General features: G+C 52.7%; 3 protein-coding genes across 6 annotated transcripts; 2 read left to right on the top strand and 1 right to left on the bottom strand.

Annotated features, from left to right (window-relative positions):
* Positions 1-2,403: 2,403 nt before the first annotated feature.
* Positions 2,404-4,063, bottom strand: LOC131924587 (ER lumen protein-retaining receptor 1-like). The gene is made up of 3 exons (XM_059279905.1): positions 3,771-4,063; positions 3,022-3,122; positions 2,404-2,736 (listed from the first exon to the last, which is right to left on the bottom strand). Exons 1-3 carry the CDS (start codon positions 3,859-3,861, stop codon positions 2,404-2,406), a joined length of 525 nt encoding a protein of 174 aa, XP_059135888.1. The 5' UTR covers positions 3,862-4,063.
* A 10,058-nt stretch (positions 4,064-14,121) lies between these two features.
* On the top strand, positions 14,122-50,832 carry Grin2d (glutamate ionotropic receptor NMDA type subunit 2D). 3 transcript variants are annotated; one of them, XM_059277031.1, is made up of 11 exons: positions 14,122-14,897; positions 19,017-19,131; positions 19,373-19,584; positions 19,818-19,986; positions 20,543-20,696; positions 22,966-23,091; positions 23,231-23,460; positions 24,400-24,560; positions 48,714-48,901; positions 49,041-49,273; positions 49,417-50,832. In XM_059277031.1, the coding sequence occupies exons 1-11, from the start codon at positions 14,137-14,139 to the stop codon at positions 50,722-50,724; spliced, it is 3,657 nt and encodes a 1,218-aa protein (XP_059133014.1). In that variant the 5' UTR covers positions 14,122-14,136; the 3' UTR covers positions 50,725-50,832. The 3 variants fall into 3 exon arrangements, with proteins under 3 accessions (XP_059133014.1, XP_059133011.1, XP_059133019.1); XM_059277028.1 differs by having other exon boundaries at positions 19,800-19,986; XM_059277036.1 differs by lacking the exon at positions 14,122-14,897 and adding an exon at positions 17,821-17,938 and having other exon boundaries at positions 19,800-19,986.
* Positions 50,833-52,592: 1,760 nt separating this feature from the next.
* Positions 52,593-59,368, top strand: Grwd1 (glutamate rich WD repeat containing 1). Of its 2 annotated transcripts, XR_009382242.1 has the most exons (8): positions 52,593-52,891; positions 53,085-53,202; positions 53,527-53,686; positions 56,101-56,314; positions 56,419-56,561; positions 56,754-56,951; positions 58,326-58,498; positions 58,583-58,695. XR_009382242.1 is itself a non-coding variant. In XM_059277018.1 (7 exons), exons 1-7 carry the CDS (start codon positions 52,705-52,707, stop codon positions 58,898-58,900), a joined length of 1,338 nt encoding a protein of 445 aa, XP_059133001.1. In that variant the 5' UTR covers positions 52,593-52,704; the 3' UTR covers positions 58,901-59,368. The 2 variants fall into 2 exon arrangements, 1 of the variants encoding a protein (XP_059133001.1); XM_059277018.1 differs by lacking the exon at positions 58,326-58,498 and having other exon boundaries at positions 58,583-59,368.
* Positions 59,369-61,364: the final 1,996 nt, after the last annotated feature.

The raw sequence follows: 61,364 nt of genomic DNA, 5'->3' as shown, positions 1-61,364 counted from the left end.
TAGTTTTGTGCCTTTCTTGGAACTCACTTTGGAGACCAGGCTGGCCTCGAACTCACAGAGATCCGCCTGCCTCTGCCTCCCGAGTGCTGGGATTAAAGGCATGCGCCACCACTGCTCGGCCAAGAGCTGGAATTTTTTAAAGAGTATTTTCAGGCTAGGTGTGGTGATGCAGGCTTGTAATCCCAGCACTTGGGAGGCTGAGACAAGTGTATTATTTTAAACTTATGGGCCATTCTGGCCTACACAGCAAAACCTTGTCTCAAAAAGTTACTTTTCGCCGGGCGGTGGTGGCACACGCCTTTAGTCCCAGCACTTGGGAGGCAGAGGCAGGCGGATCTTTGTGAGTTCGAGGCCAGCCTGGTCTACAGAGCAAGATCCAGGAAAGGTTCAAAGCTAAACAGAGAAACCCTGTCTTGAAAAATTTTTTAAAAAAAAAAGTTACTTTTCAGCCAGGCAGTGGTGGCGCACACCTTTAATCCCACCACTCATGTGGATCTCTGTGAGTTTGAGGCCAGCCTGGTCTACAGAGTGAGTTCCATGATAGCCATGGCTACACAGGGAAACTCTGTCTCAAAAAACAAACAACAACAAAAACAAACAAACAAACAAAAAGTTACTTTTCCTTCTCTGGTTAAAAAATAACTTTCACAGTGTACTATTTACTAGCATAGATTCAGAAAACAGTCAGCCCTCTGTGCCTACCCCACCTCAGTTATTAGTCTCCCCACCTGCAGAGTGAGTCAGCCACGGTAGAGAATCAATCAACAGTTTGTGTCCAGAGCAACACAGTGGCAGTGGCACACTTACACGGAGTCTAGAGCCCAGTCCAGGGCTCCCATCACAACAGTCACCTCTCTGGTACTTCGGGGCCATGGGCCAATGTTGACTTTAGCCTGCACAGTGCTTTTAGAAAAACATCTTGGGCTTTGCAAAGTGCCAGTATCGTAGACAATGAGGTTTATCCAAGGTGCAAGTATTGCTAATTGAAACTTTGCCAACCGGATGAACGCCTTTAATCCCAGCACTTGAACTCCGGAGGCAGAGGCAGGTGGATCTCTGAGTTCGAGGCCAGCCTGGTCTACAGAGTGCATTCTAGGACAGCCAGGGCTACACAGAGAAACCCTGCCTCAAAAAACCAAAAAAGTTTAAAAAAAAAAAAAAAAAAGACTTTTCCCAATACTCTTCCATGACGGATTGAAATATAGCTGGCATTGGTAATTTTAAAAGGAAAAGAAGAAAAAAGAAATACATTTTGCATATGTTGCTAAAACTTTGAAGCTAGATCTTGTCTGAGGACTCCCAAATTACAGCTTCTGTTGAACACCTCAGCCTAACTGACCACCCAGGGCTGGCTCCCTGTAAGCCAGGAGCGGGCTGCAGAGGAAAAGAACCCCAGGTGACGGCTCCTCCGGCCCGTGAGGCAGGAGTTGGCAGACTTAGCACAGGCCTCCTACGATTCCTCCAAGGAGCACGTACAGACCCAACCGAAACACCAAAGAGTGAAAAATAAAGACAGCCAACACCTGGAGGTGGAAGTGTCACACATGGCACTAGCCAGTCCCTCAGCAATGCTGACTCAGTCCTTCCCACCTCATGCCAGACATCGATCTGTAAACATCAACCTCCCATATAGCTAAGAGGGCTGGAGCTCTGAATGCACAGGACTAGGCTCTATCCTGCACCACATAAAAGGATGTGAGAAGTAGGGACTGACTTCTTCATTTTGTCCTCTTGGCTGTGTGTCCTTTTAGTTGTTAGCTTTTAATGGCTGAGCCATCTCCAGCCCGATTTCCCATTTTACAAAAGACTCAGGCGTACACTTGCCCATGGTCCCACCACCGTCCAGTTGAAGAAGCAAGCTTCCAAGCCCTGTACCTCAACTCCAGAGCCTCTTCATATAACCAATAAGCAACCCTGAACTCAGTAACTCTCATATGACCCACTTCACAATGGGGAAACTGAGGCATAGAAGGACAAGTCACAGGCTGAATTCATTATAGTAGAAATAGGAGCTCCCAACCGGGAGATGTGACATACACCTATAATCCAGGCCCTGAAGCAAGAGAATTGGAAGCTCCAGGCCAACTTTTGAACCACAGTAAGCCCCTATCTCAAAAGACCAATGACTGACACTGTGGTCCAAGGGCAACACACTAGCCTAGCATGCACAAGGCCCCAGACTTTTTCTCCAATACTTCTTGGGGGGAAAACGACAAATAAGATGTAGATCTGGGGTTCAAATTCAAGTAGCTTCACTCTAGAGCCCTGCTCCCCATTCCTAACCCCTGGTCAGTCCACTACTTACCGGACTAGATACCCTTGGACATTCAGATGACTTAAGGATCATTTTCCTCATCTGAAAACGGGGTGCCACTCTATATGAACTTAGCCTGCCAGCATATGTTAACTGCACAGAGCAGCAGCACATGGTATGATCTGCCTCCATGGACCTAGGCTGAGCATGTCTGTAGCTCCTGCATGAGGAAGTCTCAGGAAACCCTGCCGAGGAAACACCTGAGAGGGTCTGCTGTCAGCTGCCCCTGCCACCCAACCCCTGCGGTCCCAGCAGAAGCCCACCTCCAGAGGGGTGAAGTCGTGGTTGACCAGGAATGCCAGAACAGCCGTGGGAACAACGAGGAACTCCACCCGGAAAGTGTCATGGTTTCCATCGTAAGTCGCTTTGAACTTGCTGTAGATCATCCACACCGTGGTAAAGGAACAAGCTATGTAGACCACCTGAGGGTGACAGGGCAGCTTACAGGTGGGGCCTCCACTCAGTAGGCTCAGACACTGGAAATCAAGTTCCCAGCCCACCTCCCTCAAACCAGATGTCCAGACCCCAGCTCTCTTCCTTCATGCCTAAATGCCTAGACATCAGTCTTCCATACTTGACCAAAGTCTAGATAATGAGTTCCTCCTCCCTCAGACCCAGATATCCAGACTCCAGCCCTCCTCCCTCAGACTAGACTCCTCTCTGACCCCTGGCCTGGAACCCTGCCACAGCTCTGACTGCAGCTCTACCTTCATGCAGGTGTTGTAGAGTGAAATGTAGTTGGTGAACAGGTCCAGATATCGGGCAGTAAACACCACAGCAAACAGGACCTGGCTCTTCCCTGAAATGCCTGGTTGAGACAGAGAACAAGGGGCAGGGTAGAGGGAGCTGCGGTGGGCTACTTGGGCAATACACTAAAGTGCAGTGCCTGAGCCAGCCGGCCGGAACTCTAGAACACAGCGGTCCCCAAAGGCCTTGACGCCTGAGCACGGCCCTTTTCCCACCATCCACAGCCAGGGGGCAGCCGGCCCCAATGATACTACAGACCGAGGCTCCGTCCCAGGCTAGGCCTCGCTGGTCCCCTTGTCTCCTTCAGGGTCCCCTGACAGTCTGGACCTACGTTGGGACCTAGGGAGAGCCCTGCCTGACTTCAGCCTCTCAGCCAGTCACCTTCCTCCCGTTCCCTTCCTGGCCTTTACAGTCCACGTCACCAACTCCCAGCCACCTCCCCGCCTGCCATGGCTCCTGGTTCCCAGCCCCGGAACACCCATAGCTGTCCCAAAGGTGCTGCAGAAGGTTGAACTGAGCGCCCGAAGGCACCCCCACCAAACTATGTGCACCCCTGAGTCTAGGGAAAGGAGCTGACCCCCTGGTAACCCTAGATCTAGAAGGATACCCAGCAGGCAGTCCGGGAGGACTCTGTCCGGCCGAGCTCTAGCCTTCCCGGTACCCCAGGGCGGCCCGCTCCCGCCCCCTCTCCGCGGGGTGGGGCGCTCACCCGCACACGATCGGGACTTCCAGATTTTGAGCAGTAACAAGATGATGGCTAGGAGATGGGAGAGGTCTCCCAGGAATCGGAAGAGGTTCATGACTGGGGAGCTCGGGCAGGACTGAGCTGGGGGAAGGCTGGCAGGCCCGGCTGCCCCGGAGCTGTGGTGCTGCTGGGCTGAGGGCGAGAGAGGAGCCCTTCGGTAGCTCAGCTCCGGGGAGGGGGCCCTGGGAGGTGAGCCGAGGCCGGAGCTGGTGGCAGAGCTGGCAGGGAGAAAAGGGAGGAGGGCCAAGGGTGGAAAGGGAGGAGTCTGGGCTGGAGCTCCACCCTGAGGGCGGGTTGGCTCTCTGGCGCCCCCTGTCGCCCGCCACCTGCCTTGCAGAGTCGTGCCGAATAAAGCTGTCCTTTTGCCTTCTACTAATCAGAAGGGTCTTTAGGATCCCACGCTCCCTACCCTTAGCAGGAATCCCAGAGCTTGAGTTCTGAACTCCAAAGATCCTGGAGCTGCCTAGGGAGATGGTGCAGTCTTAAATTTTAGCACTGGGAGGATGAAGCAGAGGGATCCCCAGTTCCAGGCTCAGGGCTCCATAATGACAATCTATTCCCCCACAAATTATTAATACTAATACTACTAATAGTAACAACAACAACAATAATCCTGGAGATTAAGAGGGTAGACTTCTGGCTTCCTCAGTGTTCTCTAGTCCCAATTCAGGGAGAAGGTCCAGGCCCGCCTGCCACATGTCCTGGGATCCAGACCCAGCCTACTGCCTCTACAATCCCTTTCTTGACAGTCTTTATCACTCAACATTCTAACCTACATCCACAATCCCTTTCTCTTCTAAGACCCAAAATTTCAGGTCCTGGCTCTTTCAAAAACAGCATCACTCATGTCCTCCCAGATCTTAGGACACAGGAAACAGGACTCCAACGTGAGCATAGGGGCAGGAGTCTAATAAGAATGCTGTAGGCCTAGGTCCCAGCCCCGGCTCCAGAACTCTCCCCCTCTACACATTCATATTCATTCTCTCTCTCTCTCTCTCTCTCTCTCTCTCTCTCTCTCTCCCCTCTCTCCTTTCCCCTCCCTCTCCCCTTTGATCTCCTCCCCCACACCCTCTCTCTCTCTTTACCCACCCCCAGCTTCCATCCTCAGGGGTCCAGGAGTCCTGAAACACACTCCTTCCACGTTATAGATGCTAAGGACTGCCCTACCAGAGGTAAGATGGGTAGGTGACTGACTTCCTGGAACCACAAAGGTAGGGTTATGGTGAGGACTGCTGTGTCTGTGACACAGTGGGCAGTTTTCCTCCAGGGGACTGAGCACTCATGACTATGAGAGACCAGTCCATCACTGATCAACTGGTCCCTCAGTGATGGACTTGCTCAGAATCTAGACCCCTAGCATGAGGAAGAAAGGCTAAGTCCTGGACCTATGGTCTGAGGAAGGAGGGTTGGTATCTAGAATCTTGGTTCTGAAAGAAAGGGGCTTGGAATCCTGGGAGGGTCTGGACCCCTGGGTCGGAGGGAGGATGGTTAGGATGTAAACCCCTGGGTCACAGGAAAGAGTGCCAGGGTCTGGACACATGGGTCTGAGAGAGAACTGGACATCTAGGTCTGAGGGAGGAGGGAATTGCGAGCCTAGCCCCATGGGTTTTCAGGGAAGAGGTCTGCAGCCTGAGGTGAGAGGACTGGGATCCCAACCATCAGTCTACCGGGGAAACTGGGGTCTAGTGTGCTGGGTCTAAGGGAGGTGGGCTAGCAACTGGACATCTGGTTCCAAGGGATAAGGAACTTGGGAGTCTAGACTGGATGTCTGCCCTACGGTAGACATCCAGCTTGCATTTTGCCTCTGGGGCCATAGTACTCACAGGATGAGTCTTAGCATGGCGGATGCTGACGTCCAGAAGAGGGAAGGGGCGATTTCAGTAACCCCCAACGCTCTGTCTAGGTCCCAAACTGTCTGTACCAGGCAATGCCCTTGTCCACCCACCTCTGCTTCCTCCCATTTCATCGCAGCCCCTCAGTCCCATGTCCCACGAGGAAAACAGAGGCTTCAAAATGGGGTAAGGAGTGGCCCCCTCCCTCAGCCCCAACAGGAGGAGGGGTCCCTAGGGAAGCCAAGAGGGGGGGCTGTGGGTCTCCTGGCAGGGAAGGACGGGGACTGAATGTTAATCGCATCTTGAGTGAGTGTGCGAGAACACAGCGAGTGTGTGAGTCCCTCACGCTCTGGCTCCTGCAAGCCGTGGCCGCTGCCGCTGCCGCTGCCTGCCGCTACCCGCCACCCTCCGCCCGCGCCCGCCCGCAGCCTCCTCGGCCACCAGCGCCCTGTTGAGGGGTATCAGCCTGGGTGGGTCCGCCCGGCCCCCAGGGGTCTCTCGTGCTACAGCCATCTGCTAGGTGAGGAAGTGTGTCTTGGTGTCAGGCTGGCTGGTGGGGGGGTGTGTCTGTAAGGGCTGCAGCGGCCGTAGCTGAGGGAGGAGGGGTCTGTCTGTCTGGACCGACCCTGAGCCTCCTGCCTGCACTTCACGGACCCTCAATCGGTTCCCTGAGCCCCCAAACCTGGATGGATGGTGTGCACCTGGGTTCTGTGCCTCCTGCCTGCATGCAGCCGAGTATCTGTGTGTCCCCGGATGCCTGTGTCCTCCTGTCTGTCTGTCCAAACAGCCGCTGAGAGCAGTGACAACGCGCCCCTGTTGGGGCCCTGCGCAAGCGTGTGTGTGTGTGTGTGTGTGTGTGTGTGTGTGTGTGTGTGTCTCCCTCATCAAGCTCCGGGGGTGTTGAGAGGGAATCCCAGGGAAGTGAGATTGTGTGTGTGAGCATGTGCATGTGTGTTTCTGCCTGTGCTTGAGAGTGGGGGCAACGGGGAGGGGGGGGGTCCAGAGATGGCCAAGCAAGGAAGGGGCCAGCAGTTCCTCCGATAGGCAGCCTCACGCTCCTTACACAAACATACACGAGCCACTGGCTTCAGAGGTGACCCAGACAGACAGACAGAGACAGGGAGGGCATGCCGAGAGCACAAAGGGGATGCCAATAAGCTAGGGAGAGGTGATGGGACATGCCAGCCAGGGGAGGAGCCCGGACTGAAGCCGGCAGAGGGGGGCACCCCAGGTGGGTGGAGGGGGATCCCCATGGGGTCAGGCCGCAAGAGGACACCCCAACAGCCTCCGCAATGTCCGGGGCCCAACTTCCAGCGCAACATGTGTAGCCTCATCCTTGCCTAGCCTGGTGGCCACAACCTTGGGGGACAGGGCAGGGCAGAATCCAGAAGAGGAGGGACGGAGCCGGGACAGGCAAAAGGTCCCCACGACTGCCGCCTGCGCTGCTGCTGCTGCCGCTGCTGCTGCTGCTCCTGCTGCTGCTGCTGCCTCGCTGCCGCCCTGGGCCTGGCCCCCAACCAGCTCCCCAACACTCCACGGAATCTCTGGGTCTCTGGACACTGGTTCCGGTCCTGGCCCCCCAGCAATCCCCCCGACAGAACAGGGTCATGAAAAGGTAAGGCTGGGGCAGGGGATGCAGGGGTGGGGGTGGGGATATGGCCCCTTCCAATCTAGGGCAGGGAAAGTTGGCCAGGGACCTCAAGGAGGGAAGGGGTTTGAACGTCTCTGCCCCCTTGTCCCTCAGGGACCGTCTTCCAGCCTTCCATCTGCTCGCGCGCTCACTCTCTGCCCCTTTCCTAGGTTTCTACACCTCAAAACCACCCCAGGCCTCTGTTCCCCTGACACTTTACCCTGTCCCCAGCTGCGCATAACTGAATCCCACCTCTGTCAATCTCTCCACCTCACCTTCTCTGCACCCGCTTCCTGCATCAGTCTCCCCATGGCTGGCTATCCCTCTCTCCTCTCCCTTTCCCCTCCCACCTCAGAGCTATGAGTCTGCTATTAATACCCCCCGCCAAGGACCTTGAGGGCGTCCAGTGACCGGCACCCAGCCCCAGGCAGCCACCCCTTCCTCAAGGTTCTGGAATGCCCTTCCAGGGTTGGGATGGGGAGACACTGGCTTGTGTGTGTGCAGTGGGGGACAGGAAGCTTTCTGCAGCACAAGGAAGGGGAGCTGCCGACCAAAGCCTCTCCCCATCCCCATAGTGGCTTAGGGGGGCAATGGAGACAGACATCCTCTTCCTCCTTATGCTCTGGACAAGACAGGAGAGGAGCACCTGGGAAGGCCAGAGCTAGTGGGCAGCAAGATGTTGGGACTGATGGGGTCTGAGGCAAAAAAGGGGGGTTCCTTAAAGGAGTACAAGACAGGAACCAAGATTCCCAGTTGGGGCAGGAAGCCAGGATCCCCGGGTCCTGAGAAAGAAAGGACTGCTCTTACATGCTGGGGGAGTGGGGTACCTGCCAGGCCAAGTCTTCAGTCGGGAATTTAGGGAGGGCACCTATGGGAGAAAGGAGGGCCAGGACTCTTGACAGGGCAGGCTGGGGGAGTCGCTTCTTAGGCCCCTGTGGGGATGGAAGTGCATGGCTAAACTCATGAGGCAGAGGTCGAAATGGACTTTGGCAACCCTGTTGTGAGCTCTGGGGACTTTGCCTTCAGGAAACTGATCCTGGGGTAAGAGGGCTGGGTAGAAAGGTTGCCCTCAGGAGTCCTTTATGGGAGAGCTCTGCCTCCCGGCAGGGGTGAGGCTGAGGCTGCCCTCCTAGGCCTCACAGTGACAAGGACCTTGGACCCCAAAAATGCAGAGGCCGGGGTCTGAGAAGCGAAGGAGGGGCTGATGGCTGAGCAGCCACCAGGAAGGGAGAGGAGAGCCAGTATTAACCCCGCAGGGGCCAGGCCACAGCTGTGCGTTATTTTGGGGAGGAGGGGGGGGGCTATTCTGAGCACGGACTGAGCCAGCTGCTTAGGGAAGGAGAGGCAATGGAGAGGAGGGACAGGAGGAGGCATGGCCTGCAGGAGGGGCACCCCCTTCCCGGAGGAGACAGGGGCTCAGGACCTCCAGAAAGGTGGGACGGCAGTTTGGAGAATGAGGTTTCCAGGCAGGGTAGGGGGGTGTGGGCCTCTGCCCCAACCCTTGCTGTCTAGAATGGACAAGCCTGTGCTACCATGGCAACCAGACAGGAGACTGACAGCCAAGAGAGAACCCTTCTGTATCTGGACCCTGACCCATTCAGGAAGCCCCCGGTGCAGGCCTCGGTGCTTTCTGGGAGCAGAGATCAGGCCCCCAGGGCCTCCTCCGCAGACCTAGTACCCAGGAGCCTGGGGTTTTAGCCACCCACCCCAAGGAACTAGTATTCAACAGGGGGCACCGGAGGCAACACTCTTCCTTTAATTTACTAAATTGCTCTGGGCTGGAAGCCAGGGACCCCCCCAACCAGTGCTCCACAGCTGTGCCCCCACCCCAAGACTGGCCTGTGACTCAGTTTCATCAAGAATGAAAGTGAGGGGGCAGGGACAGGAGGAGGGGCTAAGAATGGCTGGGGTGGTGGGTATTTTCTGTCCTTGTATACCCCACTAATTTCTCCCCTTTTTCTCCCCACGCCCTGACCCCTTTTCCTCTCTCATTCCCCCCTTACTTTCTTCCTTCTATTCCCATTCTCTCTGCCACCTGGCTCTGCCTTGCTTTCATGTCTGTGCTGGGCACCTCCCGGGTGGGGGTCTGGGTCTCTGCCTTGCCTCGCTATTTCTGTCTTCTCCGTATTTCATTTGCTCTGCCGGCTTTCCTCCATCTCCATTCCTTCTTCCTGAGGTTGGTTTGCCTGACTCTGGGTGGCTGTGGGTCCCTGCCTTCCAATTCCGGGCTTGCCTTCTATGCCCCCCAACTTTCTCATCTCTCCGCCTCCCTGCATTTATCTCTTCCTCTCTCCTTGCCTCACCACCATCCTCTCGCTTGGTCCTTCTCTTGGGTCTGTGTCCATCTGAGCCTCTCCTTCCATCTCTCCTTACTCCTTCCCTGACCATTTCTGACTGTCCCCCTCTCCTTTGGCCTCACTCTGGTCTGTTCCTGTTTTTGTCCCATCTCTGGGTCTCTTTCCCATCGGAATGACCACTGTCCACTCCATCCCTGTCTCCTTCCCTCCCTTCCCTCCGTATCTTCCCTGACCCCATTACTCACCCCCTCCCGCCTTTGTGTCTCCTGGTTCCCACATTCCATTCCTCCATCTCCCCCCCCCTCCCTCTATTTGGATTCCATCTTTCCCTTCCACTCCCTCCACTGCCTTTCCCGCTGTCTCTTCTTGTCTCTGGTCTGTGTCTCTCTCTCTGCTGCTGTCTCTCTGTCTCTCACCCAACTTTCCCCTCTCCTCCTGACTCTGCGTCTTCTCTCACTATCTGGATCCCTGTCTCTGTCACCTTCCCCATCTCCGTTTCTCGATCTCTGTCTCCTCCTTCTGTCTCCGTCTCCCTTTATCTCTGTCCCGCATCTCTCCGTGTTTCTCTCCGTGTCTGCCCCTCCCTCTTCTCCATCACCCAACCTTCCCCTCTCGTCCCGTCTCTCCCGTGCTTCCCCTCGGGCTCTGCCCTCGCCTCCCGTCCGCGCAGAGGCCGCCCGGCGGGGCCCGCAGGCGATGCGCGGCGCCGGTGGCCCCCACGGCCCTCGGGGCCCCGCTAAGATGTTGCTGCTGCTGGCACTGGCGTGCGCCAGCCCCTTCCCGGAGGAGGCGCCGGGGCCGGGCGCGGCCGGCGGGGGCACGGGCGGGGCGCGGCCGCTCAACGTGGCGCTGGTCTTCTCTGGCCCCGCATACGCGGCCGAGGCGGCGCGCCTGGGCCCGGCCGTGGCGGCGGCAGTTCGCAGCCCGGGCCTGGACGTGCGGCCAGTGGCGCTGGTGCTCAACGGCTCGGACCCTCGCAGCCTTGTGCTGCAGCTCTGCGACCTGCTGTCGGGGCTGCGCGTGCACGGCGTGGTGTTCGAGGACGACTCGCGCGCGCCCGCCGTCGCGCCCATTCTCGACTTCCTGTCGGCGCAGACCTCGCTGCCCATCGTGGCCGTGCACGGCGGCGCCGCGCTCGTGCTCACGCCCAAGGTGCGCGCGACCGCGGGGGGGCGGGCCGGCCGCGGGGCGGGGCCTTGCAGCTCGGGGGCGGGGCCTTGCGGCTCGGGGGCGGGGATGGGACATAGTCTAGATTGACTTGGGGCGGGGACGTTCGTCGAGTAGCAGTGCCTAGAGGAGGCTGAAGGGCAAGACTCTTGAGAGGCAGGCTTTGAGAGGCGAGACCTATGATAGCTTTGGAGCCAGTTTCATCGAGGTTTGGGGGGCTTATAAGGCCGGGGAGCGTCACTGGGGGCGGGGCTGTCTGTTGGTCAGTTTGCACGTTGGTGATAAGAGTCAAGTCTCGATAGGGAGGAATCTGAATTGGAGGGGTGTGCTCTAGAGGGTTCACAGCGCCTTCCGGTGATCAGCAAAGGTCAGATAACCAGGGAGGAAGTGAGTTCCAAGTGAGGACTGAGGAAGAACCAGTGGCAGAAGAGATAGATTTTAATGAGAGGCGACAGGGTCAGAAACTAGAGTTACGGGTCTTGGACCAATGAGGGAAAGAGTCAGTTGGAAAGGAATGAGGTTCAGAAAGAGACAGAGTCTAGTGAGGAAGTGGCGTCCTGGACAGCAGGTCAGGGGACCATGGGAGAAGAGGCATGGTGGATGGCTCAGCTGAAGGATGGCGCCTAGAGGTCTAGGAATGAGAGCAGAGCCATGCGTTCTGAGAGGTGGGCTGATGAATGGCAGACTAGGCCCAAGAACAGATCTAGTGCTCAAGGAAGGAGAGAGGGATCCAGCAGAGAGGGCTGAGGGTAGACTAGGTCCAAGCAATGTAATGGAAGGACTTTACCAAGAGAGGAAGTAGGCCCTTGGAGTGGGGTTTGAGAAGGAGCATGTGAAAGGATGGCATGAGGATCCTGAACTGGGTTCAAGAAGGAACAAGCCCAGCCTGGGAGACTAGTGCCAGTACTGGCCTGAAGACAGGCCTGCCTCCAGAGGTCTGGGACAGTGGGTTGTAGTGGACTTTTGGTGCCACAGAAGTTTGCAGACTAGAAAGATGAAGCCTAAGAAGGGACATATTGGAGGTGGAGCAAGTGAAACAGAGAAGTGGGATTGCTGGAGGATGGAGCCACCTGGGTGGATGGAACCTAAACCGGTCAGTTCCCAGCCAGGAAGACCTTTGGCATTATACCTGGATCACTATTGCATCCTAGGACTCTCGGGTCTGTCCAAAACATTGTGGGAAAGACCTCTGTCCAACATCCTTGTTCTTGGCTTGATTTGTAGGCCTGGCTGATGCCTCCATGGAACACTGACACACATGGTCCCTTGTGCCTCCATTGCTGCTGAGTGTGACCCACTGAACACCGTTGTCCACTCGTGTGCAGCCTATCACCTTCAGAGACACATGTAGTTCCCTCACTGTTCTTGGGTGAGAGACGGTGTGACCCTCACTACCCCAGCTATGCTACAATGAGTGCCAGGACCTAGTCCCTTTGTAGCCACACCCTGCTGGTGGATGAGGTCCTCTGTGAGTCTCCACTGCATGCTGGGAAGCCCCCTCTTCTCAGGACAGCTGTCTTCTACCCAGCATCAAACCACTGGCACATGCCAAAGGAGAAATCTGATGGCTGTTTACATGTAGTTGCAGGAAGGCTTGTGAGGCCTGGGGCTTGTTTAAGTTCAGGATTATAAAACTGAGTTGGGGGAGGCTGGGTCATATGGAACTTGCACTCAGGTAGTGAAATCTGCCCTAAGGGAAACCCGTAATAACTGAGGCTAAGGCTCCACTGGATGGTAATCAAGAGAGGCCTCCTGAGGAGGTGGTGTCTGTGCTGGCCCAGAAAGATGATGGGGGGTAGCTAGGCATGGAGGATCTGGGGAATGTGTCCCCAGGAGGTACAACTGCTAAGGGCAAAGCTTAGAAGAAGCATTCTGTGTGAGAGAAAGAACAAGGTAGAGGGGCTGTGGCCGATGCAGAGCTGGGAAGGCAGAAGATGAGCTCAGACGGGCACTGGGGGTTGCTCGTGTAGGGCTTTGTGCCTGGGCCACAGTGGGGACTTTCTTTAGCTTTGATCCTAGAGGAGAACCATTGGAAGCTTTTCAATTGAGAAGAGATGCGTTCCAATTAATATTCTGAAACGATCACTTTGGTTCTGTTCGGAGAACAAACAAAAGGCATGAGAATGGAAGCAGAAATGTGCCAGAGAGCTGCAGATGTCTAGGCGAGTGCAGTCACGATGGTGAGGAGATGGGGCTGGGGGTCATCACAAAGAAGATAGCTAGGATTAGTGAGAGCACGCAGCCAGGACGTCTTGGAAGTGGCCTGGAGGGAAGCATGAGGGGAACAAGGAGAGGATGGAGCTGGGGCCGTAGTTTAGCTGCTTTAGTGCTTGCCTGGCGTGAATGAGGTCCTGAGTTCCACCCCAGCACCATGTAAACCGGATGTAGTGGTGCATTCAGTAATCCCGCACTCAGGAGGGGACAGAGCAGCAGGAGTTCAGGTCACTTCTATTGTGGGGGGGAGGAGGGGGGGTTCTGGCTTGGGGGTGCAAAGAAGAGGAGGCTTGTGAAGAGTCAGGAAATCTGCTTTTGACATGCAAGTTCCTGAGATACTTGTGGAAATCCTGGTTTGCGGATGGTGACTAGCAAGTGGGATGGCTTTGTCTGGAGCTCACGGGAACAGTTGTAACCAAAGATAGAGCCTTGGGCACACTGCACAGAACTTCCTGCAGCGATGAAGATGGACTGTGTCTGCTCTATCCAGCAGGCAGCTGCAAAGCCACAGGTGGCTGCTGAGCACTTGCATGGTGCAGCTGAGGAACTCCATTTCTTTTTTCAGTTTAATTTTAATTTGAATAGCTACACATCGCTAGTGGCCACCATACTGGATAGTGCTAGAGACCATATTTAACCCCATGGTGCTCAATGACCTTTGCTAGGGAGTGTGGACAGAAAAGGCAAGAGAACACCATAAAGACCGCTTACATTTATGTAGGGTTCTGACTGAGGAACAGAGGCCAACAAAGGGAGACAGAAATGGGGGACATGGGAACAGGAGGGAAATTAAAGGGACAGTCTACTCCACTTGGGAGGAAGGGCACCCTTCAGCATCCTCACTGCATGCTGTCTTGTGGTCTTGCTCATTACAAATGGGGCTAGGGTGCCTCGGTGGACGCTGGGAAGATGTGGGGTGAATTCATGGTGGTGACATCACATGCTGCCATAGATAAACCCTCAACCCTCAGCAGCTCACCCCAGTAAGTTGTTTCTCATTCATACAAACTCCGAACGGGGCGTCCTCACTGGAGGTATTCCTCCATGTGCTGAGCGGCACAGGCTCCACCCCTCCTGTGACTGGGAGACCCTAGGCCTTCCGAGTTTTCTTCTGGGTCTCTACAGCTGCCCTCAGACATGAGAGTAAGGTTCAGGGTGAGTTTTTTAGGTGAGCCTGGAAGAACTCGGTTATGTGGTTAAACATAACCCAGACGAAGCCAGTGCTGCAGAAGGAGAAGCAGCCAGGCCTGGTGAGCAGCCGTAGTGGAAGCTGTGGTGCCACGGGGCTCAGGCCGCTGTGGTCTGCTCACTGGTCCTCCCTGTTCCCGCAGGAGAAGGGCTCCACCTTCCTGCAGCTCGGCTCCTCCACAGAGCAGCAGCTGCAGGTCATTTTTGAGGTGCTGGAGGAGTACGACTGGACATCCTTTGTGGCAGTGACCACGCGTGCCCCAGGCCATCGGGCCTTCTTGTCATACATCGAGGTGCTGACTGATGGCAGCCTGGTGGGCTGGGAGCATCGAGGAGCGTTGACACTGGACCCCGGGGCTGGTGAGGCCGTCCTGGGCGCACAGCTCCGGAGCGTCAGCGCGCAGATCCGCCTGCTCTTCTGCGCCCGCGAGGAAGCAGAGCCTGTTTTCCGGGCCGCAGAAGAGGCTGGCCTCACTGGGCCTGGCTACGTCTGGTTCATGGTGGGACCCCAGCTGGCTGGAGGCGGGGGCTCCGGGGTCCCTGGGGAGCCTCTTCTTCTGCCAGGAGGCGCCCCACTGCCTGCGGGGCTGTTCGCAGTGCGCTCTGCTGGCTGGCGTGACGACTTGGCACGTCGAGTGGCTGCTGGTGTGGCGGTGGTGGCCAAAGGCGCCCAAGCCCTGCTGCGAGACTATGGCTTCCTGCCTGAGCTGGGCCATGACTGCCGTGCCCAGAATCGCACCCACCGCGGGGAGAGTCTGCACAGGTGATTGGGGAATACTTGGAGTACTCAGTAGTGAGTGACCTGGGATGGAGCTCATCCTGGCTCATTTCCTTTTCTGTAAAACAGGCACAACCGAGTGGCCCTTCTGGGATTTCACCAGGTGATTTAGAAGGCACCTGGTGTACAAAGACTTCATTACCATTATTGCACGACTTTAAGGCTGGTGGGAGACTGCAATCTTAGGTACTTCAGGAGTAGAGGCAGGAGCTCAGGGTCATCCTTGTCTGCATATCCACTTGGAGGCCAGCCTGGGCTGTATGAGACCCTGTCTCAAAATCGAAATGTGAGGCAGAGCCAGGCAGATCTCTGTGAGTTCGAGGCCAGCCTGGTCTACAGAGTGAGCTCCAGGACAGGCACCAAAACTACAGAGAGAAACCCTGTCTCAGGGGAAAAAAAATAAAAATGGAAATGTGTAACTTTAGTTCAGTGTGGCAGTATAGACTTGTCATCCCAGCACTCTGAAGATGGGGGCAAGAAACAAGGCTAAAATATCTAAAACAGAAATACCCATTTTTTTTTTATATTTTAATGTCTTTGAAATCAAGATATGTCTTATGATCAACCAGTTATCATGTTCTAATTGGCAGCTTCTGGGTTTGTTTGCTTGTTTGTAAGTAAAAGCAGTGCAACCGATAGCAACTTACCCTGGACAAGAAAACCACCACGAGATGAGTCTCGGTGATAAAAAGACGCATTGATGGAGTGGCCCATGCGAGGCAGAAGAAGTTTTTCCTCTGTCATGTAACATCCCGGAGATGAGTGTCTGGCAGTCCTGGTTGTCAGGAGATGGGCTCCACGTGCTAATTCTGTTTTTCTACTCTTGGCACAGTAGAAGCTGGGTTGTAGGCATGGCAGATAAGTCTGGTCTAGAGAAGGGGGGACGACATAGCAAAGAAAAAGCAACGTCAAGTAATGTGGAGGGCACAGGTCCCACATCTTATTACTGGGAACATTGTCACATGGTCAGGACTGACATACTGCTTGTTCAAGGCACATCCATTCTGATTAGTTAAACATCTGTGCTGATTAGCTAGACTCCCATTCTGATTGGCTAGTGGCTGTGCTGTGCTGACTGTTAGATATTTTAATACCACCCCTGCATGTAGCCTGGATGGACTGCAGAGTGCTGGATGTGTCCACCCTTGTTGCGGCCATGGGTCCAGCTTACACACTGTGATGTTAGAAGAAAACTGGTGTGACAGCATCCCTTCCATGGGGAGCTTTGGGAGTGGGGAACACAGTCCGTGTGCTGACGGAGCAGCAGAAGGAAGGCCATGGACCCTGAGCCTGGTTGAGTCTGGGGGAACCTAAGGGAGGAGACTGGACAACTGACTTGGGAATCAGGACCCCAGAACAAGAGGGTGAGAGAAGCATCCTGTGTTCATAAATACTGAGCGCCTGCTAGGAACTAGAGCTCATGCTGGGCCCTGGGAACACAGGGATGAATAAGACCACAGACGTCTTCAAAGAATGCAAGGGCCTAAAGAGGTGACATACAGGGATGGGAATAATGGCCACACAGTGTGAGGCTTGCAGTAATGGAGATAACAGCAGCCTTAGGGAGCATGGGGGAGGAAACCTGCCCAACCAGGACATTTTTGGTTACAAAAAGCTGTCTCGTTTAAATTTCCCCAGGAGAAAGAGGGTTCATTGGAAAGATAAACATGCACAGAACAGACAGACTTCAGGAATTGAGGCCAAGTCCGGGCCAGCTAGTCTTTCATCTTCTGTTTTCGTCTTTCTGATTCTGCACACACACACACACACACACGCACACGCACACGCACACGCACACACACACACACACACACACACACACACACACACGGGCTTACCTTTCCCAGCCTCTGTTCAGCTCTTAATACATAATTTCTCCTTCATAATTTTAGAACCTACAGGTCTCACTGTAAAACAGCATCCCAAGAGGAAACTGGTTGGTGAGAATCAACCTCCCAATACAGGCTGCGTAACTGGGGGGTAAGATGTAGTGTCAGGGAGGTTTCCTGGAGGAAAGAATCCTGAACTGAGACCTAGGGATGAACTACTGGCCAAACTTCCATCCAGTGAAAAACCTTTTCCTGAGAATCTATGTGCCAAGCACTGCTTTGGCACAAAAGAATCAAATAAAGTTAGGTATGGTAGTATACTCCTTTAAACTCAGGCAGAGCTCTGAGTTCAAGACTAGTCTGGTCTAGATAGTGAGTTCCAGGCTAGCCAAAGATATATACATATACATACACACTTATCTATGTATGAGCAGCATATGTACCCATATATGAGAGGCAGATAGATAGATGATACATAGATAGATAGATAGATAGATAGATAGATAGATAGATGATAGATAGATAGATAGATAGATAGATAGATAGAGACCCTGACTCAAAAAACTGAAAAAAAAAAAGTCACAAAAACAACCCCCTGCTCTCACATAGCTAACAGTCTAATGAGGGAGAGTGGGGAAGAGGGGCATGCAGTGAATAGGCAAGGAAAGAAAGAACTGCCCACTGGTGGCAGCCTCTGAGAGGAAAATAAAATGGGGGTGTGTGAGACAAGAGGCTTAGGGGTTCGATCATTTCAGGCAGGTAAAACTTAGAGGTTAAAATGATATAGATGGGGGAAGAGCTGGAGACATGGCTCAGCGTTGAGAGCACTTTCTGCTCTTGCAGAGGCCCCGGGTTGGGTTCCCAACGCCCATATGCACTCATGCACGAGAGAGAGAGAGAGAGAGAGAGAGAGAGAGAGAGAGAGAGAGAGAGAGAGAGAGAGAAAGAGTGTGTGTGTGTGTGTTCTGGGGCTGCAATACTCTCTTCTGGGACCCTGGACACATGTGGAACACATAAATACACTCAGGCACACACACATACACGTACATTTCTTTAAAATCATTGTACGTAGATGGAGCTGAGCACTGGAAGAGCTGAGTAAATCGAGGGAAGAGCAAGGCCTGAAGCCCATCATTCTTCAGCCATCTGTGGGGATGGGATGGGATGGCCCAACGGAGACACAGGCAGGGCCTCCAGGTCAGCTTCAGTCTAAGGGTGCTCAGCACGTTCACCAGATATGGAGGACATTCATTCCAGGTTGATCAAAACACGTAGAAAGACCCAAGGGGGTTGGGGGACAGGCTTACACGGAGCCTTCGTAGCACAGAGTAGATAACAGGTAATGAGGTCAGGAAGGTGGGTGGGACCAAAGCTTTGCCTTGTGTGCACAGTTGTATGGCTTAAGACTCTATCCTGGGATTCTGGGAGCCAAAGGCAAGTCCTGAGGAGAGGAGGCTGGCCTAGAATCAGCTTTAGGTATAGAAAGACTTCTCTGGGGTGGGATATGGACTGGAAGGCCAGGCAGGAGGCCGGGGGAGGCTCCAGGACTCTCGGGGTGGAGGACAGGTGGGGAAGGAAGAACGGGACTTGGTAGCCTGGATGGAGGGACCAGGAACAGCCGACTAGAGAGATGGTGTGAGAGCATGCCGTACTCGGCACAGAGACGATGTTTAGGAGCCCGAGATGCCAGGAAGCTTCATCCCAGGAGAAGGGATATTTGAACTGAGTATTTACAACCTATCAGAGCTGGTCAAGATGAGAGAGGTTTTATAGGTACAGCACAGCCCTTGCAAAGGCCTGGAGGCGTGAACTTCCCCAGGTTCCAAGTGACACTGCATTTTTTTTTTAAATTACTTTTTTTTTTAAAGATTTATTTATTTATTATGTATACAGAAGAGGGCGCCAGATCTCATTACAGATGGTTGTGAGCCACCATGTGGTTGCTGGGAATTGAACTCAGGACCTCTGGAAGAGCAGTTGGTGCTCTTAACCTCTAAGCCATCTCTCCAGCCCGACACTGCATTTAGTGCCGCTAAGAGTTTTCAGGCGGGAAGGCACCGGATAGGGAGTTTCAGGGACGGGAGAAACCATGGCATGAAAGGACGTTAAGGTATCAGCACCAAGCTGAGAGTGTGGGACCTGGGCCTGGAGGTTCTGGCAACGAAGAGGGGACTCAAAGGTGAAGACTGTGGCTGGCGATAGAAGAGACTCAGCCCCCAGCAACCAAGGGACCCAGCCCAGGTCCTCATGGGGCCCATCCCTTTCTCCTGGGCAGGTACTTCATGAACATCACCTGGGATAACCGAGACTACTCCTTCAATGAAGATGGCTTTCTGGTGAACCCTTCACTGGTGGTCATCTCCCTCACCAGAGACAGGACATGGGAAGTGGTGAGTGGCCCAGACTCCAGGCATCTGTGGGAGAGCACCTGGACCCTGGATCTGAGGGAGGAGAAACAGTTCTAGACTCTGAGGTCCTATGGAAAGTCATAGTTGAAGGCCCAGGTTCTGGTCTGAAGAAGGAAGAAGCAAGCAATCTGGATTCTGGAAGTTGGGACCCACAGTCCCAGAAAGCCATGACACCCTGGAACGCCCCCAGGAAGCAAGACGTGTCTTTTTTTTTCCCCCCAAGGTGGGCAGCTGGGAACAGCAGACCCTCCGCCTCAAGTACCCGCTATGGTCCCGCTACGGCCGCTTCCTGCAGCCAGTGGATGACACACAGCACCTCACTGTGGCCACGTTGGAGGAGAGACCCTTTGTCATTGTGGAGCCAGCAGACCCCATCAGCGGTACTTGTATTAGAGACTCAGTCCCCTGCCGGAGCCAGCTCAACCGTACCCACAGGTGACAGCCCCGATCCAGATGTTTCAGCCTCAGAACCCTCCTCCCCCAAAGCACAGCAGGTCAGGCCCCAGCCCCTCAGCCCCCCAGCTGGGTGACCTAGGGGATGCCAAGGAATCTTTAAGCTTCAAGCTCCCAAGAAAGCACTAGCTGTAGTTTTAGCTGCTGCTTGTCCCACCTCGTGGGAGAGCCTAACAGTGGTCCCCAACCTCTCCAAGCCTGGTCGCTCCCCGCAGCCCTCCACCTGACGCCCCCCGCCCAGAGAAGAGGTGCTGCAAGGGTTTCTGCATCGACATTCTGAAGAGGCTGGCGCATACCATCGGCTTCAGCTATGACCTCTACCTGGTCACGAACGGCAAGCATGGCAAGAAGATCGATGGTGTCTGGAACGGCATGATTGGTGAGGTAAGAGGCGGGGACAGAACCTGCGGGAGAGGAATCTGAGGACCCTAGGGACAGGGGCCAAGAGGAGGGCGTCCTGGAGCAGGGGGCGTGGCCAAAGGAGCCGGCTGGGCTTGGTAAGGGCGCTGCCTGAAGGGGGGTCCCAGGCTGAGGGCGTCTTCAGGGGTGGGGCCAAGAGAACTGCAAGTTCTGAGGTGGTCAGAAGGGTCCTTGGAGAAGGGGCTAGGAGTGGAACTCCTGGGAGCTGGGTGTGGGGTGGTAGAATTCATGGGGAGGGCTTGTGAAGGGTGGAACTCCAAGAAGGGAGCGGGGTTTGGAGGCTGGATCCCTAGGCCTTAAGCAAGTGAAGTGGACAGTGGGTGGGGTAGAGGAGACCTGCTCCTGCTTCTGCTTTCTCTCCCTTACTTCCCCCGCCCCTCTGTTCCCTTCCTCACTCGTCAGCCAGACCTCCTAGCCTGTCTCCCACATCATCACTGTCTCCCAGGGTCAGGCTTTGCCCAGCGCTGGCCTCTGTCCCCTGAGCTGCTTCCCTTGCCAACTCCTCGATCCACCACCCCAGGTGTTCTATCAGCGTGCGGACATGGCCATCGGTTCTCTTACCATCAATGAGGAGCGGTCCGAGATCGTGGACTTCTCCGTCCCCTTTGTAGAGACGGGCATCAGCGTCATGGTGGCACGCAGCAATGGCACTGTATCCCCCTCTGCCTTCCTGGGTGAGCCAGCCAGGACAGGGATTCACACTTAGCCAAGGCTGGGACAACTGTCTCCAACAGCGTGGGCCCTGGGTCCCATCCCAGGGTTACCTGTACTGGTGTGTGACTCCCATGGAGTGACATCACTTCCAAGCTTCAGGTTCCTGATCTGTACGGTGGGAGGAATACTTTCCCTGGCAGGGATTTCCACAGGAAGCTTAGTAAGCATGAGCTCAGGAGCCTCCTTTGCAGTGCTTTCCACGGCTCTGATGCTGGGTTTGCACTCACGGTTGTTCCGGTTTGGTTTGGTTTGGTTTGGTTTTTTTCAGACAGGGTCTATGTAGTTCTGGCTGTCCTGGAACACAGAACTCAGAGAGACCCACGTGCCTCTGCCTCCTGAGTACTGGGATTAAAGGTGTGTACCACCACACCCGACCAGATTTTTTTGTTTTGTTTTGTTTTATTTAAAGGTTTATTTTTATTTTATGTGCATTGGTGTTTTTCCTGCATGTATGTCTGTGTGAGGGTGTCAACTCCCCCTGGAACTGGAGTCACAGACAGTTGTGAGCTGCCATGTGGGTGCTGGGAATTGAACCCGTTCCTCTGGAAAAACAGCCAGTGCTCTTAACCAATGAGCCATCTCTCCAGCCCAATAATAAATATATATGTGTGTGTGTGTATACATATATATATATATACACATATATATGTGTGTGTATACATATATATATATATATATATTTTTTTTTTTTTGAGACAGGGTTTCTCTGTGTAACTCTGACTGTCCTAGAACTCACTCTATAGATCAGGCTGGCCTTGAACTCACAGAGATCCACTCGTTTCTGCCTCCTAAGTGCTGGGACTAAAGATGTGCACCACTACCTCCCGGCTGATTTTTGTTTTTTAAGATATGGATGTACTGTGTAGCTTAGATTGTCCTTGAACATGCAACCACTCTTTATATCCATCTCTCTCTGTCTCCTGAATTTGAGGATTTATATTCTTTTTTTAAAGAGGGCCCACCAAGGTCACGTGTACCCAGGCTAAAAAATGTGTAGGGATTTTGTTTGTTTGTTTAGTTCTTTTTCCAGTGCTGGAGATTGAATCCGGGACCTGGAGGACTGTGGTGACTGAGACAGTCTTGTCTCCTAGGGGCTATCTGCTTCCTTGGGGGTTACAGACTAGATCATTTCCAATGGTGATAGATACCATGGGAAATTAGGCTGAGGTGAAGAGAGAGGCACAGGGAGGAGGTTGGTGTGGGTAGGAGAGGCCTTTTTGAGGAAAGGCTTTCACCTCTGTAAAGATCTGAAGGAAAGAACATTGGAGGCAGGCGGCAACCAGCATGGAGTGTGTGAAGACTGCCTGAGACATGTACGACTGGCCCGTGTAGCTGGTGAGGAGACGGGTAAAAAAAGGTGGCCGGAAGGCTGAGGGGCGTGACTGATGGGAAGTCTGGCCTTCACTCTGTCTGTGGTAGCAAGGGCTTACCTTGAGAAGGTAATGAGGAATGTGTGCTCAGATGGGAGTTGCCGATAGCTCTGTGGAAGCAGGAAGCTGGTAAGGGGGCTGCCGCAGTGGCCCGTGACACCAAGGATAGAGGTGTGCAGAGCATGGCAGCAAAGTCCAACGCGTGTGGAACTGGGGTGTGACCAGGAGGCCACACTGTGGTACATTGGGTGGATCTCTTGAGCTGGAGACAGTGGGCAGGAGGATAAGGGCAGCAGGTCACATCAGTTCCCCCTTTCCTCTGGGCAGTCTGAGCAAGGCTCCTCAGAGAGAGAGAGAAGACAGAAGGAGAAGGATCCCTTCCCCTGGGGCCCATGAGGCTGGGGAGATGGTCCCAGAGATTAGACCAGGCTTGCTCCTTGCTGGCCATAGGGGTGGAGAGGACAGGCCCAAGGAGTCTGAGGGACAAGAGCAAGGGGCAGAGCCAAGTTTGTCATCTGTGAACAGGAAGATGGACGGCAAGGAGTGTGGCCGGGGCTGGGTTGTCATGGATGACAAGATGCAGAGCCTGGGATGGGATGGATGGCCCCGAGGGAAGGCTGAAGAAGTGGAGACTTAGGTCCTGGGCTCAGTGAACATTTAGTAGACAGCTAAATTAGGGGATGAAAACCACAGAAATGGTCGCAGTAGTTCTCTTTGAGAAAGATTGCCACAAGGAGTCTATGTACTAATAGGCTGTCCCTGGAGTTGGGGCCAGAAAAGGGCAGAGAGCAGGATGGAGTCAGCTGGGCTCCCCTGGTCCCCCAAGCCCATGCTTGGCTGACGCCTCCCGTGTCCCCAGAGCCCTACAGCCCCGCTGTGTGGGTGATGATGTTCGTCATGTGCCTCACCGTGGTCGCCGTCACCGTTTTCATCTTTGAGTACCTCAGTCCTGTGGGCTATAACCGCAGCCTGGCCACAGGCAAACGTGAGTCCCCTCCTACCTGACCCTACCAGAACTCTGTTTCCCAGGAGCCCCTGGGATAGAGCTAGGAACGGCAGTCCTTTCTCCTCTCCTGCGGGGTGGAAGGCCTGTGAGGTCCATGTCCTGTCCTGGCCCCCCACAGGCCCTGGTGGCTCGACCTTCACCATTGGGAAATCCATCTGGCTGCTGTGGGCCCTGGTGTTCAACAACTCGGTGCCGGTGGAGAATCCTCGGGGCACCACCAGCAAGATCATGGTTCTGGTGTGGGCCTTCTTTGCCGTCATCTTTCTCGCCAGCTACACAGCCAACCTGGCCGCCTTCATGATCCAGGAGGAGTACGTGGACACCGTGTCTGGGCTCAGTGACCGAAAGGTGTGTACAGGGGGCAGGCTCAGCTGCCTTGTCACCTGTCCCAGAGCAGGGGGGTTCCTGAGAGACTGCCCAAGAGGGATCCTAGAGCAGTAGAGATGGAGGGTTTTGGAAGGAGATGAACGATTTACACCATCCCGGGGAAAGGGTGTCCCCCAACATCCCAGGAGCAATAATGCCAAATAGGATTTTCTAGACAAGTGCCTCCCTCACACGAATGAAGACTGAATGTGTGACCCAGCTAATCCCTTGGAGACTATGCTTGAGTGAAATGTATCGGCAATGAATTACTAGGAATGTGGGAATAACACTTAACACCAGGACACACAGGAGTCAATCGCAAGCTAATGATACCTGCCTACAACTGCAGCCCTCCAGAGGCAGAGGCAGGAGGATCATGAGTTCAAGGATAGGCTGGCTGCATAGTGAGTCCCTGCCTCAAATAAGAACAGCGATACAGTTAACTCCAAATTTTTACCGATTAGATTCAACATGCATAAGACCATTCCATGGAAACACTCCAAATGCCCACCCCTCGGTTTGCACTCTTGCCTTGCGGTGCCCATCCACGGCACATGGGGACGAGCAGCCATGAGGGACACTGTGAGATTACAGTGGCTGGCCCAGTGTCTCAGAGTCAGAGGGCTGTGGAATCAATGCAACAGGTTGCGTTAAGTGCGGTTTTCAGTGGAATGGAGGTAGAACAGCCGAAAAACAGACTATGTTGGTCGTGCCTTCTATGGTGAGGGCAGTGTGGTTCTGCCAACACTCCGAGCCAGCACAGCCCTGTGGCTACATCTGTGCTTGACACACAGAGCTATTTCTGAATAGACTGGTTAGCCCACTCCCGATCCAGCAAATTAAGGGCTGGCTCTCCAGAATGGGACATTTGATTTGGGGGTTTCCTGGAGGGCACCTTAACAATTCCCGCTTCTGTTCCAGTTCCAGCGGCCCCAGGAGCAATACCCACCCCTGAAGTTTGGGACGGTGCCCAACGGATCCACGGAGAAGAATATCCGCAGCAACTACCCTGATATGCACAGCTACATGGTGCGATACAACCAGCCGAGAGTGGAGGAGGCCCTCACACAGCTCAAGGCAGGGTCAGCGCAGACTCGGGCAGTGGGGCCCCTAGAGCATTTGGGGAGGGGTGGGGCTCGTGTCTGAGGTCAGCTTGCGGCAGTTCACTACCGGGGCTTGGAAGAGTCAGGGCTTCTGTGCTTCGTAACTTTAGACACTTGATTCAATGCTCTGAATGTATTTCTTGTGTGTACAGTGTTGATCACAAAGGCATCTCCTTGATATAAGAACAAAGTTTGTTCAGGAGTGGTGGTGCCTTCAATTCTACCCTTTGGAATTGAAGTGGGAGCAGCTCTTGGTGAGTTCCAGGCCAGCCAGGAAACAAACAAAGCCTGTCTCAAAACAAACAAAACAACATAGTTAATCCACACAGAACCGTGGCCAGAGCACGGGGGCTCTTTGAAGATAGAGTTTTCTTTGGGCCACCAGCTCACAAAAAATGACATGGAGACTTATCATTAATTATGAAAGCTCGGCCTATAGCTTAGGCTTGTCCCACCAGCTCTTATAACTTAAATTAGCCCATTTCTATTAATCTACGTTTTGTCTCATGGCTTTTTACCTCTCTTCCATCTTGCACCTGTTTCCTCTCCGTCTCTTCTGAAATTCTCTCATGCCTAGACTCATCTCCTTTTCTCTCTTCCCGGAAGTTCTGCCTAACCTCTTCCTGCCTAGCTAGGAGCCATTTAGCTCTTTATTAAACCAATCAGAAGGCGCCTTGGCAAAAACACATCTTCACGTGTACCAAAAGATTATTCCGCAACAGCTTTGTTGTAATTATTGTATCCTTATCATAAGTTCTGAATTCTGCAATGAATACTTGGATTATAGGGAAGGGATTGTATTTTTTTTTTATGTTAGCTCCCTAAATCATAGGGATAAAGTTAAATTCAGTCCCCAGAGTGCAGCCCCCTGGTATGGCAAACCTAGACAGGGCCTGGATTGCGGCTCAGCAGCAGAGAGCTGGCCTGGTGTGTCCTGAGGCCTGGGTTCGTTCCCCAGCATTGCAGTTTCCTCCACTGAGTGCCGTAGCTCTCCGCTCCTCATTTATTAGTCTTTCAGCATGCTTCTTCTCTGATCCCCTTTCTGTGCTGGACATTAGACAGACGTTTTCTGTTCTCAGTTACTCAGGGACTAGCGTGAAAAATGAGCGTCAGACACAAACTGACAGGGTCACGAGGCGTCAGAGTGGTCTTCTCGGCAGGGTCACGGTCACCAGGAGTCAGAGTGGCCTTCTCGGCAGGGTCATGGTCACCAGGAGTTAGAGTGGTCTTCTCGGCAGGGTCATGGTCACCAGGAGTCAGAGTGGCCTTCTCAACAAGGTCATGGTCACCAGGAGTCAGAGTGGCCTTCTTGGCAGGGTCACAGTCACCAGGAGTCAGAGTGGCCTTCTCAACAAGGTCATGGTCACCAAGAGTCAGAGTGGCCTTCTCAACAAGGTCATGGTCACCAGGAGTCAGAGTGGCCTTCTTGGCAGGGTCACGGTCACCAGAGCATCAGGTGGCCGTCTAGGACGAGGGAGCATGTGTATGCTCTCAGGGTAGACTCAGAGCCTTGCAGGCAAAGACGTGCAGAGGCCCTGAGGTAGGTGTGGAGGGACATCTGGAAGACCGGGTGGCTGAAGGGCAGGGACCTAGAGTGAGGGGGCAGAGGGGAGTAGGACTAATGGTGGCCCCTGAGAACATCAGAGTTGGCTTTTGTGCCAGAGTGGTAAGACACCTTTGTAGGAGACTAAGCAAAGAAGCCTCAGTTCTTGTCCCCAAGTGTCCTTCACTGCAGTGGAGAATGGTAGAGGCCGTAGGGGAGCAGGGCAGTGTGAGCCACTGTCATCCGGAACTCACCTCAGGCTCACCCTCAAGCAGCCGTCCTGCCGGACCTGTCACCCCTTTGTCTCAGTGGATGGTTGACTGCAAGGAAAGGAGCCCAGGCAGTCTGCGGGAGGCACAGTATAGGCTCAGCCCAAGGATATCTGGAGCCTCAGCAGCCGAAGTATTCACTCATGTACACTCCTAGAGCAGTTCTGGGGGAGCTGGGTGCCTGTACTTGGAAACCATGGTCATCAGAAAAGCAGATTCCCGGATTGGTAGGATGTTAAAACCGGTTTTAAGACACTGCATGTTCATGCGTGGCATCCCAGCACTTGGGAGGGTGAGGCGGGAGGACGGAGGGGTTAAGGCCATTCTGAACTATACAGTGAGGCCCTGTCTCAAAAAGGAAAACAAGACAGTGCTGGGCTAGCGGGACAGTTGGAAGACACTACTAAGGAGCAAAACTACATACTTCTGTTCTATCAAACGTGCAGTACAGAGCTTCATGCTCTTTTCGTTGCCTCATGGTCACAGGAAGGCTGTTGCTGCTCAGTGAAGCACATCCTAGTTCCAAGCATGGAGGAGGAAGTGTAAGAGTGCAGGGTTGCCAGGCGGTGGTGGTGCCACCTTTAATCCCAGCACTTGGGAGACAGAGCCAGGCAGATCTCTGTGAGTTCGAGGCCAGCCTGGTCTACAGAGCAAGTTCCAGGAAAGGTGCCAAAGCTACACAGAGAAACCCTGTCTCAAAAAACCAAAAACAGAGAGTGGAAGGTCTTCTTGGAAACCTTTGCCTTTTTATTGAATGCCTTTCTCAGGGACTTCTACGTATTTCTAAGAACCTATCAAGCAACCACACAAAGTTATCATCAGGGAAACAGGAAAGACGATTATGTGAGCCGAGAATGAGGCTGTGAACTGAGACGCAGTCTCAGCATCTTCCAGAGTCCTGCCCCATGTTTTAGGGTTTTGGTGTTTGTGGGCTTGTTTGTTTGTTTGTTTGTTTTTGCCTCGCCCAGCGAAGTTCTCTCCTGTAGCTCTCCCTCTCCGCCTCTTGATCCTCTTTCTGGTCACAAGGACTCTGTATCCGAACTCTCCATGAGCCAGTGAGCCTCCCCTGGGCCTGGGCTTCAGCACTCCTGCATCAGCCAGCTCGGCTTTGTCTCCTGCAGTACGTGCCCTGGCTGTCAACCCTTGGTGGGGTTCCTCCTTCTCCACCCTCTCCCTACACCCACTATCCATTCATATGGCAGGTGTTGCTGAGGCTCCAGGCAGGCACCCTGAAAACTCCCCAGGACTATGCCAAGGAAAACTGCATACTTTAAGCTAGGAAGTCAGCATGGTGGCCATCCTGCCTTGATAGATGGCTCTAAATAACCCAAAGGCAAAAAAAATTCAAGTGAGGACTGTGACTGGATGGCTCCTTCCATCTCCTGGGGCTACAAAGGCTGACTGGCCTGCCTTTCCCTAAAGCCAAATCCTTGCCTTGCCTTTCTTCGAGGATGCCCGCCTTCCTCGGCTCATGGCTCCCAGTTGCTCAGACCTCTCCTTGTGAACAAGGATTAGAGTGAGTTTAGAGATTTTCCAAATTACAAGGATTTCCAGAGCAGAACCTAAAAGGGAGTATTCCGGTGGGTATAACTCTTGGCCTTAGGGACTCTGGGCTCTGTGGGGGACACGGAAAAAGACGCCCTTTCCCCAAGGACTGGACCCAGCATGCACTCTTCAGTTCCTTGTTTGGTTGGGTCTTTTTGTTTTGTTTTGTTTTTTGAGACTGGTCTCAAAACTGTCCTGGAACTCACTATGTAAACCTGGCTGTCCTCAAACTCACAGAGGTCTGCTGCCTCAGCCTCTGGAGTGCTGAGACGAGAGGTGGGCAGGACTCTGGCCCACGCAGCGTTTTTTTTTGGCAAATGTTCATTGAGTACCTCTAATGTGTTAGTAGTTCCTCTGCCAGATGCCCAAGTCCCACTGGAGAAGGGGGGACAGGAGCCACGGACGGTCTTGAAAGATGCCCTTTGCAGAATGGGGTAGGGCTGCAGAGGTGGGTCACTAAGTGCTTTTTGTGCAGGCACGGGGACTTGGGTTCAAATCCCCACGACTCAAATGAGAGCTGGGAGTGGCAGCACGTGTCTGTAACCCCGGCACTGCCAAAGCAAAGCTCTCAGGGCTCACTAGCCACACTATCCGATGGAAGAGCTCCAGGGCCAGTGAGGACCTGTGATCACCAGCATCTGAACAGAAAGCTTGGTGTGCCTGTGCGCTCACCTGGAACCCAGCACTGCGGGACACAGAGACAGGAGGACACAGAGACAGGAGGACACAGAGACAGACAGGAGGACACAGAGACAGGAGGACACAGACGGATGGCTGGGGCTCGCTAGCTGCTAGCCTAGCTCCAAGTCAGTGAGAGACCCTGTCTCAGGGGAACAAGGTGGAGAGTGCTAGAGCACACCACACTCAGTGTCATCCCCTGGCCCCTGTGCACTTGCACAGCACACAAACATCATACACACCAGCACACACACATACACACACATAAAAGGTGGACAGTAATTGAAGACATCCCGTATTGACCTCTGGTTTCTACACATATGTGCACACACATCCGTATAAACATGTACATCACACACACACACACACACACACACACACACACACACACACGCACGGCGCGGGGGGGGGGGGGGGGAGGGGGGAGACAGAGGTTGGTCCTTTGAAGTCATTTCCGCTCCTGGAATCTGACCAGAGGTGCCTGGTCTTTTGAACTTGCCATTTGCCTGTGCTGAGACCCTGTGGTTCTGGCCCCCGGGGCCTGGCATTGTTAGTTTTCAGGAACTCCAGCAGCAATAGGTTCCACACCAGGTGACCTGGGTTTGAGTGTAGCCGTGGACCCGATGCACCTCAGCTGAGCTAGTATGCTTTAGCTTTCGCCGCCGTAACTCGAGGTCCGCAATGCCCAGAGTCGGGCAAGTGGCGGGGGAAACAGGTTCCGTCTCAGAACTCTTCTTCCTCTGCCTTCCGTTCCTTTCCACCTTGAAGTGGGCGGCCCAGCCCTGCCCCACCTTGAAGTGGGCGGCCCAGCCCTGCCCCACCTGAAGTGGGCGGCCCCCAGCCCTGCCCCACCTTGAAGTGGGCGGCCCCCAGCCCTGCCCCACCTTGAAGTGGGCGGCCCCCAGCCCGCCCCCTTTGTTCTCAGCGACCCCAGCCTTCACTGTGTCCTTTCTAAACAGCTCTTTCCTCTGCCATGAAATGGTCTGTTTGCTCAGCGCATCATAGTTGGGGCTGACGTGCAGCCCTCCTCCTCCTTAGGTCAGGGTTTGTGCTATCCCTCCATCCTTTCTTCTGGAGCAGAGCTGGGAGCTAAGCGTATAAGTCGGGGTGTTCTGGGAGCCACAGGAAAAGAGAGGTGAGCTCAGTCTCATGTTTGTTACTCCAACTCAAAAATGTCCTCTCTCTAACGTGTAATTAATTAATATAAACACTGACACAATACCCTACCTTTGGGGAGGTCCCAGGCATATTTTATGTTCCCATCGCACTTCCGTGTGGACTTGCCAACTTTTCTTTCTTCCTTTTTATTATTCCTGTGGCTTCTTTAGTGCACCACCACTTGGTGCCGGACTTGTCAGCTATCCAGTGCTTAACAGCCTCACCCGGCTAGTAGACTTCACAGTCAACTCCATCCATTCTGTCACTCTCCTCCTCATTTCTTTTCTTTACTTTCTTTTTTTTTTTTTACCATAATTAATATTTTATTTTATTTATTTATTTAAATTTATTTATTACGAATACAATGTTCTATCTGCATGTATGCCTGCACACTGGAAGAGGGCACCAGATCTCATTATAGATGGTTGTGAGCCACCATGTGGTTGCTGGGAATTGAACTCAGGACCTCTGGAAGAGCAGCCAGTGCTCTTAACCTCTGAGCCATCTCTCCAGCCCAACATTTTTATTTTTATTTTGCAGAAATTTCCTTTTTAATTCCAGTGAAGCCTCTCCTTGGGGCTGGGGGTGGGGCCCTGCGGTAGAGCGCTTGTCCTGCATGAGCTAGGTTCTGAGTTCAACTCCAGCACCATATAATAAATAAATAAATAAATAAATAAATAAATAAGCCACATAGGCTTCAAAACAAAACAAAACAAACAAACAAGAAACTCCAGGTGGTGATGGCACACACCTTCAATCCCAGCACTCAGGAGGCAGAGGCAGGTGGATCTCCGAGTTCATAGCCAGCCTGGGCTACAGAGCAGGTTTCACGACAGCCAGGCCTACACAGAGAAACACTGTTCAAAAATAAAAATAAAAAGAAGAAAGGAGGAAAAGAAACCTCCCCTCATTCTGTCTTGTCTCTCCCTCTTCATCTCTCCCTCCTCCCCGTCCCATTCTTCCCCTGCCCCTTCCCCCTTCTTCTCCTTCTCCACCCTTCCTCCATCCCCCTCCTCCGCCCTCTTCCTCCTTCTTCTCCTTCCCACTCTCCTGTCTTCCTCTTCATCACTCCCTCCTTTCCTGCCCTGGTTCCTGACACATAGCTGTCACCTAGAGTCCCCAGGCCCCACTGAGGTCATGGTTCTGATCCGCTTCCTCAGAACCCCATCAGAACCCAGGCTTCTCTGCCTACCCTGGGGACCTTTGTTGATTTAATTCACTGTCTGAACCATCTCATCAGCTGGAATGTGTCTCTCAGCTCAGAAGCCTAGGAACCCACGAAAGTATCCAGAGTGTAGGTGCTGGAGGACTGGACTCCATCAGGGCTGTCCAGCAGGAGGGCAGCCATACATACCCTACAGACCCCCTGGAGACGAAGCAAGGGAAGATGTTTTGTTTTCGAGTAGGTTCTACTGAACCCAGTAAGTCCAAAATGTTTGGACACATCAGTACAAACACGATTTGGTTTGTATAATACTATGTTTTTTGGACAGGGTCTCTCTGTGTATCCCAGGCTGGTCTTGAACTCCTATCCTTCTGCCCTGGCTTCCCACATACTGGGATAATAGGCCTTTAACACCAGACCAGGTAGTTGAGACCATCTGCCTACGTTTCTCCAACATTTGGTCTTTGAAATCCAAAGTGCTTTTCAGTTCACAGCGCATCTGAGCTCAGCGCTGTCCCATGCACGGTAGCAGGCAGGAGGCAGGACACCAGCACATCGCTAGCCGTGCGGCATTGCCGCACAGAAACCTGCCTAATGATCCTCTGAGCAGAACACATCAGGGGGCTTGGACGCCACACTCTGATTTTTCTTCCTAAGCCAACCTCCCAGACAGCAGATGCATCTTCCCAGCCCCTCCCTCTAGGGAGGCGCAGGGATTCCTGGGTCCCCCTGGACAGAGCAGCCCTGCTCTCCACCACCACCTCCCTGGTGCCAACTGCCATCTGCAGGTGAGGTGGCACAGACAAAACAGCATTCTCTTGGCCTGGCTCAGTGCTCAGGGGTCAAAGAGGGAACACTCATCCGGGCACAGTGTTACCAGCCCGTAACCCAGCACTCTGTAACCCAGCACTCTGTAACCCAGGTGCTGAGGAAGAGGAAAGAGGAGCAAAGGAGATTAAATGTCATGAGCAGAACTGGGTTACCCAGAAAAAACTAAATCCAAATTCTGCCTTCTCCCTGACTCAAGAACCAAGAACACCTGTATTTTTTTAACATGCAAAAATGTCAGCCACATTCATTCCTAGCCTTTATTGAGTAAAAAGCTTGAGTCCTTATCCCACGTCTTTATAGATTTTTAAAGCTGGGTTATGGCTGGGCATGGTGGTAACACCTTGAATCCCAGCACTCAGGAGGCAGAGACAGGTGAATCTCTCTGAGTTCCAGGCCAGCCTGGTCTACAAAGCAAGTTCCAGGACAGCTAGAGCTGCATAGTAAGACCCTGTCTCAATAAATAAATAAATAGGGTTGGAGAGATGGCTCAGAGGTTAAGAGCACTGGCTGCTCTTCCAGAGGTCCTGAGTTCAAGTCCCAGTAACCACATGGTGGCTCACAACCATCTATAATGAAATCTGGTGTCCTCTTCTCGTGTGCAGGCAGAACACTATACATAATAAATAAATCTTAAATAAATAAGAGTTGGGTTCTATGCTGGGTGCTGTGGTACTGAATTCAGGAAGCTAAGGCAGAAAGATTACAGCATATTCGAGGCCAACCTGGACTGCACAGTGAAACCCTGTCTCAAAAAACCAAAATGGTAAAAAATAAAATAGCATTGAGGTGTACATCTAGTGAGGGTGTACACTCAGATTGTGATATGGAGGACCTTGGGCTCCCCAGAAAGCTTCTCCTGCCCGTTTGGTCACCATGGAACATCACAGGGAAGCACTAGACACTGGTGGCAGTTCATTGGCTACTTGCTGGATATGCCCCAACCAGTGTCACAGGGCCATACCACAGTGCCAGGGTTGGTGACATTTGGCCGTTTCCAGCTTTGCCATCGTGTGTGTGTGTGTGTGTGTAGTCTCAGATCAAAGGGAGAAGCACACAGTACTGTCATGCTAATGGACACTCCCATCAGGGCAGGGCAGAAGTGTCCAAGTGTCCGTCCTGTCGTCGTCGTCGTCGTCCCGTCGTGTGTCGTCCCCCGTCCCCCCCCCCCGTCGTCCCCCCCCCCCCCCCCCCCCCCCGTCCCCGTTCCCTCCTTCCGCAGTGTGGCCTCTCCCCCTCTCCCTGTCCTCCAAGTTAGAGTGTTTGTTATGCATCGGGCTCTGTTGTTTCCAGACAAAGGCTGAGGTAGGCCATGCTGGCTTGGCGCTTGCTCCACGGCTGAGGCTAGCCTTCAACTGACCCTCCCTGTGGGTGGACGGCAGGTGTGCCACGAGGGCAGGTGTGCCACGGGGGCAGGTGTGCCACGGGGGCAGGTGTGCCACACCGCCACGTCCTCTGCTTTCCTTGTAGAGAGTGCGCAGGGCTGCAAGGGTCTGTGTTCCTCTGGAGCCTGGAAGGCCAAGCCTCTAAGTACCTCCCTCTTCCCCTGCACGTGCCTCTGAATTGTAAACTTCCCGGTGTTGTAAGCATGCCAGCCATGTTGGACTTGCCTACCCTGTGGCCCCACCTGGTGACCTTCGTCACCTCCATGAGGCCCTGTCTACAGATAGTCACATCCTTGGGCCCTAGAGGCTCAGACTCTGGAATATGAATTTTGGGAGGAGACTCATGACGTCCCATAACCATGTCAGGTGTCTGTGATTGGACTGGGAAGCACAATGAGGTTCCCAGTGCTGCCAGGGTGGGCCTGCGCCCCGAGGTCTGACTGGACGCAGGCTTCCCCACTGTACTGCTGCTCAGAATCACCTTCATCACCATCCTCACCCCTACAAGTGCCATGCACTCACCAAGGACATCTCCGTGTTTCTTACTGTTATCTCCTGCCTTTGCTAAAATGTTTTGTTCCAGGTATCTGTTTTTGTATTTTTTGAATTTTCAGTTCTATTTTTTTTTTTTTTAATGGCTGGAGAGACAGCCATGGGTGCTGGGAACCGAACTCTTTTATTTTTGGTTGTGAGCCTAGTCTTTAACGGCTGAGCCATCTCTCCAGCCCCAGTTCTATTTTTACTAAAGCTATCTATCCAGAGTTTGGAGGGTGAAATACAGGATTTTTTTTTTCATTTTTAGGTAGGGTCTCAGGTAGCCCTGGTTGTTCCCCGACTTAGCCGGTTGGCCTTGTAACTCTGCTGGTTTCTCCTCCATAGTGCTGGGATTACAGGCCTGCGTCACTAGGCCCAACCCAAGACTTTTATTTCCTAATGAAAAACATCTGCCTACCCTCCATGTCTCCCACCTGAAAAAAAGAAAAAGCTACGTTCATCTCTTTTGCTGTATCATTTTACTATTTATCTCCTTTATCTCTAAATACCATGTTTGTAAAGCTAACTCTTGATTTTTAATTTCCCCATTTTATATCCACTTCTCACAATGGAATATTCATTCTCATATTTAAATCAACCCAGCCTCTCACACTGTGATTCTAACTGAATTCTTGTTTCTGTCAGTTCTATGGAAATGCCCTCACAGCTGCTGCAGATGGTAAAGCATGATGACTTCCTCCCCGTGGCTCTTTGTTTTCCCTGGAGTTACTAATTGTCATTTTTTTCCCAGTTATTTAATGGCTGAGCATTCTCTGTGCTTAACCAATTCAAACTTCAATTCCTTGTTAACAATCTGAATGTTTTCTTAGAGCCAACAACCAAATGATTTCATCATGCAGAAGTTTGTCTTGGCCTCTGGCCTGCTCTTGTCTGGAACACAGCTCCCGTGCTGGGATCACTCTACCTAGCTGGATTGTTATTTCACAAATTCTTGGTATTGGGGGTTTGGTTCCTTGTTCCTTCTAAGCTTTCAGAGAAAGGGCATGAAGAGGTATGTTTTTGGTGACAGTGTGAATCCGAAAGTCTGTTTTCACATTGGTGGACAGTCTGGCTGGGTATAGAATTCCGAACAGCTGTTTCCCCTCAGATTTTGGTGGTAACTCTCCACTGTGTTCTTTTTGTCTCACCATCTTTATTATTTGTGTCACTGAGAAGAACCCACGATCATGCAGATTCCTAAACCTTTGTCTGTGCTCGCTCCTTTTCCTCGTCCTCAGCGCTCTGACATTTAGCAGCAACCTGTCTGGAACTATTTTCATCACTCAGTCATTCACTTGTCTTTATACTATTTGTTTCCAGAAACTTCTTAAATTTTCCTGAATTCTTTCCCTCCTTCATCCCTATATTTGTCCTCTGAAATTTATTTTTTTAATTGTATATTATTTGAGAGAGAGACTATCTAGAGGTTCAGGAATAGGTTTGTGTCTTCTGTCAATTAAAGAATTAAAAGGCAGGAAAGAAGTGTCAGTAGAAATCATGGAGAATCTCTGAGGAGCCAGCATATGACACCAGCTAAACTGGGGTCCCCTCGTTAACAAAATGACTAAGAACAGACTCAAACAGAAGCCCAGGGGCAATGTAATGGAGATTAAAAGAAAAACCCCAGCACAGGCAAGTTGCAAATCTCAAAACTGCCCCGGAGCAGGAGGAGAATACAGTGGGGGGTGGAGGAGAAAGAAAGCCACAGTTTGAAATCAGAATGCTTGGAGGTCAGTCACATGGCAGAAGCAGCGCTTTAGCAAAAGGGGGCAAGAAAGCCAAGGTAGCAGCACACACCTTTAATCCCAGCACTTGGGAGGCAGAGGCAGGAGGATCCCTGAGTTCGAGGCCAGCCTGGTCTACACAGTGAGTTCCAGGACAGCCAGGGCTACACAGAGAAACCCTGACTAGAAAAAACAAAAGGAGCCGGGTGTTGGTGGCGCACGCCTTTAATCCCAGCACTCGGGAGGCAGAGCCAGGCGGATCTCTGTGAGTTCGAGGCCAGGCTGGGCTACCAAGTAAGTTCCAGGAAAAGGTGCAAAGCTACACAGAGAAACCCTGTCTCGAAAAACAAAAACAAAACAAAAAAGAAAAGAAAAGAAAAAACAAAAGGAAGGAGAGAAAGAAAGGAAAAGGAGTGGGCATGGGTGGGGGGCGAGAAAAAGAGTAAGGAATGAAGCCCGAAGTACTAGGGAAAACATACTTGGGCTCTGGCTGGCATCTGAAAGAAAAAAGAAAAAAGAAAAAAAATGAAGAGAAGAAAAAGGAATAGTTATGTCCATCTCAGTCAGAAAGGGGGGCAGACTCAGCTCAACCTGATAGGCGATTCATAGGGACTGCACTAGCAGAGAATTCTGGAAAGGAACAGGACTACCTTGAGGTGAACCTACCTTTCTATGGGTGGTCCCTTTGGTCCTTGACCTGCTTAATTGAATTAACTCTTTTTTTGCTGTTGGGTTTCTTGTTTTGTTTTGTTTGGGGGTGGGTTGGTTTTTGTTTTTGTTTTTCTTTTTCGAGACAGGGTTTCTCTGTGTAGCCCAGGCTGTCCTAATCTCATTCTGTAGACCAGGCTGGCCCGGGACTTTCAGTGATCTTTCTGCCTAAGCCTTCCCAATGCTGGGATGGTAGACATGTTCTACCACACCTGGCACTTTCGGTCTCAGAATCTGCAGTGTTTTATACACTCTACAGTGTGGTCTTCTATAGAATCCTGCTCATGGTTAAGGTCTCAGTGTCTCCTCTTCCTCCTCTGACATTAGTAACATTTCATCGGTTCGCTTCCTTCTCCCCATCTGTTCTATTGTTTGTACTGATGTCAATATTGCTCACATTTGGGAATGGAGGTCTCACCCTGCAGAGAGTGGCCAGCCTATGATGCACGAGCAGGGCTGCTGACCAGGAGAGCCAGCCTGGGCTGATGGGGCCCTTCTTTGTCAGGGAATTCCCAATCTTTTCTTGGTGTAAGACAGACAGACAGACAGACAGACAGACAGACAGACAGACACACACACACACACACACACACACTTATTTAATAGAGAAAGGAACAAAGGAGGAAGTAATTGAGCAGGGCTGGTATAGGCCTGATGACCCTACTGATATGAAAGAGGAAAGGCATTATAATATAGTCGTCCCTCCCTCCCTCCCGCTCACCTCCATCAAGTATTTGTTGAGGTCTTTTTGCACTGGGCAGTGGCTGAGCCCTGCCTCAGCAGTGAGCATACATGTCTACGAAGGGTGGCAGAGCAGCACTCTGGAGCAGACAGCTCTATGTAGTAGAGGAGCACTCTGGAGCAGACAGCTCTATGTAGTAGAGGAGCACTCTGGAGCAGACAGCTCTATGTAGTAGAGGAGCACTCTGGAGCAGACAGCTCTATGTAGTAGAGCAGCACTCTGGAGCAGACAGCTCTATGTAGTAGAGGAGCACTCTGGAGCAGACAGCTCTATGTAGTAGAGGAGCACTCTGGAGCAGAATGCTCTATGTAGTAGAGGAGCACTCTGGAGCAGACAGCTCTATGTAGTAGAGGAGCACTCTGGAGCAGACAGCTCTATGTAGTAGAGGAGCACTCTGGAGCAGACAGCTCTATGTAGTAGAGGTGCACTCTGGTGCAGAATGCTCTATGTAATAAAGGAGCACTCTCCTGCAGTAGAAGGAAAGAAGCAGACTCCTGTAGTCCAGCAAGACAGATCCCTTGAAATGTGCTTGCTCTAACTTAAGGGACAGATTTTTAATTTTCAAGATGTAAGGATAAATAGCCACACATGGCTGTTAGTCACCACGGTGACCAAGAGAAGATGCTATCGTTTGTTTTTTGAGACAGGGCCTCACCCTGTATCCCTGGCAGCCCGGAACTCACAGAGATCAGCCATCCTCTACCTCCCAAGTGCCAGGATTGAAGGTGTGCACCACCAAACACCTGTTGGCTATAGGCCAATCCTATGGATGCATTTTCTCAATTGTGGTTCTCAGATATCTCTAGCTTGTGTCAAGTTAACAACAAAAAACCTGGAAAGTCCTTCATGAAACTTCAAATCCATTCAGGGAAACAGATTACAAGCTCAGTAACATTTTATGCTGTGCTGCAGGGACACGTACTTGCAAAATAAAAAGGTTGGGAGACCTATGGAGAGGCCTTCAGTGTTAAGTAAGGAGCTCCAGAAATTATCTTTTGAACAAACAGAGACAGAAGTGAGGGGATGAGTTGGGTTGCTGTCTGGGGAAAGTCTCCAGAGAGGACAGCCAGTACAGAGGTCCAGATGTGAGGGCCAGTGTGGCTGGAACAGAGTGCCAGGTGAGTGTGGGAGCCAAGGGTTCGAGGGTGTAGAGGTGTGCCATGGCACAGGACTGCTAAGCTACAGCCAACAGGGAACAGTAGGAACCAGGACAAGCACAAGCCGAGGAGACAGGTGCTGGCTAAAACATGGAGCTCCCATCCACAGGGTGGGATAAACACACAAGAGCAAGGTTGAAGGCAGAACTTTTGTTTTTCAGTATACAATCAAGCAAATGATCTAAGAAATGGGGGGGCGCTCTATGTGTTTATTCTGTTTTAGACAGGGTTGTTGTGTGACAGGATTTTTCCTGGGGAGACACAACATCTGTCTACTCAGCCCAGATAGGGAACCCATGATAGACCAAAGTACGGATATCACCAAAGTCCAACTTGGTGAACTAATGAGTTTTAGTGGGGCTACTTATAGGAATATGGGTGAGGGGTCACTTACAGGAATATGGGTGAGGGGTCACTTACAGGAGTGTGGGTGAGGGGTCACTTACAGGAGCAGAAATGACTCACAGACAGCTGCATCACCAAGGCCCACTGCAGCATGGGTGACAATGGGAACCTGGAGCCCAGCGCACAGCCTGCAGCTTGGAGAGTGTCCTCTCCAGGTGTCTCAGTTGGCCTAATCCTCTTCAGGCAGCTCGGCTGGTCTCTGCTTCTTTCAGGTCTGGCCTCACAGTCCTCTTTGCAGCTTTTCTCCTGAGTCTTCCTTACAGCTCAGCTTCCAACTTGAGAAGGACTCTCAGCTTTCATTGTTAACTCTGGCAGGGAGGGGCTTAATGAAGCTGCTTAGTTTCAGGGACTTCCTGAAGCTATCTTGAGTTGTTTACTTTCCTGCTTAAGGAGTTTCCCTGCAGGATGGAATGTTTCCATCTTGGAGAATTTTGTTACACAACACTCCACTCCTTCCCCCTGGCTCTTACAGTTTGGTCCTCTTTCACAATGATTCTTGAGCCTTAGAGGGAGATGACTATCGATGTCTACCTGTGGCTAAGAATTGGGCCACTGTACCATCGTCACTGATGGTTATGAGTTTCGGCTGACAACAGTGATCTATGGGTGTAAGCACATATGTTTAGAAAGCAGTTTGACAGCCAGGTGGCGGTGGTGCACGCCTTTAATCCCAGCACTCGGGAGGCAGGTGGATCTCTGTGAGTTCGAGGCCAGCCTGGTCTACAGAACCAGATTCAGACAGGCACCAAAACTACACAGAGAAAGAAACCCTGTCTCGAAAAAAAAAAAAAAGAAAGAAAGAAAAAAAAGTATGTTTGACAGACACATCACATCTGTTTAGTAAAACGACAGAAGGTGTTTCCCCGTTGGGACCTGTGACCTCCTCACTTACAGCACCAGACATGCATTCCCTCTTATAGAGCAGGCCTTAAATCCAATTGGAAGGCTGTTGGTCTTACCCAAGATATTGCACATGCAGGTTCATCCTGCCCAGCATGCTGGTATTTCAGCACTAAGGGGCCTTAGCCAAACAGGAATGTTGGTGACAGTTCTCCACCAGTGACCTACATGGTCCCCTCTGGCAATATGGAAGCCAGCCAGCAGGGTGTGAATTTCCTATTCAATCCCAGCTTAATCTCTCCAGGTTCTGTCGTCATAGCTTGCACATGCAGTGTCTTCAGCAATAGGTTTTACCATCTAGTTGTGGCATATAACCAACCCCAGTACCAATAGCCCTTATGGTCTGCGGGGCCTCGGGGTTTTCCTGGCCAACAATTCACAGGGAAGTTAAGCCCACCCCTGGCACTAGGGTTTTCATTCAATAACCTGATGTAGGTTACCTTTTGGATTCAAACTCTTTAGCTATTGTCTTAACATTTTTTCCCTTTATTTAGCCTAGCCTTAGTAGGGTTGTAGGTAGGTGGGAGCACCATTATACCAGGTTGTCTCTCCAATGGCTTTCCAAATCTGCAAGCCACTCAGAGGTTAGCCCCATGTCTCTATAGTAAAACTGTTCCCAGAGGGGGAGCAGGACAAGGAACGTCCTGAGCCACCAACCTGTAACAACAGTGAGGGTACAAAGATGACCTTGGTGAAGCACCCTGGAAGTCCATTGTCATCTCTTCTCCGAAGTGGCAGGTGATCCCAGAGGTTCACACCAGGAAGGTACTGAAGGCAGACACAAGCAAGGTCTAACACAGCATGGCACGGTTCCATCACTTGTTATCGATTGCTTCCTCCAGTGGTCAGGGCTGAGCACAAAGCACAGACAGGAAGTGCTAACTTGATTAGTTCCCTGTAATCCTCAGTCACTCTTTGACCCGTTACATTTCCGGATCCTGGAACTTTCCATGTAGCCTCCCTACATTCTCTACACCTGATAGGCTTGGTGGGCCTGGCTTAATCTGCTCAGCTCTACACGGGGTCAGAGGTGAACATGGTCTTGCTCTCCCTGCTGCACCTGCTGGCTCCCTGGGTCGGCACTGTAACAGTGGCTGTAGTGTTGACTCCATTCAATGTATCTGGCTGTTGGGGGAGGCCCAGGCGGGAAAACCATCTCCACCTCTAGCATGATCTTTTGCTGGAGGGAACCCTCCTTAGTCTTGGAGGACAGACTTGACCATCTTCACCTCCGTTGTTCTGTCATGGATGTCTTCTGTAAACTGCTCCTCAGGCTTTGAAGCCACCCAGAAGCCCATTAGCACACAGTCTGGCTTTCCGTCAGTTTTTTCCCTTAGAAACTCCAGCTAGACCTTCCCACATTCGTCTTTTGAGTAACCCAGACACCTCTTCCTCCGCTTTACCTTTCTCCCATCTCCTCTAGGCGGCTCTCTCCCTTTGTGGGCACTCTTTATATGCTGCGCTAAGTCACTGAGATCTGCCAAAGCCTCTTACTTTATAAAGATCTTGCCCACCAAAGAGCTCAGCAAACCCACTGAAGCTCCATGCCAGCCTCAAGGTCCCTGCTGGATGAGCCTTTAGTAACTCCTGTGTGAACACAGTTCTATCTGGCCCAGTGAACTGGGGTTCCAGCACAGCTTTCCGTATTCCTAGTCCTCCAGCCCTGACATTTATGGGGACTTCAGACCATGCTAACCAACTGTTCCTAATGGCTCTGATAAGCCAGTCTGTCAGTGACCGATTTCCCTCATACTTTCTCAGGTTATGCAGCCTTTGTCTTAAGGAGGGATGGTAGTTCCATTGCTCAGGTTTCTGCCTCCACAGCAGCCAGATGGATCCCATCGGCTCCATGTCCCAAAGTCTCACAAGCCAGGCTATTATTGCTTTAAAAGTCTCCCTAGCCAGGCAGTGGTGGCATACGCTTTTAATCCCAGCACTTGGGAGGCAGAGGCAGGCAGATCTCTTTGAGTTTGAGGCCAGCCTGGTCTACAGAGTGAGTTCTAGGACAGCCAGGGCTGTTACACAGAGAAACCCTGTCTCCAAAAACAAACAAACAAACAAAAAAATTCTCTCCAAATTCCACAAGTTCTAGCTGTATGTCCTGTTCACCCTAGTTTCTTGTACTGGACTACTGTTTAGGGCCCCATCTTTATGTGTGACAGACCTTCCCTTTTCCTATTAAGGGTCAGTCCCTCAGGGTATCTTCTACTGCATCCACCATGTTCTCCTCTTCCTCACTCTCTGAATCTTCCCATGGGTTCCAAGTTCTTGGGTTCCAGGAAGGGCTTCTGACACAGCTCTAACTTGTCCTCTCTTTTCCTTCTGGCCCCCCAGGCCCTCAGAAGTGGCAAGCCAGCACCTACACCTCACCCTCTCGTTTATCTAATTTTCTTGCCAGGTCAGAGGCTAACACGGAGGATGCCGCTGCATCTCCCTCTCTTGTTGAAATTGCTCCGTTACACAAACAAGTTCCTGCTTGGCACCATCTAGGCCTCAGGTGCATTGCCAATGACCAGCAGTGGCCAGGCAGGCTCGGCAGCTGCTGCCAACAGTCTTGACTCTTGTGCGCTAATCTCAAAGACTGCCAACGTTCCTCTAACCCTTTACCTGTTTTCAGGGCATCTCCATGTTCACATGCGGACCCCACTCATCAAGCAGGCATGCCACCCATACCGCATAGATGAGGATTCCATCCCGGGATTCCTCCTACAGACACTGCTAGTCCTGATGGCTCAGCCTCGGTGGCATGTCCACTACCCCGAAAGAACCACACAACCACTGTCATAGCACAAAGGCACAGTAACACACACCACACAGGAAAGGACGACTGTATTGGAATTTCCTCTGCAGATGCTCCCCGCTCGGACAGCTCAGCCTCAGCTGCCGCCTTGCTAGCCACAGTCAGGACCAGGTACTCACTCCTCCCCAACTCATCTTTGGTTCTGCTGTGTTCTTGTTTAGGCACCAATTATGGTGTGTGACAAAACTTTTCCTGAGGAGACACAACATACATCTACTCATTCCAGATAGGGAGCCTGCGACAAACCAAAGCACAGATCCCACCAAAATCCAGCTTTGTGACTCAGTGAGTTTTGTTGGGGGTCACTTACAAGAGCAGAAATGACTCACAGACAGCTGCATCACCAAGGCCCACCCCAGCAGGGGTGACAGCTCACACAGCTGGAACCTGGAGCCCACTGCACAGCCTGCAGGCCGCTCAGCAGCGTGGAGAGTGTCCTTTCCAGGTGCCTCAGTTGGTCTGAGCCTCTTCTGGGCCGCTCGGCTGGTTTCTGCTTCTTCCAGGCAGCTCGTCTGGTCTCAGAGTCTTCTTTCCAGTTTGGTTTGTGTGAGTCTGTTTTGCAGCTTGGCTTTTCTGAGAGGGACTCTCAGCTTTTATTGATTACTCTGGCAGGGAGGGGCCTAGTGAATCCGGTCAGTTTCAGGGATTTCCTGAAGCTGCACGGGGGTGGGGGGGTGGGGGGTGGGGGGGGTTGGGGGGGGGTATTTGCCTTCTGCTGAAGGAGCTTTCCTGCGGAATGGAATGTTTGAATCTCAAGAGAAAACGATTACACAAAGGTATCCTTATATAGCTTAGGATAGCCTCAAACTCACAGCAATCCTCCTGCCTCGCCTTTTCAAGTGATAACAAAAGTGAGGCACCTGGTTAACATATGAATTTGTTTTTGTAATGCTGTGTGTGGATTGGCTTTGTACATTGCTAGGCATATTAGTTACTGTTCTGTTGCTGTGTAGAGACACCATGACCAAGGCAACTCTTTTTTTTTATTTTTATATTTTATTTTTTATTTTTATTATTTTTATTTTTTAATTTATTTATTTTTCTATTATCAGCTTGATACAGTATAAATTCTTATTTTAATGTGAAATGTTTCATTGAGGCTTGCTCAGTAATTGAGTAAAACCAAAACTTATTATAAACCACAGTCATCCTAGGGTCCCCCCTGCTATATAGCCTCCCCAGTTCTGTGGGTTGCAGTCTGATTGTTCTTTGCTTTATATCTAGAATCCACTTATGAGTGAGTACATACCATGTTTGTCCTTCTGGATTTGGGTTACCTCACTCAGGATGATATTTTCTAGTTCCATCCATTTGTCTGCAAATTTCATGCTGTCATTGTTTTTCTCTGCTGAGTAGTACTCCATTGTGTATATGTACCAAATTTTCTTAATCCATTCTTCGGTTGACGGGCATCTAGGTTGTTTCCAGGTTCTGGCTATTACAAATAGTGCTGCTATGAAAATAGTTGAGCATGTATCTTTGTGGTATGATTGAGCATTCCTTGGGTATATGCCCAAGAGTGGTACGCCTGGGTCTTGAGGTAGATTGATTCCCAATTTTCTGAGAAACCGCCATACTGATTTCCACAGTGGTTGTACAAGTTTGCATTCCCACCAACAGTGGAGAAGTGTTCCCTTTGCTCTGCATCCTCTCCAACATTGACTGTCATTATGTAGCCATTCTGACAGGTGTAAGGTGGTATCTCAGAGTCATTTTGATTTGCATTTCTCTGATGATTAAGGATGTTGAGCATTTCCTTAGATGTCTTTCAGCCATTTGTGATTCTTGTTTTGAGAATTCTCTGTTTAGCTCTTTAGCCCATTTTTTAATTGGATTGTTCAGTATTTTGATGTCTAGTTTCTTGAGTTCTTTATATACTGTGGAGATCAATCCTCTGTCAGATGTGGGGTTGGTGAAGATCTTTTCCCATTCTGTAGGCTGTCTTTTTGTCTTATTGACCGTGTCTTTTGCCAAGGCAAGTCTTATAATTAAAAGAAAGCATTTAATTGGGGGCTTGCTTACAGTTTAGAGGGTTAGTCCAAGATCATCATCATCACGATAGGAAGCAGAGGCATGGAACCTGAGGGTTTACATCCTGATCCACAGGCAGCAGGCAGAGAGAGAGAGAGAGAGAGAGAGAGAGAGAGAGAGAGAGAGAGAGAGAGAGAGATGGGGCCTGGCCTGGGCTTTTGAAACCTCAAAGCCCACCCCAACTTGACACAAGGGCTTTACCACTGAGTCATGCCCCCAGCCCCTCACAGGGGAATTCTAGGCAGGCTGTCTATCTACTGAGCTCCAGCTCTAGCCCAAGGTTGAATTTAAATAGGGATTCAGGGAAGAGGGAGAGCAGACACTGCTGTCACAGAACAGCTGAGCAAAGCTGAAGGAAGTGCCGGGCTGGAGAGGGCTTGCCAGTTAAGAGCATCACTGCTTTCACAGAGGGTCTGGGTTCACCTCCCAGCACCCATGTGGTGGTTCACAACCATCTGTAACTCCAGTTCTAAGGCATCCAATGTCCCCTTCCGGCCTCCACAGGCACTGCATGCATGTGCTACACAAATCTGCAGGCAAAACACTCATACACATGCAATAATAAAAAATACATCTTAAAAAAATAAAAGTGAGTGCTAGACTAGACCTGCAGATCAGTGGTGGAGTTCTTGTTTGGCTCGGGGCTCTTGGTTCCATTAGGACCAAAAAACTAAAAAGTAAATGCTGTTTGATTCCACCTTCTGAAACTCCTCCACTGTTTCCATCTCGGAAGCTGTGTCTTGTAGCATTTCTCTGAAATGCTCAAGTTCGTCCCACTCATTTCCTCCAAGATGACTCTCTCCATCTGATGCTATTCCCAGCCCTTCCATCTCTCATCTCAGCCCAAGTCCGGAAACACCAAATTATCTCCACTTAAATGTGGAGAGCAATTCACTTTCTGCCCTCATGGGCATTCTCCTAAACAAAGAGAAACCTAGAGAGAAATTAGTCTGCCTACAAGGCAGAAGTGCCCGCAGGCTTGCCTATGGATACACGCTCCTGGATGTCAGCTGAGGTCCCGCTGCCAGTTAAGGACTGAGAGAAAACTAAGACCCCTCTCCAGAGTGGCACCCTCAATGACCTCCCCAAGATGAAAGGTAATTCTTGGGGCCCCTAGCCTCTGCCTCACCTCAAGTTCTTCTTTGCTTTGGCTGTATCACCTCAATTCTAGGAGTCTGCTTGGTCAGTCTCCCCAGTAGAAGTGAATGCATGGACAGGTTCTGCTCTGTCCTTTATTTACACAAACACACACACACACACACACACACACACACACACACTACATAAAAAGGTTAAGCCAGGCTGCAGTAGCACACGCCTTTGATCCCAGCACCCAGGAGGCAGAGCCAGGTGGATCTCTGTGAGTTCGAGGCCAGTTTGGTCTACAGAGTGAGTTCCAGGAAAGGCTCCAAAACTACACTGAGAAACTTTATGTTGAAAAACCAAAAAAAAAGAAAGAAAGAAAGAAAGTCCAGGTTAAGTAGGGGTTAAGTAGTCTTTCCTGGAGGATTCTTCCTGTCTCTGGGACCAGCCTCTAGTCATTGCCTTCCCACATATTTGTTCCACCCAGTAGTATTTTAGTTTAAAAAAAATCAAGGAAATAATATTTAAAATTCCATCTCCTCACACTGGCCACATTTCAAGTTCTCAAGAGCTGCGTGTGGACAGTGGCTACCATGGCCATGCACAGGGTCCATCCTGTCATGGCAGAGTGTTTTTAGATAATGCTAGACAAGGTGAGGGACCTCCCTCTTAGAAGTTATGTGGAAGCCGGGCGATGGTGGCGCACGCCTTTAATCCCAGCACTTGGGAGGCAGAGCCAGGAGGATCTCTGTGAGTTCGCGGCCAGCCTGGGCTGTAGAGCGAGATCCAGGAAAGGCACAAAGCTACACAGAGAAACCCTGTCTCGAAAAACCATAAAAAAAAAAAAAAAGAAGTTATGTGGAGTCTGTAAGAAGTGTGACCAAAAGTTCACCCCAGTATCTACACCATTTAAAGAATAAACACAGAGGGCAGGCCTAATGGTGTTGACCTGTTTTCTCAAATACTCAAGTGGCTTGAGGCAGGAGGATGTAAAGTTTAAGGCCAGTCTCCAAAGAAAGTCATACTGGGGCTGAGGTGACAGCCCAGTCAACAATCCTCAGAGCCATGTAAACCTGCTCGGAGTTGTGGAACTAGTACAAGGGAATCCAGGACAGGCCCATCCGAGAGGCTTTCTGGCCAGCCAGTCTAGCTTTGATGAGCTCCAGGCCAATCAAATGTATGTCTCGCTGGGCACGGAGGCGCACGCCTTTAATCCCAGCACTAAGGAGGCAGAGGCAGGGGCATCTCTGAGTTTCAAGCCAGCCTGGTCCACAAAGCAAGTTCCAGACCAGCTAGGGCTACACAGTTAAGACCTTGTCTCAAAAAACAACAAACAAAAAAGATGCCATGTCTCAAAGAAGGCTACTGTGGTCCTGAGGGTGACACCCAAGGTCGTCCCTCAGCCTCCACACACATGCACGTATGTACCTACAAACAACCAAACATGCTCACGTGCATTAAAAAACAAAAGTGACATAGGGCCAAGGCCGCAGACCTGACCTCAGTCCCTGGAAGCCACGTGATAGAAAGGAAGAACCAACTCCGGCAAGTTGTTCTCCAACCTTTGTGTGCATGCCATGCCCTCCCCACACATAAATCAATGTGACAAATGATACATTCAAAAGGCAAGGCTTGGTGAGATAGCTCACCAGATAAAGGCACTTGCTCCCAAGCCTGCTGACCTGAGATCAACCTCCAGAGTCCACAGAGTGGGAGGAAAGAACGGACCACAAGTGTACCATGGCACGCCTGTGCCCCCCCCCAATAAACAAATAAATGTAAAAAAATTGTAGGGGCTCAAGAGATGGTCCTATAGGGCGATGGTTCTCAACCTGTAACTGATGTGGACTGTTTAGTCACACAGTTCATGGTACCAGGCTTTCTCTTCTGGGCCACGACCAGCTCCGAAATCACGACACGGAGACTTATTAGTTTTGAATGCTCGGCCTCGCTTAGGCACGTTTCTGGCTAGCTCTTTTGACTTAAATTAAGCCGTTTCTCTTTGTCTACCTTTTGCCTCGGGGTTTATTACCTTTCTTGTTTCTCTCACTGCTTCTCTATGGCTGGCTGGTTGATGTCTGCCTGGCTTCTTGCCCTGGGCATGTCCTTCTTTCTCCTCCTCCTCCTCTCCTTCTTCTCCTCTGGAACCTTGATTCCTCCTCCTGTTTATTCTCTCTGCCTGGTAGCCCTGCCTGTCCTTTCTCTGCCTACCTATGGCCATTTGACCAATCAGGTGCCTTAGGCAGGCAAGGTGAAACAAATGCAACACACCTTTACATAATTAACAAATGCAGCATGAACAAAAGTAACACACCTTTGCCTGGTTAAACAAATATTCCACAATTCATTCTGTAAAAAGTTCGTTGTATGTGCCAGAATTATGCCTGGGCTAAGAATGAACAACTATGTGCCGGCTCCCTGGGATCAGGAGTAAAGGACAGCACTGATCCCCATCCATGGAGTAACTCTACTTCCTGACTTCTCTCCCCACCAAGGCTTAGCAGTTTAGGGCCCAGATGAGGCTGGTCCCCCTTCTGGAAAGAATAGACACAAAGGCTTTAGTCGGACATCTATTTTGTGAGTATCAGATGACTCATTGGGTCTGACAGACCAGTAATAGGTAGAATACAGCTAAAATATAAGCGCTCCCTGGTGTGACTGCCATCCCCCCCTGCTAAGTCTCAAGCCTCTTTATAATGCAAGAGCTTGGGCTGTGGTTATTAGGTGGTTCCTACCTGCCTAGTGCCCTCCAGTGAGGGTCTGGGGGCATGGCTCGGCTATAGAGTGATGATAACATGATGGCCTAGCATGTATAGGGCCCCAGGTTCCAACACCAGTGTCACAGCTAATAAAATGAAAGCCCTTTTAAAAATATTGATAGTTTTTAATTTATGTGTCTATGTGAGTATATGTCACATAGGTACAGGTACCTGCAGAGGCCAGAAGGTGGCGCCATCAGAGCTCCTGGAGGTGGAGTCATAAGTGGTTGTGAACTCAAATGCTACCATGAGCCTCTGAGCTCCAACCCCTGGGACCTTTTTTGTTTGTTTCTCTGTGCAACCCTGGCTATCCTGGAACCCGCTCTGTAGACCAGGCTGGCCTCAAACTCACTCCGGTGCTGGGATTAAAGGCGTGCGCCACCACTGACTGCCCAGCCTTTTTTTCTCATTAAAAACAAAACCACAAAAACAATATCGTCTTTGGAAAGATAGGATAAGGATTAAGAGACTATTCCCTTGACAGTTACAATGGCTGCCATTTCTCCAGAACCGCTTTGCCAGACACTATCACCTCTGCCAAAGCTTCGGCGTGGTAGTGTTAGAATTATGCCCGTTTTACCAATGTTGAAAAGAGGCACCAGGAGGTACCTGCTCAGGAGCTCCTGAGCAGTTGGAGGTTAGAGGTGAAAGGGATTCCTGGAGTGCCATGAGGTCATCTAAGTGAGACTGACCCTGTCTTTCATGTCCCTGTCCTCAGGAAACTGGACGCCTTCATATATGACGCAGCAGTGCTCAACTACATGGCCCGCAAGGATGAGGGCTGCAAGCTGGTCACCATCGGCTCCGGCAAGGTCTTCGCCACCACTGGTTATGGCATCGCCCTGCACAAGGGCTCCCGCTGGAAGCGGCCCATCGACCTGGCGCTGCTGCAGTTCCTGGGGGACGGTGCGGCTACGCTGGGCGGGAAGTCCTACCCTGAAGAGGGGAGGGCTGGCCGTCTATCCTGGGGAACATGGGCTGGGGCCGGGGCTCTGTCCGAGCAGAGTGTGTTGTTCACAGTAAGTGACTCTGACCCCATCCCCAGATGAGATTGAAATGCTGGAGCGGCTGTGGCTTTCCGGGATCTGCCACAATGACAAAATCGAGGTGATGAGCAGCAAGCTGGATATCGACAACATGGCAGGTGTCTTCTACATGCTCCTCGTGGCCATGGGCCTCTCCTTGCTGGTCTTCGCTTGGGAACATCTGGTGTACTGGCGCCTGCGGCATTGTCTGGGGCCCACCCACCGCATGGATTTCCTGCTGGCCTTCTCCAGGGTAGGAAAGGGAGCGTGGAAGCAGGGGAAGCACCAGCGGGGGGCGGGGGAGGGCAAAGAAATGGAAGGTGTGGGTCGGGTCCAGTGTGGAGAAAGAGGTCGTTGGGTGCAGGCCCCTGGCTGACCCGTCCCCACCCCTCACAGGGCATGTACAGCTGCTGCAGCGCCGAGGCTGCTCCACCGCCAGCCAAGCCTCCGCCCCCGCCGCAGCCGCTGCCCAGCCCCGCGTACCCCACCGCGCGTCCGCCCCCTGGCCCTGCGCCTTTCGTGCCCCGAGAGCGTGCAGCCGCCGACCGCTGGCGCCGGGCCAAGGGCCCCGGGCCCCCGGGGGGCGCAGCGCTGGCCGACGGCTATCACCGATATTATGGTCCCATCGAGCCGCAGGGGCTGGGCCTCGGCGAGGCGCGCGCGGCACCCAGAGGCGCGGCCGGACGCCCGCTGTCCCCATCCGCCACACAGCCCCCGCAGAAGCCACCACCCTCCTACTTCGCCATCGTGCGAGACCAGGAGCCGGCCGAGCCCCCCGCCGGCGCCTTCCCCGGCTTCCCATCCCCGCCCGCGCCGCCCGCCGCCGCAGCTGCCGCCGTCGGGCCGCCACTGTGCCGCCTGGCTTTCGAGGACGAGAGCCCTCCTGCGCCCGCGCGCTGGCCGCGTTCCGACCCCGAGAGCCAGCCGCTGCTGGGTGGGGGCGCGGGCGGCCCGAGCGCGGGGGCCCCGACCGCACCACCGCCGCGCCGCGCCGCGCCACCACCGTGCGCCTACATGGACCTCGAGCCGTCGCCCTCGGACTCCGAGGACTCGGAGAGCCTGGGCGGAGCATCGCTCGGCGGCCTGGAGCCCTGGTGGTTCGCCGACTTCCCCTACCCGTACGCCGAGCGCCTCGGGCCACCGCCCGGCCGCTACTGGTCGGTCGACAAGCTCGGGGGCTGGCGCGCCGGCAGCTGGGACTACTTGCCCCCGCGCGGCGGCCCCGCGTGGCACTGCCGCCACTGCGCCAGCCTGGAGCTGCTACCGCCGCCGCGCCACCTCAGCTGCTCGCACGACGGCCTAGACGGCGGCTGGTGGGCGCCTCCGCCGCCACCCTGGGCTGCGGGGCCACCGCCCAGGCGCCGGGCACGCTGTGGGTGTCCGCGCCCGCACCCTCACCGTCCGCGGGCCTCGCACCGTGCGCCCGCCGCCGCGCCGCACCACCACCGACACCGGCGTGCGGCCGGCGGCTGGGACATCCCGCCGCCCGCGCCCACCTCGCGATCGCTCGAGGACCTGAGCTCCTGCCCACGGGCGGCCCCCGCACGCAGGCTCACCGGGCCCTCGCGCCACGCGCGCCGCTGCCCGCACGCTGCGCACTGGGGGCCGCAGCTGCCCACTGCACCGCACCGGAGACACCGGGGCGGGGACCTGGGCACGCGCAGGGGCTCTGCGCACTTCTCCAGCCTGGAGTCCGAGGTATGACGCGGCTCCGGGGGGCCCCCCGCCGCCCTCTCGGTCAGCGCAGGCCACGGCCCGAGGGGGCGCTCTATAGTGGACAGGACCCACATGGGTTGGGAAGGACGGAAACGGACCTGGCCGGACCCCGCCTGGAGCAGCGTTCTGCGCCCCCTCGCGTTGCAGGAACCATGAGCCAGAGGGGACTCGGTCGCCCAAATCTCACCCATCCTGAGAGCAAGGGGGCGGGGTTCTTGGAGCCCACCGACTCTTTTTTTTAAAACCCGAAAAGGGCTTTTTAACGTCACCTGATTTGGCGGGAGATGGGGAGGGGTCGCGCCGCGCCCCGCGCCCACTCTCGGGGCCATGGCCCTCACATCACTGTGCAGCTCCCTGGCCCCAGACACACCTCCCGGGGAGCCTGTTTTTAACCTTTCATTCATCAGGACTCAAAACTGTGAGACGAGTACGCCAAACTGTGATTCCAGACCTTGGCCCCGCCACACAGAAACCCCTGACCCCAGACTGTGACTTCCAACACCTAAAATGATCATCTGACCCCAGACTGTGCCCCGACCAGACTGTGACCCTTATGTCAGACTTCGATGACCCCTCCTTTTAGATCCTTGTTGTCTCTGACCTATGACCTATACTCCACGAAAGCCCTCCCTTCACCTGCCTCCCCCACTACCAACCCAGATGCCACCGACCAGAAGTCCAGCCCTTATTTATGACCCTTCAGTGATGATCCAGCAGACACTCCACCCCCGGGCCTCCTTTCCCAGGTCTCAGCAGGGTCTGAGGCTGGATTGAGAGGTGGGTCTGGGAGCCCACACTTGACCCTTCTTTCCCACTCCCACTACTACACTGCAGTGTTTGGAATAAAACCATGTTTTTACGCCTCCTCAGTCCAAGCCTGAGCTCTATGTCTGTCTCTTAGGCCCCTTCAACTTCTCTGGAGAAAATGGAACCTCAGAAAAGTCCGTGGGGGAAAACAGACAACAGAAACTGGGCTGCTGGTGTAACAGTGGCAGAGTGTTCTAGCATTCATAGCACCCTGAGTTCCACCCCAAGTCCTAGAAAACAGGAGGTGGGGGAAGGCACCATAAAAACCCAGGGAGTGGCAAGAGACCGAGGAAAGAGAGGTGGAGAGGGGGCAGGGAAGAGACACACCCTAAGAGTAGTGGTAAAAATAAGGGATGCAAAAATTAGGGCCAAATCTGGAGTCCTGTTCCCAAGGCTACTGGCAAGAATGGTTTGATTGGTTATCTTATGTAAATGAAGAAAGCGGCCAACCCACGTCTTGAATACCCTTAATCTCCCCAGTGAGAACCTATTTCCAACATTTCATTATTCCAATTAACCAAAACTCGGGTGCACATGGGTGGATAAAGAGAGCTGACACAGTCGTAGCAGCAGCCTCAAGAGAGACTTTCTGATTAAGTGCCTGCTGACCAGAGCTGCCATGGGAATGCCTGGCTGGGAAATGGACTGCCCCTAGAGGATAGATTCAATCCACTAACTTATACATAATGTCCAGCCTGTCTACTCGAAAGCATTTTGAAACAATTTAAAGCCATCATAACAAGGAGAGGAGAAGAAACCGGCCTTATAGGTCCTCGGGGAACAGAAGCCCAGTCTCTTTGCCAGTAAGTGCTTGTTTGCATACATGAATAATTAACTAAGTGGAAAGACAGCCCCAGGAATGAAAGGTGGAAGATGGAGAGGGGCTCGGAAGTCAAGGACTCCTGTAGAACTACAACTCCCAGAAGGCCTTGCCACTGCCGCGCGGAAGAACTCTCCAAGGTCACACGAAAGACACGATCGCTGTTAATTTATCTTTTGTCACTGAGCCAGACACCGTTAGTTGGGGCGGCCATCTCTCAGCGCACCACTAATTTCTAGCCCTTAGATTTCTCAGGTAACAGTGCAGTGGGTCCTAGACTGTGGGAAGCGAAAACCGGAAGTGACGCTCTTACTTCGCGTCCGGGACAAGAAGCTTCGAAGATGGCGGCGCGCAAGGGTCGGAAGCGCACATGTGAAACTGGGGAACCCATGGAGGCTGAATCCTGCGACCCAGGATCCGAAAGCCCACCCCAGGTCTACCTGCCTGGCAAGGGGCCGCCACTGGGAGAAGGGGAGGAGCTGGTAATGGATGAGGAGGCCTACGTGCTGTACCATCGTGCGCAAACTGGTAGGCTGAGGGCCCTGATTCTTGCTTGGGTCCAGGGAAATGAAGTTCCTGACTTGGAGCCTTGGGGACGAGGGGTCTGGAGTCTGAGGGTTTTGACATCCCCTTGCGGACCGCTGGCCGTTGTTGGAGGTGGAAACGGAGTTCCCAATGTCTCATCCTCACTGCGACTGTACCATCTTCCCTCCCTCCCCAGGCGCCCCTTGTCTCAGCTTTGACATAGTCCGAGATCATCTGGGCGACAACCGAACAGAGCTCCCTCTCACTCTTTTCCTGTGTGCGGGAACCCAGGCTGAGAGCGCCCAGAGCAATAGGTGAGATTTATACTTTGTTTTGTTTTGTTTTTTGTTTTTCGAGACAAGGTTTCTCTGTAGTTTTGGTGCCTGTCCTGGATCTCGCTCTGTAGACCAGGCTGGCCTCGAACTCACAGAGATCTGCCTGCCTCTGCCTCCCAGTGCTGGGATTAAAGGCGTGTGCCACCACCGCTTGGCTCGAGATTCATACTTTTTCAAGACATCCTCAAGGACCCAAGAGTTAGGACTATCTGCGTCTGCCAGACCTAAAAGTCTGGGTCCTCAGCCTCCTTCCGCTCTAAACATCCTGGCATTCAGTTCCTAATTCATCCTTTGCTTCCCTAGACTGATGATGCTTCGAATGCACAATCTTCATGGGACGAGGCCGCCACCCTCAGAGGGCAGTGATGATGAAGAGGAGGAGGATGAAGAGGATGAAGAGGATCGGAAACCTCAACTTGACCTGGCCATGGTTCCCCACTATGGTGGCATCAACCGAGTTCGGGTACTTGCCTTCCCAGGGGCTTGTGCAGCATACCCCTTCCCCAACATTCAAATGTCTCTCAGTACCTCCTCCTGCCCCTCAGTTTTTTTTTTTCTTCTTCAGACATATTCTCACTGGGTAGCCCAGGGTGACTCCAAACTCAGGATGGTTTCCCTGCCTCAGCTTCTAATGATTGAGAGAATGGGCGTGAGCCACCACACCCAGTTCCCTTCAGCTTTTACAGATTTATTGGTGCATAGGTTTTTGTTGTTGTTGTTTTTATTTTTGGGGGAATAATGGTTGTTATATATGAGGTAATGTTTTAGACTATAGTGGTTTTTTGCTTGTTGCTATCATCATCATCATCATCATCATTGCTCAATTTCCCCTTAGGCAAAATGCTGAGAATTATGAAGCTTACCAGGTAGGACCGGTGAGGAACTAAACAGTGTGTAAGAGCTGAAACAGCACCTGGTTATAGTGTGAAATGTAAGAATTTTACTTAGCTATTGTTTAGGAATGAGGCAGAAGGTTCAAAAGCCAGCCTAAGCTACAGAATGAGTTCAAAGGTAACTCAGTGGTAGAGTGCTCACCTCGAGTGTGTAAGGGCCTAGGTTCAATGAATAAAGCATCTTCTTCTGATCAGGTAGATGAGCAAATAAAAGGAGATGATGTACAATGAACACTTAGACCCACAGCTGGGTGTGTTGTTTCTGTTAAACTATTATTATGCCTCAGGTACTGTCCTAATCCCAGGATCCTGAGCCTGGAGGCAGAAAGCTCTGACTCTGTTAACATACTAGTGAGGGACAGAACAAGAAGAAACTCGTCAATATGTAGTTTGTTACAAGATGCTGAGTGTGGTGGAGAAAAACTGAAAGTAGGTAAGTGTGTTCCTAGGCCGGAGTGGCTTTTGTAGCGGGGCCGTTTGAGGAGGATTTGGTCAGCAGGTGCTCTTGGGATAGAGACCCAGCAAGTTCTGAAGTTCGGAGAAGTGGAGAAAGCAGTGTGTGTGGAGCAGGGTGGACAGAGGTGGTGACAAGATGTGGAGGGGAGCACCCAGAAGACCCGTTGTTCTGGCCTTGTGTGAGGATTTGGGCTTCTCCCTCAGGAGAAGTTAGGAACAAGTGGAGGAAAGATCCATCTGGGACTTGTTTGAAGAGAATCCCTCTGGCTTCAGTGCAGAGACATGGCTGTAGGGAGCCAAACATGTTTGATTCTGAGAGGGGCAACTCATGGGAAGGATGGCGTCAGTATAGACTTGTGTGACCACGGTACAGGTGATTAGAAGGATTTGGAAGGGTGCTTCAGTTTAGGTGTTGGGTGTGTAAGGAAGACACACACAGTCAAACATGGGTCTCAGTGTTTGGGCCCAAGGTGAATGTTAGGGCACTACTGCTGTGAGGAAACACCACATCCAAAAGCAGCTTGGGCAAGAAAGAGTTTATTTGACTCACACTTCCACATCACTCTTCATCACTGAAGGAAGTCAGGACAGGAACTCAAACAAATCAGGAACCTGGAGGCAGGAGCTGATGCAGAAGCTGTGCAGGGGTGCTGCTTACTGGCTTGCTCCTCATGGCTGGCTCAGCCTGCTTTCTTTCTTTCTTCCTTTTTTTTGGGGGGGAGTTTGTTTGTTTGTTTTCTTCTGTTTTGTTTTGCTTGAGACAGGGTTTCTATGCATAGTTTTGGCTGTCCTGGTACTCACTCTGTATTCCAGGCTGACCTTGTACTCAGAGATCTGCTTGTGACTGCCTCCCAAGTGCTGGATTAAAGGTGTGTGCCACCACCGCCTGGCCAGCCTGCTTTCTTACAGAACCCAGGACCACCCACCCAGGGATGGGACCACCTGCCCAGGGATGGGACCACCTGCCCAGGGATGGGACCACCTGCCCAGGGATGGGACCACCCACAGTGGGCTGGGCCCTCCCACATCAATCACTCATTAAGTAAATGCCCTCCTGCCTGCAACCCCATCTTATAGAGGCATTTTCTCAGTGAAGCTCCCTTCTCTCAGATGACTCTAGTTTATACCCAGCTGACCTAAACTAGCCAGCACAGTGGAGATCACTGAGGAATGCACTGCCTGTGCTAATAGGGCCGGCTGAGGAGCTGGTAGTGGGTATAGAGGTGAGCAGTTGTGAGGCCCAAGACCTGGAGCCCTTTAGCACACAGAGTGTTTCAGAGAGCATACTCTAGAACCAGTGGGGGCGTGGGGCTTCATCCTCACTCCTGACATCCTCCCAGCGCCAGGAGGACCGGTCACCATCTGGTCTTGGAGGTTGCAGTTTCTTTCCACAAAGCTGTGTGGGACTCCAGTTTGTCTGTAGACATGCAGAGGTTATGGTTCTGGGGGTCTGCTGGCCAACTTTAGGCTTCTGTCTTTGTTTTGTGCACCCTCCCCCCCCCCCCCCCCCCCCCCCCCCCCCCCGCAGGTGTCCTGGCTGGGGGAGGAACCTGTGGCTGGAGTATGGTCAGAGAAGGGCCAGGTGGAGGTGTTTGCACTGAGGCGGCTCCTACAGGTGGTAGATGACCCCCAGGCCCTGGCCGTTTTCCTCCGGGATGAGCAGGCCCGCGTAAAGCCCATCTTCTCCTTTGCTGGCCACATGGGTGAGGGCTTTGCTCTTGACTGGTCCCCTCGAGTACCTGGTGAGTTTGGATTTTCTTGTGGTTCAGGGAGGGTGGGCAGTAGGACTCCTGGAAAGGCAGGAAGGTGGCCAGGTGGGTAAGGTGGTTTCCTAACCCTTACTCAGGCCGTTTGGTGACTGGTGACTGTCAGAAGAACATCCACCTCTGGACGCCCACAGACGGTGGCTCCTGGCATGTGGACCAGAGGCCATTTGTGGGCCATACACGCTCAGTGGAAGATCTGCAGTGGTCACCAACTGAGGACACGGTGAGGAAAGACTGGAGGCCTGGACACGTGGGTCTGGTGGGGACAGCCTAGGAAACAGCCCTTGGTTTGGGAGAGGAGGGGCCCAAGTTGGGGCCTGATTCAGACACGGGGACAACGAGTGATAGTGTACCGTGGTCTTTGGGTTGAGTTTGGGGCACATCTTCTCACTCAGACTTGTTTCACCCTACTCAGGTGTTCGCCTCCTGCTCAGCTGATGCCTCCATTCGCATCTGGGACATCCGAGCAGCCCCAGGCAAGGCCTGCATGCTCACCACAGCCACTGCCCATGATGGGGATGTCAATGTCATCAACTGGAGCCACAGGGAACCCTTCTTGCTCAGCGGTGGGGATGATGGAGCCCTCAAAGTCTGGGACCTACGACAGTTCAAGGTATCTTCCCAGCTGGGCTCCTAAGGGCTGGGGAAGCTACTGGGAATTAAATCCTGGTGAGGAGGCAGGAACAGCAGGATGTGGTTATGAGCAGAGGGATCACTCATTCAACCCTGCACATCCCTCCCTGCTTCCCTATCTCTCTGTGACTCCTGAGGCACCCTGTCCACCTGTCTCCCCTTCACCTTTGGTCCTGCCTGCTTTCTTACTGTCTGTTAGGAGGTAGGTCCCCAGTCTTTGTTCTCACTCTGTGTGTTAGGAGGTAGGTCCCCAGTCTTTGTTCTCACTGTTAGGAGGTAGGTCCCCAGTCTTTGTTCTCACTGTATGTGTGGAGGTAGGTCCCCAGTCTTTGTTCTCACTGTGTGTGTTAGGAGGTAGGTCCCCAGTCTTTGTTCTCACTGTTAGGAGGTAGGTCCCCAGTCTTTGTTCTCACTGACTGTTAGGAGGTAGGTCCCCAGTCTTTGTTCTCACTGTGTGTGTTAGGAGGTAGGTCCCCAGTCTTTGTTCTCACTGTGTGTGTTAGGAGGTAGGTCCCCAGTCTTTGTTCTCACTGTGTGTGTTAGGAGGTAGGTCCCCAGTCTTTGTTCTCACTGTGTGTGTTAGGAGGTAGGTCCCCAGTCTTTGTTCTCACTGTGTTAGGAGGTAGGTCCCCAGTCTTTGTTCTCACTGTGTGTGTTAGGAGGTAGGTCCCCAGTCTTTGTTCTCACTGTGTGTGTTAGGAGGTAGGTCCCCAGTCTTTGTTCTCACTGTGTGTGTTAGGAGGTAGGTCCCCAGTCTTTGTTCTCACTGTGTGTGTTAGGAGGTAGGTCCCCAGTCTCTTGCTCCCACACCAACTGGGCAGCACAGAGACTATAACTCATTTGTCCGTGTGGCAGAGAGACACCTGGCTATATAGCCCGTGGCCTTGGGATGCTGGGAATTGTCATCTGTTTTAGTGGACTGTACAGCATCAGCTGGGAATTTGAGCCCCATTCGTTTCTTGTAGGAAAGGAAACTGAGGCACAGAACAGGAGCAGAGGTGACATCACAGCTGAGCTAAGAGTTGTCTGTAGAGCTGAGCGGTATTCTAGGCAGGCGGAAGAGGCACTCCAGTCTCTAGAGGAAGCCAGGAGCTCTCCTGGCTTCAGGCCTTCCCTGCATCATCATGCCGTCAGCCTCTGCCCAGCTTAGTCAGTTCTGTGGAATCATCCTTGGGGAAGCTTCCAGAGGGAGCTGCAGCCCTCCATGCCAAGTGGCCCAGGGACTCCTGCTCCTGGTACCACTTACTCTAACACAAGTGCTGTCTTTGATTGCGTCAGGGACCTTAAGGGAGCTGTTTCTGTCCTGTTAAGGCCTCAGCCTTAAAGATCAGCCACCCCTCTGCTCTTTTTATAGGAAAGGGATACTGAGGCCTGTTCAGGGACATGCAGGGGCAGGCTCCTGTCACCTTGTTAGGAGGCTGATTTGCAGGAGAAAGCTCACTCCCAGCCTCCCATGGACCATGCATACGTCTTCTTACCTGTTGTCCTTTCCCTATGCTCGTTGCTGGACTCTGGCTTTGTATGAATGTAAGTGGGGGGAGGGGGGCTGGTTGAACTCTGGCTGAGTGCCAAGTCCTCGTACTGGGGTCTGACTCCTACACTCTCTCGTAGTCTGGCTCCCCTGTGGCCACCTTCAAGCAGCACATGGCCCCGGTGACCTCTGTCGAGTGGCACCCTCAGGACGGTGGGGTCTTTGCAGCCTCGGGTGCTGACAACCAGATCACACAGTGGGACCTGGCAGTTGAACGGGACCCGGAGGCAGGGGAGGCAGAAGCAGACCCTGGGCTGGCAGCACTCCCGCAGCAGTTGCTGTTCGTGCACCAGGGTGAGACTGATCTGAAGGAGCTACACTGGCATCCTCAGTGCCCTGGGGTCCTGATCAGCACCGCACTGTCAGGCTTCACTGTCTTCCGCACCATCAGCGTCTAAGATGGCCAACATTTGGCCTTAGGCCTCAGCTCTTCGTGGGAACTGGATCGATAGGTCTGTAGACTGCACCCAGAAAGAAAGACATGCTCAACTGGCCCATGTGGAACAGAAGAAATGGAGTCTACAGACCTGGTGTCTGCATGTGGATTGACCCTTGCCTGTCCCGGATATGGTCTCAGTATGAGATTTCTGTCGGTGTTGACTCCTGGCTTGACCCTTAGACCTCTGACCCAGTACCCAGTTCTGGCTGGTGATCGACTCCAGGAACTTGAAGGATTTTGCCATGCTGGGCCGAGTCTGGGTCTGGGTTGCTCCAGTGGAATTTAGTTCTCTCCTTGCCTTCTGGGCAGCTAGGTCCACCTGAGATCCAAGATTGGGACTGTGTTGGGTTCCCTCCCTGTGCTGACCACTGTTGTACTGGAGGGGGGTCTGGGGCTTCTGCTGCAGTAAAGGACCCCAATCCTTTGAGCTTTCCTGTGTAAGGGGGAATTTGATGTGGAGCTATCCCTGCACTGGACTCTCTCACCCTGTGTGGGCTCTTCCTTTTTGTCTGGCTCAGCCTTTTCTAAACCTTACTCCATTTGGAACTGGCTCTGAGTCAGTAAATGGGTGTCTCTTTCTGGACCACCAGTTTATTAAGGCGTCATCCTGGGGGAAATGGGAACCCCCATTTTTCTCCCCTTTGTTATTACCTCGGTATTTCCTTCTAAGTTCACGCAGCTGTCAGTGCCCTTCCTGTGACTGTTTTCCATGTTCCTGATCCCCAGTGTCCCTCCCTGCCTCCCACCCATTATCTGCACTGTCCTCTCCAGTCTGCCTGGGCCGCAGCCCAGTGCCCTGCCTGGCCAGCCTCCCTGGCTCCCCCTCTGCAGTGCTGAGCCGGCTCCACCCCCACCCCCCTCTGTTCAGGCCCTGATCCGCTGTAGCTCAGAGGTTGAGTGCCCCAGCTCAGGCCCCAGGGGCCGAGGACAGACCTGAACACATTAGCAACCACAGAGGCCCCTCTCCAGCCTGGGCAGAGGAACCCCCAGTGCAGGGCATGGGGGTGGGCGGCCCCCCCAGGTAAGTGCAGATATGAGCCAACCTACCTCATCCTCCTTCTGTCCCCAACACCTTCCCTGGTGTTCCAGCCAGTAGTTACCCCCCGCTAGCACCCCCAGTTCCTGGCTTCCAGCTCTGGTCGATATTGACAATGAGTTTTCTCACTCTCCCATTATCCCTTCAAGAGGCATCCCCTCACTCTCCCTATCTGTCTCCATTTCATAAGACATTAACTTCATTCCTCTTCTAATTCTTCCTCAGCCGTCTTGTCTACCGACCTCTCTGAGTCCTGTCGCCTGCCCCCACCCCAAGTTCTTTGTCTCTCTCTCTCTCCAGGTCTCTGTCCCTCTCTCCATGTCTTTGTTTTTCTGAGTCCATCTCTGCCCCCAGCCCCTTTGGGTCTCTGTCCCCCAGCTCACGCCACTGTGACCTATTTCTCTGGGTCTCTGACTCTCTCTAGGGCTCTTTCTCTAAGTCGGTCTCTTGTCCCTCTCTCTTTGTCTGTCTGTCTCTCTCTCTCTGGGTCTCTGTCCCTCTCTCTAGGTCTCTTTCTCTGAGTCTATCTCTGCCCCCACCCCCTTTGCCTCTCTGTCCCCCAGCTCACGCCACTGTGACCTCCTGTTTCTCTGGGTCTCTGTCCCTCTCTCTATGTCTCTGTCTCTCTGAGTCGGTCTCTGTCCCCCGGCTCACGCCACTGTGACCTCCTGTTTCTCTGGGTCTCTGTCCCTCTCTCTATGTCCCTGTCTCTCTGAGTCGGTCTCTGTCCCCCGGCTCATGCCACTGTGACCTCCTGTTTCTCTGGGTCTCTGTCCCTCTCTCTATGTCCCTGTCTCTCTGAGTCGGTCTCTGTCCCCCGGCTCATGCCACTGTGACCTCCTGTTTCTCTGGGTCTCTGTCCCTCTCTCTATGTCCCTGTCTCTCTGAGTCGGTCTCTGTCCCCCGGCTCACGCCACTGTGACTTTGCATCTTCTTTGGGCCTAGTGACCCCAGGATGGCTGGGTTGTCTAGCTGCCTTGGAGACTAGCGAAGGACAGAAGTTCCTGTTCTGCTTGGTCAGTGGCCTCCGTTGGGGCTCTCTCGGTACCCTCTGTCCCCATTACTTGGTGGGGGCAGGGGTAGGGGTGCCACCCTGTGTGAATGGGAGGGGCGGGGTTTTTGGCTTCAGATTATATTGTGACTTTGACGTGAAGTTGAAGTACCTTAAGCCCTGTGGCTCCTTTATATGGAAACATTAAGCTGCTCTTGTGGGTCAGGTGGAAGGTGGGGGCGGGGGGAGTGTGGGTCAGTATCCTTCCCCCATCTTCTGTGGAGCAGCCTAGTGCTAGGCTGTGGGATGCAGACAGCTCCCTGAAGGTGAAAGTCCCACCCAATACAGGGTGGATACAAGTCTACCTCAGGGCAGTGGCAGAGTCAGGGTCAAAGG

The sequence above is a fragment of the Peromyscus eremicus genome, chromosome 1 (genome assembly GCF_949786415.1).
Source record: "Peromyscus eremicus chromosome 1, PerEre_H2_v1, whole genome shotgun sequence".
NCBI lineage: Eukaryota > Metazoa > Chordata > Mammalia > Rodentia > Cricetidae > Peromyscus > Peromyscus eremicus.
Note: the sequence above shows the minus strand (reverse complement) of the source record. Positions and strands in the feature narration are given on the sequence as shown.

Bases quoted from the DNA above. Each gene is read 5' to 3' on its own strand.
- LOC131924587 (XM_059279905.1), bottom strand. From the start codon at position 3,861: ATGAACCTCTTCCGATTCCTGGGAGACCTCTCCCATCTCCTAGCCATC. The intron at 3,123-3,770 runs GTGAGCGCCCCA...TGTCTCAACCAG, and splicing joins GAAGTCCCGATCGTGTGCGG to GCATTTCAGGGAAGAGCCAG. The intron at 2,737-3,021 runs GTAGAGCTGCAG...TGTCACCCTCAG, and splicing joins TCTACAACACCTGCATGAAG to GTGGTCTACATAGCTTGTTC.
- Grin2d (XM_059277028.1), top strand. From the start codon at position 14,137: ATGTGGTTAAACATAACCCAGACGAAGCCAGTGCTGCAGAAGGAGAAG. The intron at 24,561-48,713 runs GTCAGCGCAGAC...CCCTGTCCTCAG, and splicing joins CTCACACAGCTCAAGGCAGG to GAAACTGGACGCCTTCATAT. The intron at 48,902-49,040 runs GTGCGGCTACGC...CCCCATCCCCAG, and splicing joins GCTGCAGTTCCTGGGGGACG to ATGAGATTGAAATGCTGGAG.
- Grwd1 (XM_059277018.1), top strand. From the start codon at position 52,705: ATGGCGGCGCGCAAGGGTCGGAAGCGCACATGTGAAACTGGGGAACCC. The intron at 56,315-56,418 runs GTGAGTTTGGAT...ACCCTTACTCAG, and splicing joins CTGGTCCCCTCGAGTACCTG to GCCGTTTGGTGACTGGTGAC. The intron at 56,562-56,753 runs GTGAGGAAAGAC...CACCCTACTCAG, and splicing joins GGTCACCAACTGAGGACACG to GTGTTCGCCTCCTGCTCAGC.